Source organism: Silene latifolia, chromosome 3, assembly GCF_048544455.1.
Source record: "Silene latifolia isolate original U9 population chromosome 3, ASM4854445v1, whole genome shotgun sequence".
NCBI lineage: Eukaryota > Viridiplantae > Streptophyta > Magnoliopsida > Caryophyllales > Caryophyllaceae > Silene > Silene latifolia.
Genome location: NC_133528.1, coordinates 84,714,426 through 84,786,514, shown reverse-complemented (window position 1 = coordinate 84,786,514; position 72,089 = coordinate 84,714,426). Strand labels below are relative to the sequence as shown.

At 41.0% G+C, this 72,089-nt stretch overlaps 1 protein-coding gene across 1 annotated transcript; it reads left to right on the top strand.

Annotated features, from left to right (window-relative positions):
- The first annotated feature begins 50,546 nt into the window (after window positions 1-50,546).
- LOC141649283 (uncharacterized) lies at window positions 50,547-51,059 on the top strand. Its single transcript, XM_074457977.1, has one exon. It carries the CDS (start codon window positions 50,547-50,549, stop codon window positions 51,057-51,059), a length of 513 nt encoding a protein of 170 aa, XP_074314078.1.
- The last annotated feature ends 21,030 nt before the right edge of the window (window positions 51,060-72,089 follow it).

The window sequence follows — 72,089 nt, the reverse complement described above, 5'->3', positions numbered from 1 at the left end:
ATAAATAGGGAGTCAGTATGTCGATGTAAGGGGCTCTCACTCTCACACACCCCTGTTACGTCACTTTTACACTGTTACTTTGTTCTTATTTCCGGATCATTAATTTCAGTAATTCCTTCTTCCCTTTTCTCTCTTTAATTTAATGCTTTCTTCTTCTTTATTTCTCGTTTCCTCTTTAATCATGTCTAGCTAATTACCTTAGTATGTTAGGATTAGGGAAGCCGTGGTAGTAACATGTTTTAATTGACTTGAATAGATTAGTCTTGCGATAAGAATTGTATTAGGCAAATTAATTGTTATCAGGTTGAATGTATGCATGCAGGAAACCAATTTATCTAGTTAACCCCGACCTGGATCGAAAGATTAGAAGGGAAGGCTTGCTTAATTACAATAGGTGATACCTAATTAGGGCGAAAGCTAAGTTAGGAGACCCTAGGGCGGTTTAAGGACCGAAAGGTGACGACCATAGCTCTTCTTATCAATAGTTTAATCGCCTCAGTAGACCCGATAGTAAAGCTGCCACGGTAGACCGACTCCTAGCATATTTCCTTTCTCTTATTGTTAATTTCTTTTATTCCTTTTCTCTTGCCTTTAGCTCAGTAGTTTAGTTAGTTCAAAACATTTCAAACCCCCATTAGTGACATTAGACAGATAGAATAGATAAGTAGATAGTAAACCGCCTCCCTGTGGAGATCGACCATACTTACCGCTGACTTCTGTTAGTAGTACTTAGGTATTTTATTTTTGGTACGAAACGACAGTATCAATATGCATGCAATGCAACATCCATAGAATTAATCCTAGCATGTGAGAATTAATACTAAGTCGGTGAAACATGTAGTTTTAGCATACAATTGGGTCGAATCGGGATTTAAGTTCAATTACATGTGAAAGCATACAAGCAATAAAAAGAAATACAATGATAAATACAACAAAGGAAAATTACAACAATGAAAATTACAATAATTACATCGGGTTTAATGATTTATGTCGAAAATACATCTAAAACGGATAATTTAGAAAAGAAGGAATAAATAAATTAACGAACATGAATTATGGTGGTTATAATACGATTAATAGTAGATTAATTACGTAACTTAAACTAGGTCAAGGCAAAACAAGAGTTCAGAGACAGAAGTCAACCAGGAACAGGCGCAGCAGAGCTGCGCCCCTTGGAAGAGGCGCAGCAGTCACTGCGTCTCTTGGAAGAGGCGCAGCACTTGCTGCGTCTATTTCCAAGTGGTTTCCTCCTGCGGAAGAAAGATTTCCGTGTTTAGTTTATGGAATAACGGAATAATTTGGTTTTCCTTAATATTTTGTGTGAATATTACGGGAAATTGTTTACCAAAGACTAAAAGATTTATGAAATATGGAATAGAAATATGTAACACCCCCATACTCCAAGTGCCTTACCAGGACCACCCAGGTATATAGATGTTACCATCTCGGTTACCCGAGGCAATGATAATCATAAGACAATAACGAAACAACATTTAAATAGTATAAGTTTAGTGAAAGAATACAATCCGGAAACCAAACTGATAAAATGTGAATACATGTTCTCCAAAAACCAAATGTCTAAAAACTAAACATAATATCTGACAACAGCGGAAGACTTTTCTAACTGCAGTGATAACTCATCCCAGCTAGCCCATGTATTTCTACTCATACCTGCTCAACAACTGCTCACCATCCCCGAATGGATCACCACAGTTTTTAAAACAATAAACGGGGTCAGTACTAATCACACAATTTATATAATCCAACAACACAGCTCAATCGTCACAGATATACTCCGAACTCCATCACCAACTCCACAATACTGACTACACACTGAAGTGTGTAGCCATGCCAGAGTGCCCATCGCAACAGGTCACTCCACGCCGTCAGTGGGGGACCGCAGCCGTTCCCACCTAATCCCCGCTCATCTCCGTCGAGCGAATAACCCAAATCCATTAATGTGCACATCCCTTCTGTGGCGGGTTCCACAGAAGGGGAATAATGGGCGTGAAGCCACTCCCGTAAGTGACTCCACTCAGCCAGGGACGCGCCTCGAAGAACACAGACAGATACAAACAATCACAACTACTAAACAGCAATCAAAACCAACAACCGTTACAATACTCGTATGATAACAATCAACAATCACAAATCACCACCAACACATTATGGGACGAATCCTCCTCCTAACATACAATCATACAATTACTACCAATCAAGAAACACAACAAAACCCCCAAATCCCCAAATTAGGGTTTAACTAACTTTAACGAAATACCATGAAAACAGTACGTAGATCTTACCCTCGACGCAAGGATCACAAAGGTATAAAGAAAGGTGAATTCCGACCTTCCAAGCTCCGGGATTTGTCAATAATGTGATGAAAGCGAAGTACGTAGATTGATTTCTCTTTTGAAAGTAATTAGGTTTGTAAAAGTGTTTTAAGAAAGTGACGGAAGTGATTATATATTAATTCGCATTATTAACAAAACCCAACAAATCATCCCCCCGTAAACCGGCTACTCGATCGAGTAACTGACGTACTCGATCGAGTGCCGCCTACTCGATCGAGTACCATGGCTACTCGATCGAGTACCCAACAGGTCAGAAACTATTTTAAATCGTAAAACACCCTTACTCGACAGAGTAAGGCCCACTCGATAGAGTACCCAGAGACTCATAAAACCGTAGTATTACAGTCTTCCCTCCTTAAAAAGAACTTCGTCCCCGAAGTTCAAACCACAACAAAACAAAGACATACTACTACACTCCCGACACAACAACCAAAACAAAACTCAACATAAAAACATGCTACTAACCAAACTCAACCCGACTCAAACCATTACTAACCATACCGACATAACACAAAAGATGTAAAAACTCTTAAAAACTATTTGCGATCATCTCCTACCCCCCCCCCCCCCTAAAAGAAACAAGGTTACGTCCCCGTAACCATACATACCTGATCAAAAAGGAAAGGGTAACGCTCTCTCATAGCCTCCTCTGCCTCCCATGTAGCTTCCTCAGTCTCGTGGTTAGACCAAAGGATTTTGAGCAAAACTGTCTCTCCACTCCTAGTCTTCCTAACCTTCCGGTCAAGAATCTGCTTAGGCACCTCAAGGTATGACAAGGACTCATCTAGCTCTAAGCTCTCTGCCTCTATGATGTGACCATAATTGGCGCATATTTAGCCCCCGAATTAGCCTTGTTCCCATGCTTTTTAGTGCTTATTTGGGTCATTTCTTATCTTTAGTTCTTTGTTTTGCATATTCTTTGAGATTTTGATCCCTTGGTAGGAAAGGAGTAAGAATCTTGCATTTTCATGGCAAAACGAGACTAAATTGATCGAATTCAATGACCAAGCATCAAGGAGAGACAAGATTAGAAGGCCTTTGTACATATTATAGTAGAAGAGCAATGTTGAGAAAAGATCCCTGAGTCCCCAAGGAAATCCCCAAGGAATTTATGAAGAAAAGGGAAGAAAAGAAGAAGAATTGTTGCTGACTGACAATCCGAGCGGATTGTCACCAATCCGTCCGTCCCGCAGCAGCACAATCCGAGCGGCTTTGCCACAATCATTCCCCATGTTGGTTTCCCCTAATCACCCATTAATCCTACCGTTGCTTTCGTGTTTTATTTACTTGCTTGTTTTGATCTCAACTCATGCACATGTTATATTTGATGAAATGCTAAGCCTATGAATCCTTGCATTTACTATCATCTCCTATCTTTTCAATGAGACTTGTAAGACATAACCCAACTCAAGTCTCATTAGACCATGCATGTTGTTGAGTAGGGAAGATTAAGTCGACTTGTAGGTGTTGTACAATCTAATCGATTCGGCTCCGGGACCCAAACTTTCCTAGGATTGTAAGATATAACCCAACTCAATCCATCACAACAATAATTGCTTGCTTATAATTTGAGAACATGTTTGTATGATCATATCCCATGATTCCCCTATGATCCCATGACACCCTAGTGCCTTTAATCAATTGTTTACACCCCTTTAATTCATCTTGCTTGTTTATCGTCATTGCTATTTTAGTTTAGTAACCTTCTACATCAACCCAATTTGTGACACCCCTTAGACACCACTAGTTACAATAGAATTCTCATTTCAACTCCCGTCCCTTGGGATCCGACCTTTACTTGCCTCTTTACTAATTGTAGAGTTGCTTGTGGAGCTATAAATTGTGTTTTGATTCGACCGTGACCAACGACCACATCTTAATTTGTGAACACTTAGCGGGATCGCATCAAAAATGGCGCCGTTGCCGGGGACGGTGTTTGTTTGATTTAGATTTCTTTTTATTTTTATTAATTGTGTCTTTCTTCGCCTTGAGGAAGTAAAACTCCTCAAGGTTTGTCCTAATCATTTTCGAGTTGTTTGATATTTTGCGAGATGGATTTCATAGATTGTTTTGTAGAGGACCACTTGAGTATCCCTTACTTCAAGGATCCCATGCAAGCATTAGAAGCCTTAGAAGCAAGTGAGGCTAAGAGCATGTATTGGGAGTTGGAGGTGGATCTCTTTGAGGCCGCTCTAGCTAACAAGGAACTTACTCATGCACAATCCGAATTGGTGCATAATATTCTAGTAGAAGCATGTCAACCCATAGAGGATGAGCAATCCATCCTAGAGGATATTTTACAAACTCAAGAGCAAGAGGAACCCATCATGGGATTTGAATATGATGAGGTTGATGAAAGTGAAGTTGAGTATGCTATGAGAATGGAATGTCTAATGGAGATGGAGCAAATTCTCAATGAAACTCCAAAGGAAGAAAGTAAGGTACAAACTCCTACTTTGAAACCCCTTCCCCCAAATTTGAAATATGCTTACCTTGATGAATCAAAGACCAAACCCGTGATTGTTAATGATAGACTTGATGATGACCAATTGGGAAAATTGCTTGATGTGTTGAAACAACATGAGAAGGCTATAGGTTATAGTCTAGATGACCTTAAGGGAATAAGTCCCGACTTTTGCATGCATAGAATTCATCTAGAGGAAGACCATAGACCTACCATTCAACCCCAAAGAAGATTGAACCCCCACATGCAAGAAGTTGTCAAAGGAGAAGTCATGAAATTACTTGATGCGGGAATCATATATCCCATATCGGATTCTTTGTTGGTTAGCCCCGTCCAAGTGGTACCTAAGAAAGGAGGTACCACGGTAGTGACAAACGAAAAGAATGAATTAATACCCACAAGAATGATCACCGGTTGGCGTATGTGCATTGACTACCAGAAATTAAACTCCGCAACAAGAAAAGATCACTTCCCCTTACCATTCATTGACCAAATGCTTGAGAGATTAGCCTCCAACAAATTCTTTTGTTACCTTGACGGGTATTCGGGATTCTTCCAAATCCCTATACACCCGGATGACCAACATAAGACCACCTTCACATGCCCTTATGGCACTTTTGCATATAGGAAGATGCCTTTTGGATTATGTAATGCCCCCGCCACTTTCCAAAGATGCATGATGAGTGTCTTCTCCGATTACTTAGAGACCATAATGGAAGTTTTTATGGATGATTTTAGTGTTTATGGAAAGGACTTTGACTCATGTTTGCATAATCTTTCTCTTGTGTTGCAAAAGTGTGAAGATGTTAGCCTAGTTCTAAATTGGGAAAAGTGTCATTTCATGGTCAATGAAGGAATTGTCTTGGGTCATTTGATTTCGGAAAAGGGCATCGAGGTCGATAAGGCTAAAGTTGAGGTGATAGAAAAACTCCCACCTCCCGTGAATGTTAGAGGGGTGAGAAGTTTTCCCGGTCACGCGGGTTTTTATCGTTGTTTCATAAAAGATTTTTCGAAAATAGCAAAACCCCTCACTCAACTTTTGCTTAAAGATGCCCAATTCCAATTTACTGACGAGTGTGTTGAAGCTTTTAATAGAATCAAAGAAGCATTAATCTCGGCACCAATTATCCAACCCCCGAATTGGGAGTTACCCTTCGAGATTATGTGTGACGCTAGCAACTACGCCGTTGGAGCGGTTCTTGGCCAACGGGTAGGGAGAGCTCTTCATGCCATCTATTACATAAGCAAGACCCTCGACCCCTCCCAAGTGAATTATGATACAACCGAAAAGGAGCTTCTTGCCATTGTATATGCTTTGGATAAATTCCGTTCCTACTTGCTTGGATCCAAGGTGATTGTATTTTCGGATCACCGTGCTCTCCGACATCTCTTGATAAAGAAGGAAGCAAAACAAAGATTGTTGAGATGGATTTTGCTTCTTCAAGAATTTGACTTGGAAATAAGAGACAAGAAAGGAGCCGAGAATGTAGTGGCGGATCACTTGTCAAGGATCCGGTTTCATGATGAAAATGGAGAAACCCCGATCAATGACTCATTTCCCGACGATATTTTGATGGCTATTCAAACACAACTTGAAAGGCACATCACCCCATGGTTTGCCGATTATGCCAATTATATTGTTGGAAAAGTACTCCCTCCAAATTTGAACCACAACCAAAGAAAGAGATTCCTATTCGAAGTGAAGAGGTACTTTTGGGATGACCCAAACCTCTACAAGGAGTGTAGTGATGGGCTCTACCGGAGATGCATCCCTCAATGGGAAATCCAAGGAATCTTGGAAGGATGTCATTCATCACCCTACGGTGGGCACCATGGAGCAAGGAGAACCGTTGCAAAAATTCTCCAATCGGGCTTCTATTGGCCTACAATGTTCCAAGATACAAGAGAATTCATCATTCATTGCGATGCTTGTCAAAGAACGGGGAATATATCTTGGAGGAACGAAATGCCACAAAGGGACATTCTAGAGGTAGAGATCTTCGATGTTTGGGGAATTGACTACCAAGGGCCCTTTGTGACATCCAATGGGAATAAGTACATCCTTGTGGCCGTCGATTATGTTTCAAAGTGGGTGGAGGCAATTGCCACCCCAAATGATGATGCAAAAACTGTCACCAAACTTTTCAAGAAGATAATTTTCCCAAGATTTGGAGTTCCTAGAGCAATCATTAGTGATGGAGGAACACATTTCCATGAGAAGAAGCTTGCATCCCTTTTGACTAAATATGGTGTTCAACATCGAACCGGCTTGGGATATCATCCTCAAACAAGCGGTCAAGTGGAAATTTCAAATAGAGAGATCAAGCAAATCCTTGAAAAAGTTGTGAACAAGACTCGGAAAGATTGGAGCACAAAGCTTGATGATGCTCTTTGGGCTTATAGGACGGCCTATAAGACTCCCATAGGAGCCTTCCCCTACAAGCTTATCTATGGAAAAGCATGTCATTTGCCAATCGAATTGGAGTACAAAGCTTATTGGGCAATCCGAGCACTTAATCTTGATCTCAAATTGAGCGGTCAAAGGAGGATGATTCAAATCCAAGAGTTGGAGGAATTCCGACTACAATCCTATGAGAATGCAAAGATTTACAAAGAAAGAACAAAATTGCTTCATGACAAAAGAATTAGACAAAAGGCCTTGCACAAGGGAGACAAAGTCCTTCTATTCAATTCCCGCTACCGACTCTTTCCGGGAAAATTGAACTCTAGATGGATGGGTCCCTATGTGATAACCGAAGTTGGAAAATATGGAGATTTCGAACTCAAGGCGGAAGATGGAAGCAAGTTCAAGGTAAATGGTCAAAGGTTGAAGCCCTACTATGAAGGAGCGTTTATTGGAGAGGTTGAGGCTACCTACCTCGGGCCTCCTCCCCCTTGAAAGGACCATCTAAGGGAGAGTTTGGTGGAGTCCTCCTTAAACCACCACTTGTAACTATACTAACCCTCTAACTTGTATTTATTTATTGCATCTGTTTTAATAAATAACTCTTTTCATGAGCGTAAGTAAGGGAGGGTTACTAATGACTTTTGAATGAAGGAAGGAACAAATGCTCAAGTGTGGGGACGCATCTAAGAAAGGAGAAGAAGTCAAAACTCGCAGCCTGAATCCGTGCGGATTCCCCGGAATCCGGCCATCTTGCTGGAATCCGGGCGTTTAGTGGAAAAACCGTCCGTCCAGCTACGCTGAGAAATTGAAGATTTCTGGACTGAGGTCGAATCCGAGCGTCCTGTGAAGAATCCGCCCGTCTAAAGGAATCCGGCCGGATATGAAGAAAGACGCCCGTCTTTCTACCTGTGCATTTCAAGGAAAATCTCTGTATTGGAATCCGCCCGTCTTCTCAAAAAGACGTCCGTCCCACCTTAAAAGAATCCGAGCGTCTTATGCTCGGGACGCCCGTCTTTGAAGCGTCAAATTTTGGAATTTCACGCTGTGACAGAATCCGAGCGGATTGTCAAGAATCCGCCCGTCCCGTGGAGTAGGAATCCGAGCATCTTCACCTCGAATCCGCTCGTCTTCTCACGGTGCCTTGACCCGACTTCTTCCTAATTAAAATACCCCCCCACCACACATACAGTGACACATCACTATTCCTTCCACTTACCCTATAAAACCCACCTCCTTATGACTCCCATACATATCCAAATCACTCTCTTCACCCACAACATCAAAAATCCCCAATTTTCTAGGGTTTCCAACACTCAATCAACAAGGAACATCCTTACTCTTTCACAAATCAAACCAACCCAACAAAAGAAGCAAGAATGGCACCAAGGAGATCCTCTTTTAGGAGTGCAAGAAGACCAAGGATGGTGGGAAGTTCCTCTACCTCCCATCTCAACACCATTAGAAGGGAACATGTAGAGATTATAGATCTCACAAGGCTCGATGATTTTTCAAATGTGGAATTCCTTGATGATGTGCAGAGATTGGTCTTCCACCGGCTCCTAAGTAAGAATATTCTTCCCACTAAATTTCTTTGTCATACTACCTTGAGAAAGCTTGGGATTTTTCACCAAGTAGAAGCCCTCTTTGAGATTTTTGGTCTTTCAACCCTCTTTCGCATGCATGAACCAACCTATCGGTCCCTTGTGTTAGAATTCTTAAGCTTTTTGAAGATTACAACCGTAAACAAAGTGATTTTCATAGAGTTTAGGTTGGAGAATGTTTCTAGGATGATGACCCTTGTCGAGTTCGCCAATGTGTTTGGGCTTGATGTTTCGCCTACCCGAACATCGAAACCCAAAAAGTATAATGTTGCACCATTGTGGAGGGCCATGATGGGCCGGGATTTCATTCTTACCAAGGAATGCCTTGCTTTTCACATCCAAAACCCGATCTTGAGGCTTACATATCGATTTCTTTCGGGTACTCTCTTCGCCCGCCGAGATCCGGCCATCGTCAACCAATTGGACCTTGTGTTTATGGAATCATACCTCAACATTCAAGGGAGAGATGGGTATCACTTCAATGCACCTCTAGTTTTGCTAGAGAAATGGGTAAAGTTTAGAAATGGGGATGATGATGGAATGAAGCACATAGTGAATGGTGGACTCATAACTAGACTTGTAAAGCACTTCAACCCAAGGTTCAATGAGAACAATGAGTACACTCCACTTGCGGGGAGCACAAGAATTAATGAAGACCTCCTTGTCGTCCAACACCATTGGATAACCCTTGAGGGGGTCGATAAGAGGATAAAGTGGTTGACAAAAGGGAGCGATCCTATCTATCTCCCAATAACCGATCTACCACGGATCTCCCCGAGAAGAGGAAGCCTGTCCCCAATGCCCTCCTACCTCATCCCAAGTCAAACAAGGTGAACTCCACCCCCACAAAATCCACCACCACAACAACAAGAACAACAAACCCAAAATGAGAAGATAAAAGTGCCTCCCTACCCCTTTCCCTACCAACCATATAACCATCCAAATCCCTTCATCCTCCCCCGTGACGACTTTGTCACGGGAATTTTGCAAGATTTACACTACCGTCAATATGAGACCTCCGTGGACACTTACTACGCTCTTTACCCCCAATACCATGAGATGGCTCAAAAAGGACGGATTAGTGAGGAAGGAGCTTTCCCCTCATGGGCTCAAATGGATTTGCTCTTTCCCAACTCGGAGAAGGCTAATGAAGGGGCGAACGGTAGACAAGGGGAGGAGAGTGGCAATTCTTGTGGAGGTGATACGGTGAAGCTTGAGAGTGAGGAAGACGAATTCATGGATCCAAGTTTAAGTGATGCTTCAAAGGATATTTGGGATAGCGATATAGAGGGAGATGATGCGGATGCCTAGGAGACTACTTCATCACTAGGTGGAGCAAGCATGAGCGCCCACCTAAGTTCAAGTGAAGTTCTCTCATCTCTCCTCTTTATCTTTATTTTTCATGAAAAGAAGTTTGTGTCTTGTACCTTTGTATTTTATATAATTTTGATCATTGTTGGAGTAGTCCTAGCCCCATTAGAGGACGCACACCTCGGTACCATTGAGGTGTTTTCATTCTATTGTTCCCATTTTCAAAATCCAAAATGACAAATTAGTTTCATGCATAGCATAGTGTGTGCATGAACTATACCCATCCTTTGACATTAGCAATAATGTCTTACTCGGTTTGGGGAAGTTAATGCATACACAACGGGAGGTAATCTAAATTATCCTCTCCGTCATAACAAAAACCATGCATCATGTAGTGTAGCTTAGTGTAGATTGCATTTAGTATAGAAATCATGCATCATCTTTGCATAATTTCCATCATTTTGGCCATTGAGGACAATGCCCATATTAGTGTGGGGATGGGAATTCTAACATTTAACTCTTATTCAAAAATCCAAAAAAATTGAAAAATTTCAAAAATCATAAAAAATTGAAAAATTGAAAACCCAAAAACGTGTTTATTTCCTTTTGTATATATTGTCTTGTATATATTGTGTTTGTTCTATCTTTGTTCACATTGATCGACTAACGCCACATCCGAGACATGAGGATATTGAAGACCGCATGGTATGATCTTTCCAATCTCCTTTTTCCTCTTTATGTTAATGACTATGTGGCTTTATTTTGATTGATGCGGTAAAAACAATGTGAACTTAGGACTTGCATTTAGCTTATATGTCATATTAGTTGATAGAATCACTTGCATTAGGATGTTTATATTAGTTGCATCATGGCATGTAGTTGCATGTTAGAAATGTTTTGAAAAATGCCTATTTAGGAACTTTGACAAGAGCAACTAAGCCATTATAAATACTTGTTCAACTTAAGACTTTGCCTACTAGAATGGTTGTAAAACACCCTAGATAGTGTCACACTAGTGTCTTTTGACCCATGACCCAAGGCCTAGTCAAGGGTTTGCATGTGAGTCACCTATCCAACCCCGTGATGCGATATGGACTTGGTTAACTTGTCTAGGTGACCTTGTTTGACCTTGTGGTAAGGCAACCCAAAAATATTTTCTATCAATAAGCTTGAAGTGCTCATTTCAAACAAATTTTGTCATGTGGAAGTAATGTAATGCCAAGGAAACCTCAAATGTTATGAATTGTTGAATGTTGAGAAATTTTTAGTTGTTTTGATGGAGGTGTACCACTTCGATGTGCTTTGGTGTGGGATCCATTGAATTGGGCCCCCATACGGTTGTGAATTCGGCCGCCCAGAGACAGAGTGACTTCACCCCGAAAAGCTATTGTCTAGAGGTTAACCGGTTGCCTAATAAGCGATTGGCGAAAGCAAAGGACACTAGCCCGGAAGGGACAAACCCCATCTTAAATTTTTGAAATATGAAAGTGAAATGAGGACAATTTTGAAATACTAGTCATATCCACCCGTTGTGAATAAAGATTTGAGCATTTCATTCCCAAAAAGCCTTTTGTCAAGCCACTTGGTCGAGCTTGGGACGATCCATGACCTTTACTTTTGTAGAGAATTCGAGACTTGTCATGTCATATGCCACTAGCATCATAGGGATCATCATTCCACCACCATCCGATCGCTCTTGACGAAAGCATTTGGAAATTGAGGACAAAAGTAGTCTAGTTTAACACCATTTGGAGGTGATTTAGTGCCATCCTCTTAGACTTAGTAATTTGTTGAACTAGTATTTGTGAAGGATTACATGCTCTTAAATTTGTTCCTCTTTAGTGCCTCCGCCACTTGATGAGGGAGTGGCTATTCTTTTTGTAGATGCATCCATTATGTGTTTTTGTGTGCTTAAAGTTTGGATGTGTCGCCATTTTGGCAAGACCCACCTTGCCTTGCAAGAAGGCATCCTACCTCATGGTTGTCTTGTTGTGAGTTGAAGGGGCGGAGTGAGACCCGCTAATAGTCTCATATCGGCTATATTATTAGGATAGGTTAGTATTGGTCCTAGTCTTTGTCACCTCTTTACTCGGGACGAGCAAAGGTTCGGTTTGGGGATATTTGATGTGACCATAATTGGCGCATATTTAGCCCCCGAATTAGCCTTGTTCCCATGCTTTTTAGTGCTTATTTGGGTCATTTCTTATCTTTAGTTCTTTGTTTTGCATATTCTTTTAGATTTTGATCCCTTGGTAGGAAAGGAGTAAGAATCTTGCATTTTCATGGCAAAACGAGACTAAATTGATCGAATTCAATGACCAAGCATCAAGGAGAGACAAGATTAGAAGGCCTTTGTACATATTATAGTAGAAGAGCAATGTTGAGAAAAGATCCTTGAGTCCCCAAGGAAATCCCCAAGGAATTTATGAATAAAAGGGAATAAAAGAAGAAGAATTGTTGCTGACTGACAATCCGAGCGGATTGTCACCAATCCGTCCGTCCCGCAGCAGCACAATCCGAGCGGCTTTGCCACAATCCGCTCGGATTCCCCCTCCACAATCCGCCCGGATTCCCCTGAATCCGCTCGGATTCCAACGCCAGAATCCGCCCGTCCCGACCCTATTCCGCCCGGATTCTAGTACAGCACGGATTGTCTTCTCCAAGCTACGAAGAAAGAAGCCCTTCTCTCAGAAAATACCGGAGTCTCCTTGCTCAACTTAAAAAGTGTAATTACTAGTTTAGCCCTTAGTTAACCCTAATGCATCCTCCCTAATTTTCACTATAAATTCCCCATTAGTCTAATTAGAGGAGCATGTTCTTCTTATCAATAATTAGTGTAGTTAATATCAATCAAATCTCTCTTTAATATTATAATCAAGTATTAATCAAGTTTTAATCCAAGTTTTAGTTCTTCAATCTCTCTTTTGTTCATCCTTTATTTTGGGTAATTGAAGATTATTTGGGTTATTGTTGGGAGATTGACAACCTCTCAATCAAGCATTCAAGTACTTCTATTATTCTTGCTTTGTTATTGGAATCATTAGTAGGTATAATCTCTTAATCCCTTTTTAATTATTGCTAATTACTTTCATTTATTCATCATGTTTCATATTGTTGGTATGATTGACAACCTTGCTAGCATGATCAACATGATAATGAGTGAGTAGTCTCTTAGCTAGGGTTAATGGGTGATTAGGGGAAACCAACATGGGGAATGATTCATGCTTAAATTAATATGCTTTCATGTTTTATTTGCTTGCTTGTTTTGATCTCAACTCATGCACATGTTATATTTGATGAAATGCTAAGCCTATGAATCCTTGCATTTACTATCATCTCCTATCTTTTCAATGAGACTTGTAAGACATAACCCAACTCGAGTCTCATTAGACCATGCATGTTGTTGAGTAGGGAAGATTAAGTCGACTTGTAGGTGTTGTACAATCTAATCAATTCGGCTCCGGGACCCAAACTTTCCTAGGATTGTAAGATATAACCCAACTCAATCCATCACAACAATAATTGCTTGCTTATAATTTGAGAACATGTTTGTATGATCATATCCCATGATTCCCCTATGATCCCATGACACCCTAGTGCCTTTAATCAATTGTTTACACCCCTTTAATTCATCTTGCTTGTTTATCTTCATTGCTATTTTAGTTTAGTAACCTTCTACATCAACCCAATTTGTGACACCCCTTAGACACCACTAGTTACAATAGAATTCTCATTTCAACTCCCGTCCCTTGGGATCCGACCTTTACTTGCCTCTTTACTAATTAGAGAGTTGCTTGTGGAGCTATAAATTGTGTTTTGATTCGACCGTGACCAACGACCACATCTTAATTTGTGAACACTTAGCGGGATCGCATCACTCTAACACATGTGACGGATCACTCACATACTTCCACAGCTGAGATACATGAAACACATTATGCACCCTCTCTAACGCAGCTGGCAAAGCCAAACGATAAGCAACCTCTCCAACCCGCTCTAAGATCTCATAAGGCCCTATGAACTTCTGACTCAGCTTGCCTTTCTTCCCAAACCTCATAACCCCACGCATAGGAGACACTTTCAGAAGAACCTTGTCCCGAACCTGAAACTTTATATCCCGGCGATGTAGATCTGCATAACTCTTTTGCCTATCCTGAGCCGCTCTCATCCTTTCCCTGATCATCTTAATCTGCTCAACCATCTCATGTACCATCTCTGGTCCTAGAACCACTGCCTCAGCACTGTCGTCCCAACAAATCGGACTCCTACATCTCCTCCCATATAAGGCCTCAAACGGTGCCATGCCAATACTAGTGTGATAGCTGTTGTTGTAAGAAAACTCTATCAAATCCAACCTCTGTTCCCAGCTACCACCAAAGTCCATCACACAAGCTCGTAACATATCCTCTAGAGTCTTGATTGTTCTCTCAGTCTGACCGTCTGTCGCAGGATGAAATGCTGTACTCATCTTCAAAGTCGTTCCCAAAGATTCCTGCAACTCTTTCCAAAACCTTGAGATAAATCTCGCATCTCTGTCAGATACTATGTCCTTAGGGACTCCATGCAACTTTAGCACATTCTTTCGATAAGCCATAGCTAATTGTGCTTTAGTCCATGTATCTTTCATTGGCACAAAATGAGCTGACTTGGTCAGTCGATCCACTATTACCCATATCATGTTGTTACCCAGTTGACTCTTCGGCAAACCCACGATAAAATCCATAGAAATGGATTCCCACTTCCACTCAGGTACCTCTAAAGACTGAATCTTACCTTGTGGTCGTCGCTGTTCCCCTTTTACTCTCTGGCATGTCAAACAACGGGCCACAAACTCAGCTGTCTCTTTCTTCATCCCAGGCCACCAAAACGTGTTCTTTAAGTCCTTGTATAGATTATCACCACCCGGATGTACTGAATACGGTGTACAATGTGCCTCTGTCATGATTGTCTTTTTCAGCTCCTCATCATTAGGGACACACCACCTCCCATCAAACCTCAAACTACCATCTGTATGAATAGAGAATCGAGACACTGTCCCTTTTTCTACTCCAGCTCTCCGCTCTACCATCTTAGGATCCAACACCTGTTTACCTCGAATATCATCATAAAGATCAGGCTGCACTGTCAAATTTCCCATGGCATCCCCTCTCTGCATCCCAAACTTCCCCACCTCATCTCTCAACCTCATCAAAGATAAAGTTGTACACAACGAATGTACACTCTTCCTACTCAAAGCATCTGCAACAACATTGGCTTTCCCTTCATGGTAGATAATATCCAAGTTATAATCGCCAATCAGCTCCATCCACCTCCTCTGTCTCATGTTCAACTCCTTTTGAGTGAAGATGTACTTGAGACTCTTGTGATCAGAAAATACCTTAAAGGTCGCCCCATAAAGGTAATGTCTCCAAATCTTGAGAGCAAACACCACTGCACCCAACTCTAGATCGTGTGTAGGATAGTTCTCCTCATAAGGCTTCAGTTGCCTAGAAGCATAGGCAATCACTTTACCGTTCTGCATCAACACACATCCCAACCCATGTTTTGAGGCATCTGTATAAACCTCAAAGTTCTCAATCCCTTCAGGCAATGCTAAGATAAGAGCTGTGGTCAAACGCTCCTTTAATGTTTGGAAAGCCGTCTCACAACTCTCATCCCAACGAAACCTGTTCTCTTTCCTCATCAAAGCTGTCATAGGTCTAGCAATCTTGGAGAAATCCTTCACGAACCGTCTGTAGTATCCAGCTAAACCCAAGAAACTCCTGATCTCAAGAACATTCTTTGGTGCTTCCCACTTTGTCACCGCCTCAATCTTTGCTGGATCCACAGCTACCCCATCCTTAGAGATCACATGCCCCAGAAAAGCAACTTTCTCTAACCAGAACTCACACTTGGACAACTTAGCATATAACTCATGCTCCCTCAAGGTCTGCAACACAATCCTCAGATGCTCCTCATGCTCCTCCTTAGTCTTGGAGTAGACTAAGATGTCATCGATAAACACTACCACAAACTTGTCCAAAAACTGTCTGAAGATTCTGTTCATCAAATCCATAAACACAGCCGGTGCATTAGATAACCCAAACGGCATCACCACATTCTCATAATGGCCATACCTCGACGTGAAAGCTGTCTTTGGTATGTCCACCTCTCTAATCTTCACCTGATGGTACCCCGACCTCAAATCAATCTTGGAAAAGACTGATGCAACACTCAACTGATCAAACAGGTCATCTATCCTTGGCAAAGGATACTTGTTCTTCACTGTCACTCGGTTCAGCTCCCTATAATCTATGCACAACCTCAAGCTCCCATCTTTCTTCTTCACAAAAAGAACTGGTGCTCCCCACGGTGATACACTAGGTCTAATGTATCCCTTCTCTATCAGATCATCCAACTGTTTCCTGAGCTCCTCCATCTCTTTAGGACCCATCCGGTACGGTGCCTTAGAGATTGGCCCCGTCCCCGGTTTCAACTCAACCGTGAAATCTATCTCCCTCTTCGGTGGCAACCCTGGAATCTCCTCTGGAAAGACATCTGCAAACTCACCCACCACCGTATCGATCAACCGTCGAGCTCTCTATCCGGTCATCTCTCACATGGCACAAGATCAAAGGGCATCCTTCCTCGGATAGGACTTCAAGGTCACAAAGCAATCAACTTAACTTTGGGTTTGACCACAAACCCACGATAAGACACACTAACGCCCTTAGGACCTCTCAAAGACACTTTCATTTGATGACAGTCTATCTTAGCTTTGTACTTTTCCAACCAATTCATCCCGACTATCATCTCAAAACCGTCTAAAGAAAACTCTAGCAAGTCAACAGGTAGGTCAACTTGCCCAACTATCATAGATACATCCCTAAACAACCTCCCACATGATACAGACTCACCCGAAGGTATAAAAACTTTCTCACTTACAGACTCATATACCCTCAAACCCAACCGTTTAACATGACTCGAAGATACAAACGACTGAGATGCCCCCGAATCAAACAAAACAAAGGTATGAATACCGTTAACAAGAAAAGTACCAGTGATAACATGTGCATCGTCCTCAGCTGCTTTCTTGTCCATCATGAACAGCTTTCCATTAGTCTTCTGTCCACCTCCCCGGACAAGATCTTGGTGATGTGGTCGGCTTAGCACCCGACCCCTGATTGTTGTTGTTGTTCGTAACTGGTTTCTGATAAGAATTACCGCCATTGCGGTTACCTCCACCCTGGTTGCTCTGACCTCCCCGGTTAGACCATAACCCAGCTGGTCTGTTACTTGCATAACTCTATGCCGGTCCCTGAGAATAGCTCCCCCGAGCCGGTCTCTGAAAAGTTCCAGGTACACTCGTGCACTCATGTCTCTTGTGGCCTACACCGCCACGGCCATAGCAGGTCATCCCCCAACTACCACTACCACTCACACGGCCATGCCCAAAGGAAGCCCCATCACTAAACCCTGAACCAGAAGAAAACGCTCTAGTCTGACTGTGGTTGCCTTTCTTGTAGTTAGATTGGCCACCACCTTCACTCTCAGCCTTTCTTTTCTCACTACCTCTCTCCCGAGCCATCTCCACCAACCTCTCAACTCTCCCAGCCCTCTCATAAGCTTCCTTAACATCAATAAGGACTCCCACGGGTAACTTGTCCATAATCCTGGGCGTCAACCCCCTCTCAAATCTCAGCGCTAGGTTCTCCTCACTCAAACCCATGTCCTCAGCATATCTAGAATTCTCAATAAACTGCCTGTAGTACTCAGCTACCGACATATCAGATGTCATCTTAAACCCATCAAACACCTCCATCAGTTTACTCCTCACGTGCTCAGGTACAAACTCCTTCCTCATAGCTCTCCGGAACTCTTCCCATGGTATAGCAGGTAGACCCTGCTTTGTGTACATCTCCCTAGCACTCACCTTCACCTTATCCCACCATTCACCAGCCGCTTCCCTCAGGTAGAACGCAGCTTGTTCTACTTCCATCTCATCAGCACAATGTACCAGGTCCAGTATGTTCTCCATCTCACGATGCCAATTGTCAAGAAGGTTTGGCTCCCCGGTCCCCTTGTACTCTTTTGGGTTGAACCTCGCTATATAAAGACTGATCTTAGAGTGATCAACGTCCTTATCCTTTCCCACTCTCTTTAGGGCCTCCGTAAGAGCATCTTGATGCTCCAACATCATAACTACGTCGTCGATGTTCATGCTCTCAGCTCTCGCATACAAAGCGGTTTTCTTTGGTGGCATCTTGGAACTATATAAGAAAGGGTAGATATAAACATACGTACTATAACCCAAAACACGAAAACAGACTGCCCAGAACCCACTCGATCGAGTGCCTAAACCTACTCGATCGAGTAGCGGCTACTCGATCGAGTGCCCACCATACTCGATCGAGTGCCCCGACTTCAGACCCCAAACTGACCTTCTAATCTCTAACATACTCGACCGAGTAGCACAGCCACTCGATCGAGTGACCCCCTACTCGATCGAGTGCCCCTATGTACGCGATCGAGTATCCAAAAACTCGATTCTGGTTATAAAAACGTCAAATACCCACTCGATCGAGTCAGACCCACTCGACCGAGTACCTCACCTACTCGATCGAGTACCCCCTACTCGATCGAGTCATGCTGACTCGTACATACTACCCGCATGTTATCTCTCATAACCCAACATGCTAAACAACTTTATAAACTCAACATTATAATATAACTACGCATGCATTTCTACACGATTCTTCATATAATCAAGAAAACAAACTATTTCATGTTATCAAATGCCACATAATTAAACAACCATCATGCTTCTTTATTCAAATCAACATATATACACACCCCACCAATTTTTTTTTTCAATCACAAAATCAACCTTCTACTCTCAACATCCAACAATTCACAACATACATCGTTACGTTCACATAAGCTGACAAACACAACACACGACTTTGACATATACCCCCCCATATGACCGGTTCAAAATTGTAGGGCGAGTTCGCGACTTTAGGACGTCTCCCAAGCCTTTGCATTAGCTTCTACAACCTTTACCCCGGGTTCATTTTAATTGACTCCCTACGTTCATTATATTCATTGGTTACAGGTTTAAGGATCGTCGCTCTGATACCATTTTGTAACACCCCCATACTCCAAGTGCCTTATCAGGACCACCCAGGTATAAAGATGTTACCATCTCGGTTACCCGAGGCAATGATAATCATAAGACATTTTGTAACAACATTTAAATAGTATGAGTTTAGTGAAAGAATACAATCCGGAAACCAAACTGATAAAATGTGAATACATGTTCTCCAAAAACCAAATGTCTAAAAACTAAACATAATGTCTGACAACAAATGGAAGACTCTTCTAATCTAGGTGATAACTCATCCCAGCCTAGCCCATGTATCTCTACTCATACCGCTCAACAATCGCTCACCATCCCCCGAATGGATCACCACGTTTTTAAAACAATAAACGGGGTTAGTACTAATCACACAATTTATATAATCCAACAACACAACAAACAACACAGCTCAATCGTCACAGATATACTCCGAACTCCATCACTAACTCCACAATACTGACTACACACTAAAGTGTGTAGCCCTGCCCGAGTGCCCATCGCAACAGGTCACTCCACGCCGCCAGTGGGGGACCGCAGCCGTTCCCACCTAATCCCTGCTCATCTCCGTCGAGCGAATAACCCAAATCCATTAATGTGCACATCCCTTCTGTGGCGGGTTCCACAGAAGGGGAATAATGGGCGTGAAGCCATTCCCGTAAGTGACTCCACTCAGCCAGGGACGCGCCCCGAAGAACACAGACAGATACAAACAATCACAACTACTAAACAGCAATCAAAACCAACAACCGTTACAATACTCGTATGATAACAATCAACAATCACAAATCACCACCAACACATTATGGGACTAATACTGAGTTGGGAAAACCCTACCTGGAATGCAACACAGTCAGACGGTCTCAACAGCTGATATCAAAAGGCCTCTTCTACGAATCCTCCTCCTAACATACAATCATACAATTACTACCAATCAAGAAACACAACAAAACCCCCAAATCCCCAAATTAGGGTTTGACTAACTTTAACGAAATACCATGAAAATAGTACGTAGATCTTACCCTCGACGCAAGGATCACAAAGGTATAAAGAAAGGTGAATTCCGACCTTCCAAGCTCCGGAATTTGTCAATAATGCGATGAAAGCGAAGTACGTAGATTGATTTCTCTTTTGAAAGTAATTAGGTTTGTAAAAGTGTTTTAAGAAAGTGACGGAAGTGATTATATATTATTTCGCATTATTAACAAAACCCGACAAATCATCCCCCCGTAAACCGGCTACTCGATCGAGTAACTGACGTACTCGATCGAGTGCCGCCTACTGGATCGAGTACCAAGGCTACTCGATCGAGTACCCAACAGGTCAGAAACTATTTTAAATCGTAAAAAACCCTTACTCGACAGAGTAAGGCCCACTCGATAGAGTACCCAGAGACTCATAAAACCGTAGTATTACAAAATATCCGGAACATTCCATAACATTCCGACTCGGCATTTTAATGGTTGTCAGAAAATGAAGACGGTTTTAGGCCCGGACTCCAAATGTACTCTAATTACTGCCAAAACGACCGTATCGGCACGTAGATGACATTTAAGAGGTAGACATAAATGTTTAAGCGATCACTTGACGATAAACATACGAACTGTCACAAATCGTTCTGCGTACCAAACATGCGGCCCAATCATCACCGGGTGGTTTGCGGGAGGTGCAGAAATGAGGTATCTACAGAGCCCCCACTTTGACTGAGGCTTGGACAAGGCGAAAGTCAAAGTATAGCTATCAGGTCAATCGAAGATTACAACCTGACGACTATGGCGACGCGAGGCGGCTCAAGGGGTCTGAACCAAGGACCTGTCGTCAGGAACATTTTAGAGTCTGTCGACTTCCGGGGAGGGTCGTTTAAAGTCCATTAGACTACGTAAGGAGGCTCGCCAGTCATAAGAAGAAACCATACCTGAAATTCTTTGGAACTCCAGGGAAAACAAAACGCAATATTGGGAGAAGACAGCAGGACACATTCTGGAACTGCTGGGAGAAATCTGCTTGTGTTCAGCTTCAAACAAACTTCGGACGAATTTGGGGTCGATGTTGATCTCCATGTCTCGAGAGGAAGTGACTGTTGGTCGTGAACTCTCGCTGGGGAACATAATCGGGAATCGATCTCCATGTCTCGAGAGGGAAAGTCTATCCGTGTACTCTCGCTGGGGGAACATAATCGGGAACTGATCTCCATGTCTCGAGAGAGAAAGTCTATCCGTATACTCTCGCTGGGGGAACAGAATAAAGGTGTGTCGAAACACCTGACAAAGAGGGATGCTCGTTGTGACAAGCTAGGTCTTGGGTAAAAAATAAGGCGATAATTTATTGTTGGCCTGGAAGATGTGGATCCGGGCGAAGAACATACGTCAAACGGACCAAATATGCGATATAGTGTCAAGGAAGAGGCGCACCAAAGATGGGCCCACAAAAATAACGAACTCATAACGAATTTTTTGAAAACTCGTATGAAGGGAAGCTGAGGAAGAGGCGCAGCAAGAGCTGCGTCCCTTTGAAGAGGCGCTGGGCGCGTCTTTTCTGCGTAAAAACCCGATGAAACAGGGGTTTCATTTCATTATTTCGAAACATAAAATCTCAATTACTCTCTCAAATTCCAACCATTTCCGTCAAAATTTGATCCAAAAGCTTGCATTTGCCATGAATAATCGAGGTATGTGTATCAATCTTGCATTTATCTTCCGTATTTGCTCCAATGGGATCGACAAAATTAGGGTTTTCGACCCTAGTTAGTCGAAAATTTGGGGCTTTTCCCCCAAATGACTTTTCCTTGCAAAATTGACTTTGTAATCGGCCAATTGGTAATATAAGGATCATAACCATGTATTTGTTTCGAATTTTCGTTGAGTTTTGAGTATTTGAGTGAAATTGAGACGGTTTCACAGCTAAACCGTAAATTGCTTCGAAAATAGCCTTAGGATTGCCCATTTGTGACAAAACTTGATATTTGGAACCCTTGTGTTATGGGTAAACTTCCTACCATCTCGGAATTTTGTTTTGTGATGGCTTTTTTAGGACACTTTTCTACCGCATAATTGTCGTTATAACGAAATGCTGCCGAAATTCCGACTCGAACCCATGACTAGGCTTCAACTTAGGCTTGGCTTGACCCAAATTACCACATGAGTGGACGGGTTTGTGGGAAAATTGCCAAAGATGGCGAGAAAAGAGCGATTTCGGAGCTCCGAAAACTCGAAAATCCCCTAATCAAGGCTTGTCGTCACTTGACGCGGCCTAAATTTGCCTTACTTTTGCAGGTGATGAGGCTTCTATGTCTGGGAGGGCTCCCATGGACGTGGACACTGCTGTTGACCCTTCTCAGGTGCTTGAGGAGGTGTTGGAGGAGGCTTTCACCGCTGCGGTGATGGCTGCTGAAGACGAGGTCCTAGAGGAGGAGGCTGCTGAGGAGGAGGAGGCGCTGAGACGGGCCAACGCTGGACGAGGTGGTCGCCAGCTGAGAGGAGCACCTGCGTGGTCTGAGACCTGGGATAGTAGGCACCTGCTCTGGGCTGCGGAGGGTCACCTGTCCTACAGGACGGTGAAGAGCTTGGTAAATAGGATTCATCACTGTTCATTCATCTTCTTTCATTTCTGTTTGTCATTCCTTTTCTTCTTCATTTGAGCTAAAGATAGCTTTTGTTTCAAATCAACATAGGAGGCCGGGAACATCAGGTAGTTCTCGGGCTACACGACGGCGATGGGGTGCTACGAGAGGCTGTCGGCTGAGGAGTGGGCCATGATTGAACGGGGAGCGTTCGGTGCCTTGGTGCAGGCTTGGAGGGATATTACGAGGAGGAAGCTTCGGGCTAACTTCAGTCTCGTCCGAGCCTTCTTGGACCGGTTTTGGGACACGACCACCACGTTTCACATGCCTTTTGGTGAGGTGGGAGTCACTTTGGAGGACTACAGCATGATTTCTGGTCTGCCGTGTGGGACTGAGGTGGTGGAGTGGCCAGAGACGGCCATGAGGGTTGACTCGGCGGAGGCCAGGAGGTTGATCGGCTGAAATTTGGCGCCGAAGGCGGCTGCGGTACCTTTGTTGGTGCCTAGTTCTTATGTGCGGGACTACTTCGCGGGGAAGACCCCGACGTTAGTGGTGATCGAGGGGAGGGAGACGGCTCCTCCTCCCTGCACTGCAGAGCAGAGAGTCCGCTTGTGGCTCTGGTGGTTCTTGTCTTCGATTTACCTCAAAGACAAGGGAGAGAGGCTTTCGATGAAGCTTCTTCCCTTTCTTTCTAACATGAGCTCCCTAGGCCGTTGGGACTGGGTCACTGCTGGTTTTGCGGTCCTCATCCGCTTCATGAGGGCCATGGTTCGTCCGGAGTTGATGGAGAAGGGAACTTCTCCCGCCGCCGTCGGCCCGGATCGCTTGGAGGTATGAACCTTCACTTCTTCTCATGAAAGATCATTTCTTTTTCTTATCAAGTCACGAAAGATCGTTGCTGATTATCTTGATTTACAGGCGTGGGTGTACTCCTACTTTCCGGGCCTCACGCCCAAGAGGACGGAGCCGGTGGAGAAGGCCTATCCCGTCGTGAGGGATTGGGTGATGTGCCGCACAAGGAGCCGGCGTTCCTTCCACGACATCTGTCGGCGGGAGGTGAACGCTCTTCAGCTGGACGGCGTGAGTATTTCACCTTACCTTTGACTGTGTTACTTTCTCTTCCTTTTAGAACTGATCATAAGAATGACCCTTCGTTTGTTTTTCTAGTGGGTGCCTAGGCCTTGGGAGGAGTACGCTGGCGCTCCTCCTTTCGTGGCTGAGGTCCTTCGACCTAGGAGCTCGAGCCGGTTGCTGCTGAGGACGTCGATGGGTCTTGTGTGGTATTTGGGTGAGCGCCTGACTCGGCAGTGCTCTCGGGACGTCTTGACGGTTCCCATCGATCCTCCTCGGACGATGTTTAGGGAGCCTTCGGAGGCTGAGAGGGAGGCTGACCTGGCTGGCATCGGTGGCGACGCCCTCCTCCTTCCTGGTGAGGACTACTCGGCGTTCCTCTACGGGAGGTTGGCGTACTGGCCGGTTGTGGTAAGTGCTTTGCCCTCTTTCGTTTTTGATTGTTTGAGCATATGATGAAGGATCATCGGTTAACGGAAATCATCTGACTTTGCAGGAGGTCGAGGCGGCGGGCATCGAGCCCCCAGAGTACCCCGAGACCATTGAGTACACCGACACGACGGGGATGACGACGATCTCCGAGCTACGTGACTTTGACATGGCGGTGAGAGATGCTGGCTTGGACAATTGGCAGCATCTGATTTGGAGGGTGAGTCTTCTAGCCTATATAGTTTTCATGTAAGAACACATTTGCTCAAGTTTGCACAATTGCTAAACATTTTTCTTTTGAAATGCTGGTCGCGCCATCCCGGTTCGTGGCTTTGTGGTGGGTAGCCAACTGGCTGCGGGCTACTGCCGTCGAGGCACTTGCTGGTGGCCGAGGACGTCAGGTATGAACCTTACATTTACTTTATTTTTGAGTTTTCTAATATTCCTTTATGCTTGAAATGATTGACATGAGTCAGTTTTGTCGTTTGCAGAGGGAGCGCGAGTTAGAGCGAGAGCTTGCTCAGTCCCGAGAGGAGACGGCTCGCCTGCTGAGGGAGCTCGAGGTTCGTGACGCCGAGGTTGCTGCTCTCGAGGCGAGAGTTGCTGAGCTAGACGGCGACGAGCAGTAGCTTTCTTGTTGTTTCTTGTTTTTGGCTTTATTTTTGTACATTTATACATTTCCGGACATTTGGATTTTGTTTTGGGGCTCGAACCCCCAATTTGGTGTACATATCCCTTTTTGATTGTATATATGATGGCCTGAGTGCCTTTGCTGCTGGGTTGCTTTGTTTGTACCTGCAGGTTAGCTTTGAACAGGTTTGGTAGATGACGGTTTACGCCGTCATGCTGCCGAAATTTACACAGAAATCATATAGAACATATATTTGTACACATTGCCTAAATTAGCGCAAAACAATGACTCGAAAATGCAAAAAAGTATGACCAGAAATGTCAAAAATTGGTCGGAAATGGCAAAAAATGCAAAAATTTGGTCGGAAATGACCGGACGGTAGGGAGGGTTACCCCCTAAAAAAAGAAAAAATAAAAACATGTAAGTTTGAAGTGGAGAGTGAAATGATTCCCCAAAAGGAAAAGAGGTAAAGTTCGAAAAATGATATAATGAAATTAAATACCAAAATGTAAAAAAATAAATGAAATTAAATTGGTGAAATGATTCCCCAAAAAAGAAAATTAAAAAGAAATGTTCAAGTGTGCTAAAATGACGAAAATGTCGATATCGTCTCGAGATGTGTGCCCGCGAAATTAGGAAACACGAAATATGGTAACTTGACGCGTTTACCAAAATAATAACCCGTATGAATAGGAAATTATTCGTTGAGGAATTTAGGAAAAATCCAACGCGGAAAATCACAGAAAAACAGCTGAGGAAGAGGCGCAAAGAAGAGTCGCGTCCCTTCAAGAGGCGCAAAGACTGCCTGCGCTTTGTTCCAATGCGTCCGTTCTGACGGATTTTAGGAAACAACTTTTAGTATAAATAGAGACGTCGAAGGAGGTTTTATTCACATAATTCTTCCGTCTTTCTTCGTCTTATTACACAAAACTCCCAAAATAAGCCTACAACTTGAATACTCTTGAAATTCGTCTAAAAGAATGGACAAATGAGTTCTCTAGTGTGGAGAAGTATGACATGGGTGCTTATAATTTTGGAGCACTTTTGAGCTTGAAATTGATCAAGGTAGTCAAACCGTTTCTCGACCCTTGTCTTGACTACTGGGACCCGAATCATCACGTATTTGCCTTCCCTGGAGGCGATATTTGCCCATTTCCCGAGGAGATTGCTGCGATTAGTGGTTGGGATCCGGAACATTTGCCTGCTATTCCCTCCACTTCTCAAGGGTATAAGAATAAGTTTAGAGACTTGCTCGGATTGGCCAGAGCTGATGTTGACCGTCTTGTGACTTCTAAAGGAGTGCGAATGTTGGATTTCATCGATCGCTTCATCAACAAGGCTGATCCTACTGTTTCTTATGTTGCGAGGCGAAGGGCATTCGGATTCTGCCTATTACATGTATATGTCCTTCAAGGGCATGTTGATGAGGACATGAGGGGCGACCCTCGTCTTTTGAGCCTGATTGAGCAAATGGAGCTGCGCAGGAGCCCAGCTTGTCTGTGTTTAGGAGAGATCCTATTGGGTTTGGATAACAGGAAAGCCAATCGCGACCTACCTTATTTGGGAAGTCCCATTATTTTGCAGGTAAAAGAATATTTTTTGTTCTTTTTGTTCTTTTTTTCGTTTTTTTTTTTGTTTTTTTTTGTTTTTTTTTAATACCCGCTTTTTGTAGGTTTGGCTTATGGAGCGTCTTCGATTGATCGAGCCCCCAGCTAATGTTCCTTCTTACCATGCTCGTTCGATTGCAATGAGGACCAGGCTTTACATGGTGGACTTCACTCGAGTGTGCAACTACTGGGAAAACAAGTTGAAAAGTGAAGATGGCCCTTTAATTAGATGGATCGTACCATGGTGGCACCTCAAATCTGTCACTGGAGTATCTTCCCTGGATCCTACCTGAGCTGTTCGCATTCCCGGTTTGGAGTTTATGATATGCATCTTCCCGGAGAGGTTGATGAGGCAGGTTGGATTGAAGCAGATGATCCCGAAGCTTGACGCTCTCCCGCAGACTGCCGTGGCGTTTACTACGGAGAGTCGAAGAGAGTGGGCCATCAAATGGGCTCAGAGGAACATTTGGTTCTTGAATTCTTCTGTCAGTGCTCTATGGGTGACAGATTCCTATATGCGGTGGAGGAAAGCTGCTACTTCGGAGGAACGCGAGAGACTGAGGAAGCGTGAACCTGTTGACTACAAGGTTCGCGAGGTGGAGAAGGAGAAGGAGAAGCATCTGACCGAGGGAGAGGAAGAAGCCGGGTTTCGAGTTGTTCATCCTTCGAAGAAACCGAAGACTTCTCCTGCCGTCGAGATGGTGGTTGGCAAGAATGGCAAAGCAAGACCACGAGAGAGACCATTGGTGATTAGGTCGGAAGTGGTGCAGAAGCGTCCGGCTCGAGGTCGTGATAAGAAGTACGATAAAAATGACAAAGGCAAAAGAAAAATGGAAGAGTAGCCTATGTCTTTTATTATTATTTATTATTATTATTATTGTAATAAGAAGGTGGGGTTTTTAGAATCCTAGCCTATTTATTTTTATTATGTAACGTATTATTATTATGAATGAAATAAAAGAGGTTGATTGGTTATGAAACCGTTGTGGTTTTCTTTTCGTTATTCTTGTCGAATTTCAAATGCATTTGCAAATGTCCTTCTATTTACCTTGAAAGCGATTAAGTGGGTTGTATCCCGTGAAGTATTGTCTACGTATTCATTAAAAAGTGAAATCAAACCCTTGCGCGTAGTTCGAGTAAATGTAAAAGAATAATTGTTCTAAGCAAGAGCTTGTAATGAACTTTAGAAAATAAGCATGTGCTTTATTTACTCCGAAAATGCAATTTAGTTTATTTGATGATATGAGAATGACAAATTGTCAAAATGCAAGAGCAAGATGACATTAGCTTGATTCAGCTTGGCCAGGGGCCGTTTATTTCGTGCCACAAGAGCGACACGTGAGGTTACGCGAGGCGCGTTTTTGCTTCTATTCTAGGCATAATAACGTTTTAATTGGTCAAGGTTTGTTGGGTTGGTAAATTCGTTCCCGTCTAGGTGTGTAATCCTAACCGCACCCCCTGGAAGTATGGACTTGCCTAGGAATGGCCCGACCCAATTGGGTTTGAATTTTCCTCGTGGATCGACAGGTAAAAGAGCCCTAATGGATTTGAGGACCAAATCTCCTTCTTTGATGTTCCTTGGCTTAACCCTTTTGTTGAAGGCTCGTTTGATACGCGCCTGATATGTCTGCATATTATGTAATGCATGTAACCTTCGTTCATCCAGGAGGATGAGCTCTTCATATCTGTCCCTCTTCCAATCGGCTTCGGGTATTTGACTTTCGAGTAAAATACGCAATGATGGTATTTCTAGGTCGACTGGTTGTACGGCCTCCAAGCCGTAGGTCAAATAGAAAGGAGTAGCCCCAGTGGGCGTCCTAACGGATGTACGGTATCCCCATAAAGCGAAGGGTATCTTGCTCGGCCAATCTCTATAGTTGTCAATCATTTTCTTGAGAATTGTGACAACGTTTTTGTTTGCTGCCTCTACCGCGCCATTGGTTTATGGTCTATATGGCGAGGAGTGGTGATGCTTGATTTTGTACTTGGCTAGCAATTGCTCAGTCTCAGCTTGGAAATGTGATCCATTGTCACTGATGATCTCATGTGGGCAACCATATCGACAGATGATATTGGTTTGTATGAACTTTGCCACTTTCTTGGTTGTAAGACTGGTGTAGGAAGCCGCTTCTACCCACTTGGTGAAGTAATCGATTGCTACTAGGATGAAACAGTGACCTCCCTTAAATTGGAGTGATCTTGCCGATGATGTCAATTCCCCAAGCAGAAAATGGCCAGGGAGATGTCATGGTGTAAAGCAATGAGGGAGGAACATGTTGTACATTCCCGAAGATCTGGCAATTATGGCAATGTCTCACATATTTGATGCAATCAGATTCCATCGTGGTCCAATAATATCCTAAACGTGTGATTTTCTTTGCCATCATGGGTCCACTCATGTGAGGGCCACATTCTCCATCATGGACTTCTTCCATCACTTTTCGTGCCTGTGAATGATCAAGACAACTTAGGATTACACCAACAGGTGTTCTTTTATATAGCTCTCCTTACATGAGGACGTATTGGGAAGCTAGTAAACGGATAACGCGTTGTCCCCTTTTGTCCATTTTTGGTGGATAGGTGCCGTTGAGTTTGAAGTTTAGGATTGCTTGGAACCAAGGCTCCTCCGTAATTTCCTCTTCATCGGTGATTTGGTGCACATAAGCTGGCTCTGATCGTCGTTCGATGCATAAAGGCATTTCTACCATACTATCCGGCATGTTAATCAAAGATGCGAGTTTTGCAAGAGCATCCGCGAATTGATTTTCTTCTCGAGGTAGATGTAAGTAGGTTACTTGATCGAGGAATTGGGCTACTTGGTCTATTCTGGCTTGATAAGGTGCCAGGCTTTCGCTTCGGATTTTCCAAGATCCCGTAACTTGATTGATGATTAAAGAGGAATCCCCATGTACTCGAAGATTCTTGATGTCTAAACTTACTGCCGCTTGCAATCCAATGAGACAGGCCGATTCTCAGCGTTATTTGTCACCTCGAAGTCGAGTTTGACAGAGATTGGTGTATGCTCGCCTTCAGGAGAAATGAGCAACACTCCTATTCCAAATCCTCTTAAGTTCGACGCTCCATCAAAATAGAGGTCCCATGAGTCTACATCTGTTTGGAGTATATCCTCATCCGGAAATGACCAAGTGTCTATCGTTTGTGTATCATTGATGGGATTCTCTGCGAAGAATTCGGTAACGGCGCGCCCCTTTATGACTTTCAAAGGTACATATTTAAGATCGAACTCAGAGAGCATCAAAGTCCATCTCGCTAGACGTCCATTGAGAACGGGTTTCTCGAAGAGGTATTTGACAGGATCCATTTTGGAGAATATTTTGACGGAGTAGCTAAGCATGTAGTGGCGTAGCTTCTTCGTTGCCCACACAAGAGCGAGGCATGTCTTCTCGAGTGGTGTGTATTTGCACTCGTACTCCAAGAACTTCTTACTATGGTAGTAGATGGCTCTTTCTTCTTTTCCTACGGTTTTAGCTAGCATGGCGCCCATGGCCGTTTCAGTTACCGTGAGATATAAACCAAGAGGTTGATCTCGTTGGGGTGGCATGAGCACTGGCGGTTTGGCTAGTATTTCCTTGATTCGGTCGAAAGCCTTCTGACAGTCGTCATCCCACATGTTGTGATCTATTTTCTTTAACTTCTTGAATATGGGTTCACAGATCATGGTGAGTTTCGATATGAATCGACTGATGTATTGTACCTTGCCTAGGAATCCCCTAACTTCTTTCTCTGTTTGAGGTTGCGGCATTTCGATTAAAGCTTTGATCTTTGAAGGGTCTATTTCTATACCTCGTTGGCCAACCACGTATCCCAGGAGTTTGCCAGATGTCACTCCGAATGCGCATTTCTGGGGATTGAGCCTCATGTGGTACTTCCGTAGCCTCGAGAAGAATTTGCGAAGGTTTGCAATATGTCCCTCTCTTTCCTTGGACTTGAAAATCATGTCATCTACGTATACCTAAACTTCTTTATGCATCATGTTATGTAAGAGCGTAGTTGCGGTGCGTTGATATATAGCTCCGGCGTTGATTAACCCAAATGGCATGACCGTGTAACAGTAGGTTCCCCATTGAGTGACGAAGGCGGTCTTATGCATGTCCTCTAAGGCCATCTTGATCTGGTTATATCCCGCGTATCCAACCATGAAGGATAGCAACGCGTGATCCGCTGTATTATCCACTAATATGTCGATATGTGGTAGAGGAAAGTCATCCTTAGGGCTTGCTTTGTTTAAGTCTCTAAAGTCAACATAAACACGGATTCTCCAATCCTTTTTTGGTACGGGTACTATGTTAGCTACCCAGTCTGAGTACTCAGAAACTTTGATGAACCCGGCTTTGAATTGTTTATCGACTTCTTCTTTGATCTTAAGAGCCCATTCTGTCCTCATTCTTCGAAGCTTCTGTTTCACGGGTTTGAACCCTGGTTTGATTGGGATTCTATGCTCTGCAATCTTCCTGTCGATCCCTGGCATATCTTTGTAGGACCAAGCAAAAACATCTTTGAACTCGTGTAGGAGGTCTATGAAATTGGCCCTTTCGGTGGGGCTCAGGGTTGTCCATATCCTAAGTTCTTGGGGTTCTAGTTCAGTTCCTACGTTGATGGGTTCAGTATCTTCTATCACTGGTCCCCCTTTCCCCTCTTGTAGTATTTCTTTGGCTATGTAGGGAGGTATCTCGATTGAGTCAGGGTCTGGGTCATCCTCATCATCATCGTAAACAGAATTGCATTCAAGATAACACGAAGAGTAAGCAGAACCTGATTTATTCATATTAAGATTTGAGAAAAGTTGAAATAAAGAAGCCATCTGATCTGTGGTCAGTGGCGGTAAAGGGACAGTGGTTGGGACATTTCCCGAACTACTGTTGCTATTCGATACTAGGCTAGGAGAGACGAGGGGAGTGGGAATGACGACAGGAGGAGACTCTCTAGGAACTTCTCTAGACTCCGACTCTGACTCCGACTCTGACTCTGACTCGAATTCATCGTCTTCTCGCTCTCCTTTGAACATCTCTCTTTCTCCAGTAGTGAGCTTGAAGAGTCTTCCTTGATTGTTTGTCCACTTGATCGATTTTCTCCATCCTTTCTGCTGATTGGTGTTGATTTCTGTGATTAACGCGGTAAGGTTGAAGTGATCATCTTGAAGTATCATAGTAATGATCTCTGTTAGAAATCTATATCTCATTATACTCAACATATTCATATATGTTTTAATTAATTTAGTCATAAAATTAATTAGGATCTTATGCATGCAAACATAAGTAAAAACAAAGAAGAAATCATCATTCTTACATTGGAAGTTTCGGATTATTGGGCACAAGTGAGTTCTCCTACTCACTTGTTCTTGAGCTCTCCTAATATGGATGAACAAAGGATTCAAGTATAGAATCCCTCCCAAGGAATAATACCCAAGATAACCTCTTAATAAAATTAATATTATTAATACTAGAACAATATTAATTTAAATTAAATAAAATTGACCCAAAATATTAATTTGGTCTCTTAATTTTCGGTTAAGAGAAGGGAGAAGGAGGAAGAATTTTATCTCTCTAAAACTCTATATTTTTTTATGATGAATGAATGAATAATACACTAGTATTCAAGTAGTGTATAAGGTAAATTATAGAGAAAAACCCATGGTTTTCTCTATGATAAAACCGGGTAGGGGGAGGGGTGGTGATGGCCAATGCATGAGCAAGGTGTTCTTCACAAGAGCAAGTAGGTTTGCATGGCTAGGTTTAGGTAAAATGATTATGTTTTCCACTTAATTAATCAACACAATATTTATCCTAAATCACCCCACTATTTCGGTCCAAATGGGATAAAATGGATTCCATTTTATCTTTGTCAATTTGTCAATTTGTCACATGTTATAAGACATGTAAAATTGTCATATATTTTTAACATATCAAAAATCAACGTATTAATAAAATACGTCATGTACAAAATCGACTTAGCAATTCACAATTACTTGTACCAAAACACTTTACCAATCATAAATTACAACATCTTGTATTTATAATAATCAATTCATTCTGTTTCAATTGTTTCCGTAAACAATAATTTCATCTAAGTAATAAAACAATTCGATTACTTAGACCGTATCTTATTTAATCAAATTATAACGAGATACGTAAATATTACTTCCAAAATCGTCCGTCAATTTTAAGTAATCTAATTAACCCGTATCATCATACGATCAATTAAATAATCAATTAAGAGTGTTACCCTTTAGGTATGACCTAAGGGGATCAACTGATCACCACCGTCGCACGACAGTAATGTCAAACTCTAGTCATCCAATCATTACCGATATGTGTGGACCAGTTGACAGTAAAATATTACTTCCCATATGTATTCTTTAAAAAGAGATTTAAACATGTGATCATCATGATCGACAGTTGTGATCGCATTATTGTCGGAGGACACATATTCCAACAATCTCCCACTTGTCCTCGACAAGTGTGCGTCACCAATTCTCTTGTCCTATTACTATCTCCCACTCAATGCAAGGTGTCTTTCAGGTCGTACTTGCTAGTGATCATATCGAGAGTGGTTTCCTCGATCTGGAGAATAACTGATTGACCGGAATTATCCACTCTGGATGACTTCCGAGCGTGGCCACGCATTTCCAGTTCATTACTCCTCGAGTGGCCCTGAGATATTGTTATAACCCTGACAAGGGGTGGACAATTCCTATCGCACTTATTCCCTTCGACTAGCCACAACCATCATAACCCAAAATATGCCCATTTGACCCCATTTACGAAGGTCGTAGTAACACAAATCAAAGTTAATCTGAAACTGTGCCATCTTAGGCGAACAGTCTTTAGTCAAAAGAATCGACTCATTAGAATACTATAGTAGCTCTCGCCACGACCAGGCTATATAAATTTGCCAGAACTCTATAAGCGGTCATAAGGCCCGACAAGGTGTTCCCAACAGTCTGCCTATGTGATCGACTAGTCATCTCACATGACTTCATGACACTTGAACTTGCCATCAATCGCATCACACTCTAGTCACTTCGAGACGTCACCTCATGCAAGTAACTATAGGCGAATACAATGATAATCCGTGTTCACTTTAATGGGGTTCAATTGTCTCTACAACTCGTTTGGATGTAACAAAGTATAAGGTGAGTTAATAATAATAACTCAAACGACGAATGTCGACATCACATTCGGGTAGTCAATACCATATTACAACCTTGTGATGTATATCGTAAGTGTGTAAACACTAGTCGATTGCAATAGAAGTTTAATATACCATGTGTCCATGTGTTCAAACTTCTTTATATTGCATTCTCCTTTATATTCATGTTATCTCTCATAGCATGAACCTTACCAAGTACACATATAGGTTCCCAACCTCGGTTTGGGTTCTTTATCTTGAAAGAACTTCCCTATCGATTATCACATAACCAATGAATTTGAGGTGGATGATATAACTTGCACTGGTCAAGTGTTCTACCAACTCACAATGCACTAGGTATACGTTTTGCAGGGTCTTGCAACAATTGTCAAGATGATTAGCCTAGTACTTCTCATAAGTCCTAGCATATTAGAAAATATTAGTTTTGAGTAACTTCTTACTTTAACTAAGTATCTTTCCAAGCTCCTTATTTCTCCTTTTAGCTTGAACAGCTCAGAATTTTCATAAATCCTTACGTGTGATCGAACTTTAACATGTGCAACCTCTTGTCACATAACAGAGTGTTCTGTTCATCACTGGAATCGCTCATTAGTTCTCCTCGAGAATTCATGATGATTTTTCTATGGCTTGCCAATGAATCATCACACTCTTATGTAAATGATCCATTATTGGACATATGTATGATTATTCTAATGGTGGAAACATTAGTAACTAATAATCATGTGATCAACCATTCTTAGGTTCAATGAACGACCATGACTGCTAATGGCAATTCCATTTTCATTGACATGAATAACCTACGTTTCTCGTTGATATGATGTGTATATCTCAATACCTATCCAACATCTCATGATGTGATTGCATTCATCATAGTCCATTTTCATCCAGAATTGAAAACTCAAGTACTTCTTTGTGAAAGAAGGTATTAGCTCGTCATTCTCAATGAGTAATGAGTTATAAATTTTTACAAGATGATTGCTCCCACTAAATTCCATGTCTTCACATGATAATTTCCAACTCCCACTTAATACCTCATGTTTCGCAATTGACTACTCAATTGAAACATTTCAAGAATTGAAATATATTTTGCTTTGCCAAGTTATTAAGATAAAACCATATATGTACCCATCATATCCTTTCAAAATACCTATTTTGAAAAGGTTTCACTCTTAAACTTATGGAAAGAGATTTTAATCTCTAACTCATTCATTTTATAACGATGAGTAGCAATGTCATTATTTAAATGTGAATTTCATTTAATATACGTCCTTCTCAAAATACCCTTTTCTGGAAGGAGGTTTAACCATTTCATCTTCATAATGAGGTTAAGTAATGACACTAGCGTGGTTAACACTTAACTTAGCTCTTGTGGATATCGGCATATCATTCTTTGCAATTTTTAGTCATAAATCTTATTTATTTTCGAGGATGCAACTTTGTTTCATTTAGGCTCTTAAGTAAATCTCAATATTTAAACTATTGGTCAAAAGTCGCTCATAAACAAACCAAATCTCTTGTTAAGACTTTACATTAGTCATTCTTCTTCCAAAACTTTCTTTTGGTCTCCTCGTGTAGTTATCTTGAGAACATATTCTTTTGATTACTTCACTTGGTCTCTTTTGTCGTGTAGATCTCATCTATACGAGACCATAGATCTCATCTATTCGTGTACACTATCTATATAGGTTTACAAATCATTCTTTCTTGCGTAGATCTCATATACACAAGTTCACAAATTTGCTTTATGTTCTTTGTGTCTCCATTTTTCTCCCACTCTATCTTTAGAATAAATACACTAGAGATTCAAAGATAGCTTATGAGACACAAATGATGATTTTTGAAGTATAGGGAGGACTATCTCATAGGGTGACTAATTGTTTTAGATTTGATAAGTGTACTTGGTGATTGACATTCCTTTAAGAGAGTTCATCAACTCAATCACTTTATAATTGATCATACACAAGCCTTAAACTTGTGGACATATAATGAAATCCATCATTATAGTTGTCTATTAGATCACTTTAAGTGGATGATCATATGTTTCTATAAGCAAGCATATAAAGACGAATTTTTAGAACAAGGAAAATACGATAGGCGATTTTGAGGCGATTTTGAAGACGACTGTTTGGGCTAAAAATAGCACAATAAGGAGGGCCCATTTGATAAAATAAAGATTATGAAAGAAGTGATGAGAAGGAAAGGAGCCTGCGGTCAGGAAAAGGGGAGACGGGCTTGAGAAGCGTCAAGAGCCCGTCATAGAAGATGCCCGTGTTAAGGAAAGGAGTGTCAGGGAGAAGTTAGGGAGAAGTTAGGGAGAAGTTAGGGAGAAGTTAGGGAGATCGGGGAGAATTGGCAAAAGAGTCCGGGTTTGGAAAGAAGTCCTTATGGAAATAATATTCCCTTTCCATATTTGAGGTAGGACATATCTAGGGTTCTTACCCTATAAATAGCCAAGGAAGCAAATCAAGAAGTCATTCAACATTATCCTCAAGACAACCGCACTTACATGTCTGCATAAAAGCCACGGCTCATTATTCACAAATATACGCCCATCCGAGATCTTGCAAGCCTGACGCCTAGGGCCAGCGAGATTAGCATAAACGTTACCGTTGTAATCATCCTCCTATTCATATAGTGCAATACTTGGCAGGGTACCGTCCCTCCCGCGGTTGTTCCCACATTGGGTTTTCCGCGTCACCAAAATCTTACGTGTTAATTTACATTACGCACTTTACTTACTTAACAACGCACGAACAAACATACATCCAACCAACGAATATAGACTACATTGACCCTAATTAATCGATTTGGGTAAAATTACCTAAACAGTTTGGCGCCCACCGTGGGGCATTATGGTCGTCAATCGTTGATATCCTAGATATACAATGGAAAAGCAATCATCTGAAGCCATGTCAGGGAGCAGGCATCCATCGCCACCACCACCATCTACTCAAAATCCAACATCAATAGTGGCCACGCAGGCTCCCGGACATACTTCCAGAGTCATACCAACAACAAAAGCTACTTTACCTCCTAAGACCCTCGTTGTCTCGGCGCGCATCCGAGATCGACAAAGGAACATCAAGCTCAGGCGTCACTCCGCCACCCAGTCCCACGCAGATCCTGCTCGCCGGCGTGGAAAATCTTCAGAAAGCTATGGAAAACATGAGAGAAGACCAAAGGAGAGCAGATGCAGAGGTGAGAAGGAGAGACAGAGAGCTCTGGGTACAAATTGGTCTCCTAAAGCAAGAAATCAACACTCCAAAATGAACAGACGGTGAAGGGAGATCTCCTTGGTAGATCGATGCAAGGAGCATCGAAGACGTGCATACCAAATTTGAAATAATTACAAGATTGGATTTAGCTACGATACCGTCAGATGGAAGAATAAACCCACGAGGGTTAGGATACCTCACACCAGATAGTTGGCAGCCAGCTAGCTGCGTAGGGATACAAACAGGTGGCCTCCCCGTCGCGAGCTGCAAAGAATCGATCGACACACCGTAGCAGATCCGGGTCAAACCAAGTAAGTGAACCGGCGAGGGGACAATCGTTACCACAACCCCCCCGGCCGCGGAACTTATCGAACCTTCCGAACCGGGTCGGGAGGAGATATGCGAGACAAATGACAAAGGCGTACCCATTCACCAATATAACTAACCAAAGAGATTTGGAGCTAAAGGAGATGCTGAGCAGGGTTCCAGGGCTACCACCCCCACTCGAGAAAGCAGCTCTAGATAGTTATGCCGACTCACCATTCGTGGACACCATATCCATCACAGCCATGCCAAAGGGATTCACAAATCCAAATATGCCTCTCTTCGACGGCACAGCTGATCCCTTTGATCACGTTAGCCAATATAAGCAGAAAATGATGACGGTAACAGCTATAGGGCAAGTCAAGGAGGCTTGCATGTGCAAAGGATTCGGGTCCACCTTAACGGGACCAACACTTCGATGGTTCGTGAGCCTGCCCAACAGGTCGATATCTACATTTGCTGAATTGGTGAACGCATTTACTCAACAGTTCGCAAGCAGCAGGAAGCCACAGAAGCACGCATGAGACTTATACAGAATCGTCCAGGGGGCAGGAGAGAGCATTGGAGAATACAATACGAGATTTAACAATGAGAAGGTAGCAGTACGAGAGTGTGATGTCTCAACGGTAGTAGAAGCCTTCAGAAGAGGCCTTCACCACGACTCCGACCTATACAAGCAGCTGACTATGCATCCCTGCCATAGTTTCAAGCAAGATAAAAAAGGCATTTGCCGTGATCGGCCGGAGGAAGATATTCTAGCCGAGCCGCTTACGAGCACACCCAAAAGATTTCTAGTACTTCAGCGTGGAGAAATCGGGAAAAAGCAAACCACCAAAGAAGAAGGACGAAAGATACGGACCATATGGGAGGGGAGTCAACGAGAATCGAGGAAAACCGGCTACTCCCCACCCCTGCAGAATATGGATTCACTACGGTGTCGGAGGAATCTTGAAGGCACTAAGGAGATGGAAGATGGAGTCGGTGGCCCAACCCACCGAGGAGAGCAAGCCTGGAGAAAGGATAGCAAGAAGAAGTGTGAATTTCACCGTGATATTGGGCACAACACTGAGGATTGCAACACATTAAGAAGAGAGATCAAGCGCCTGTACGAACAAGGAAAGCCGAGCCACCTATTACCACGTGGGGCAAGCAAACAGGATAAGGTAGGTTCCGCCAAACCAGCAGACCCACCCACATGCACCAAAATTATAAACGTGATAACAAAGGCGGCTCGGACTTAAGCGGATTGACATATTCAGCAGCCCAAGAGACACACTACAGAGACCAAAGGAGATAGGCCACCAATTCGTGCGACTTTCTCACGATGACCTACCAAATGGTCGGCTTTGATGAAGGAGATGCATACGATGAGCGAGAGCATCATGACGCACTAATTATCACCTTATCAATGGCCAATTGCACAGTTAGAAAGGTCTTGGTAGATACAGAAGCTCGGTCAACTTAATCATGCTTTGAAAACTATAGAGAACATGGGATTCAAAGTGAGAAGGATTTGCGGAAGAAGTCTATTCCGCTAGTAGGCTTCAAAGGGAGAAATGCCACTCACTAGGTGAGATAGTCATCCCAACCTATGTGGGGGGAGTCAACAAGCAAGTCAAGTACCTGGTTATAGATGGCCCTTCTACTTATAATGTCATCTTAGGAAGACCATGGTTGCACCAAATGAAGGCAGTCCCCTCAACATACCACCAAGCATAAAATTCCCCACCCCGTGGGGAGTAAAACGATAAGAGAAGATCGGGGAGGAAGCTAGAGGTCGCTATAAGAAGGCACTCAAGTGCACCGCCACCCCCGCATAGCAATTAAGGTATGACCTATCCAGACGAATACGTAGAACCCCCTGCAAAGAATCGGATCGATCAACTGACAGTCCGCACCCGGAAAGAACCGTGCTCATTGGAGCAGGATGTACAGGAAGCTTACGACAGCAGCTAGTCAAGTTCTTGCAAGATAACATGGATTGCTTTGCATGGTCACACGATGATATGGTAGGAATAGATCCATCCATCATAACACACAAGCTTAGCGTGGACCCAAAGTGTAAACCCATCCAAAGAGAAGGAGAAAGTTTGCGCAGAGAGAAATAAGGTAATCAACCAGGAAGTAGACAGACTGCTCACAAGGCAAAAGAAAGAAGATAAGAGAAGTGAAATACCCATAATGGTTGTCTAATGTAGTAGTGGTGCCCAAGAAGAATGGAAAGTGGAGAGTATGCGTGGACTTCACCGATCTCAACAAAGCATGCCCTAAAGATCCATTCCCGCTGCCTCATATTGATACAATGGTGGACGCAACAGCTGGACACGAGATGTTAACATTCCTAGACGCATGGAGTGGATACAATCAGATCAAGATGGATCCTGCAGATCAAGAGAAGACAGCATTTATGTCTGAAAGAGGAATATATTGCTATAACGTCATGCCGTTCGGCCTGAAGAATGCACGAGCTCCACATACCAAAGGTCAAGTTAACCGCATGTTCAAAGAGAAAATAGGAAGAACCATGGAAGTGTACATTGATGACATGGTGGTGAAGTCGAAAAGCCAAAGATCATATGCGACATCCGGCGAAACATTCAAAGACACCCTCGGGAATACAAGATGAAGCTAAACCCATCTAAGTTCACCTTCGGAGTATCTTCTGGCAAGTTCTTAGGCTATATTGTAACTCAAAGAGGAATAGAAGCCAGCATCGAGCAGATCAAAGCCGTCTTACAGCTGGAATCACCCGAGAAGCCTAAAGATGTTCAAAGGCTAGCTGGGAAGGTAGTAGCCCTGAACAGGTTCATTTCAAGATCTTCAGACAAATGCGAGGCTATTTTACGACGTACTAAGGAAAAGTCGAAGTTTGAATGGACCCCCGAGCACGAACAAGCCTTCGAGAGTCAAGCATTATCTTAGCGACCCGCCATCGCTATCAAAGCCGAGCCAGGAGAACCATTATTCCTATACCTAGCCGTCACAGATAGCAGTGAGTCCGTCCCGGTCGAGAGCAAGAAAAGGAGCGAGAAGCCGATACTACGTGAGCAAGTCTCTGCTGCACGGCAGAGACCAGTACACATCCTTGAAAAGTTAGTACTAGCATTGGTAGTAGCATCTCGCAAACTGCGTCCCTATTTTGAGTCACACATCATACATGTTGTGACAAACTACCCGCTAAAAGCTATCATGAGGAAGCCTGAACTATCAGGAAGAATGTCTAAATGGTCTATACACCTCAGTGGATACGACATCCAATACGACCCTAGGACAACAATCAAATCACAAGCACTAGCCGACTTTGTGTCAGACTTCAGTCCAGCCATCCAGAATCTGGTAGATACAGAAATCCTCACTTTAGAAGGAAGCAAGCGCACGGACGTCCTGCGGATGCATATCGACGAGCCTCCAACCAAAGGGGGCGGTGTAGGATTAATCCTGCGATCACCACAGGGAGACCTGATAGCACAAGCTGTAAGATGCGAATTCAAAGCAACCAACAATGAAACAGAATACGAGGCCTTGATACTGGGAATGAAGCTAGCTCTGGAATCAGGGGTCAGACACCTGCTCATATCCAGTGACTATATGTTAATAGTTAACCACGTGAATGATAAGTTTATAGCCAGAGATTCGAAGATGATTGCATACCTGAAAGTAGCAAAGGAATTAAAACAAAAATTCGAAACTTGCAAGCTTAAACAGTCCCCGAGATCGAACGTGGAGGCGACGCCCTAGCAACCCCGAGGGCAACATTCAAACCAACAGAGCTATCCAAAGATACCAATAACACATATCTTTGGAGCCTTCTATCCGTAAGCGCGACGAAATAGACAGGGGTGAACTGGAAGATCCGCAAAGCGAAAAGGACATCCAAGCAGTTACAGGGGAAGGTGAGAGCTTTTAGAATAAAGGCTTCCAGATTCATACTCATTGATGATATATTATTCAGAAAATCGCTAGCAGGTCCCTACCTACGGTGCCTGGACAAGGAGGAAGCACAGACTGTGGTGCATGCTCTCCACAGTGGCGAATGTGGAAACCATGCAGGGGGCAGGAGTCTGGCAAACAAAGCCCTCAGACAGGGATACTATTGGCCTACAATGAAGGCAGATGCAGCAGAGTACGCACGAAAATATGACGCCTGCCAGCGCTCAGCACCAATGATTCATCAACCAGCAGAACCTCTGCACCCTATTATTTCTCCCTAGCCATTCATGGCATGGGGCATGGACATAGTAGGCCCTCTACCAAGGGCCACATGAAACAGAACCTGGATGCTAGCAATGACAGATTACTTCTCCAAGTGGATAGAGGCAGAAGCATTCACGGAAGTAAAGGACAAACAGGTCATCTCATTCATAAAACGAAACATCGTCTGCAGATTTGGTATCCCATCAGAAATCATATGTGACAATGGCTCACAATTCATCTCAAACGATACCGAAGGATACTGTGCCAGGTGGAACATCACCTTAAAAAAGTCAACACCTAGGACTCCAAAGTCCAATGGGCAAGTCAATCCAAAGAATAAAATCATTATGGACAATCTAAGAAGGAGGCTACAGGAGTTAGGAGGAAAGTGGGCGGATGAATTGCCACTAGTGTTATGGTCGAGACGAACGACACCAAAGATAGCAACAGTCAAACACCCTTCACTGGTGTTTGGCGCAGAAGGCGATCATTCCATCGAAGTTCTAGTTCCCACTCACGGTATGAAAATATGACGAGGAACTGAACAATGCGAGATGACCGAAGCCCGGAAACAATTGACGAGCCGCGAGCGAGCGCAAAAAAATCCGTCCGTCGCCTACAAACAGTCTGTGGCCAGGAGTTACAACAAGAATGTAAAGGCAGGCTCCTGGAGGTAGGAGACCTGGTTCTCCGAGAGGTGTTCCAGAACACCAAGAATCGAAAAGCAGGCAAATTCGCCTACAAATGGGAAGGACCATACCAGGTAGAAGGAGTTGTTGGCCATGGTGCATACAGACTGATGACTATGGACGGTCAAATCATACAACGCCCATGGAACATACTTCACCTGAAGATATATTACTTTTGATAATAAGTAGACTCTAACTTTCAGAATAATGTACTATGAGAAGCCAAATCATTTTTAAAGATAAAATAAAAATCCGGTAGTAGGGATACTGCCAGTTTCACTCTTATTTCTGGTGTCTTTAGTTGTTTTAAAACTTTAAACTACTATTGGATGGTGTGGTCCGGCGCGTCCCGGGACCACAATTGCTCCAGTACCCCATGAGATGGCGACATGTACTTCACATCATTCTAATAGATTTTCTTATTTTTAGGCTTCTCTAAGTACATCACTTTGAATTCTCGGTATCTATGGTACTTTGAAAGGATGTCTAGCAGATCACAACAGCGCCAACGCGGGGTGACAAGGCACATGGCACTCCAACATGCCTAACCTATTTTCTCCACAAGGAGCACCCTCACCAAAGTGATCGTGGAACATACGAAAGGGAGCCTGGTTGATGGTGAATACGCTTATCCAGCTACCCCGATACCACCCCCGGACGTAGCTCGCACTAATCGCACTTAATCGGGCCCCCAAAGATGCATGCAAAAACGAACATGGAACGTAGGGATATCTCGTGCTACGAGAATCCCGCAGGCGTCTCCATTTGGTCCTAGAATGACGATAAACTTGCCTCAATGACGCCACCGCCTGCGGGCATAAAACGAGACGAACACACATTGCGTCATGAACAAGGTTAAGTAGTCCACAAACTCGCGATACGCCTAAATCACCAATGGCCGACACGGCAGCTAGCTTGTCCGGATCGGTCTTTTTTCAGTGACCAGTGGGTCTAAATCACCCCGAGTTGACACGGTCACTCCTCCTTACATTGCGGCATACGCCTAAATCAGCCATCAGGCTGACACGGCAGCTAGCTGAGTCAGAACGTTAGCCTTTTCAGGGTGACAGGACTCGCCTAAATCAGTCAAGCAGACTGACACGGCACAAACTTCCTAAAACAGGGAGAATAAACAAACAAGCACACGATATGTAAAAACCTTGCCAAACTATGACAAGGGGCATTCAAAATATGGCCAAAATACGGCCCCAAGTTTAACCACCACCCTGGCGGAGCAAACACAAGAACAAGTTTAAAACTTACAAAGTCTGCCACCTCTGGGCCAGACTACCAAAAAAGTTCATCAAAAAATTAAACTTAATTATCGGTCACATTAATGACCTCCACCTCTGGCACCTCCTCTGCCTGCTGACCACTCATTTCGTGTCTTCGCTTCAGCACTGAGCATCCTCGGCCGCCATAGCTCCCCGAGCTCCGTCAAGAAGATCCAGAACATTCCACCTCACCCCCGCTGCTGCTCACCAACGCAGAGAGTTCACCTCACCAATCTCGGGCATCAAAGATACTCGTTAGGTTGAGCGGGGTAGAGCATCTCCACCGCTTCTCCTCTTCCTCTATGGCCTGGGTGGGAGCCTCCTCGAGTGCAGCACGTATCCCACTGATCTTTCCCCGCCAGGTGGCATATGCAACAACGTTGGTGGCCGGGAGACCACTCGGTGATCTTCTCCTCGATCGCTTCGAGAGTCGAAACGTGCTACACACCGCCCGGGTTCGAGCCACTGATCGCCCCCTCCTTCAACTTCTTCTTGGTGATAGCAAGCTCGGTCTTGACTCCACCACACGCTCCTTCGATCAACCCGGCCGGCGTGCGCATCCGCAATCTCCTTCGACTCCCGGTTCTTGGCGCCGGTAGCACGGCCGGTGGTCCGCACTATGTTGATCATCTTCCTGTTGTAGAGTGCGATCAAGAGTCCGGGGCATAAATAATCAGAAGTCAGCAGAAGAGTTGAGGATCAGAATTTAAGCAAGAAACAGACAGACAGGTAGAAAGTGAAGAATAATTACCATGAAGGCGTTGTGCACGTCATTTTCAGCCATCTCCTCCGGGGAGAACTCCGAAAATGTTTCCTCAACAGGAGGAAAGAGCAGCTGATCAATTTCCGGCCAGTAGGGCACCTTGTCCACATTCCCAAAGCCTTCTGGAAAATGAGCAATGATGCCTCCACTAGACGAAGCACGAGGACTGGCAGGAGGAGTAGGCGGATGGCGAGATAACGGACTGACTTCCAAGGGCTCACGTGCGACAGAACTAGAAACTGTAGGAGGAGTCTGAAAAGCGGCAGCAGGAGCACTCCTCTTGGAGGCAGAGGCCACGTCAGGGCTGGCAGAGGGTCTCTTTCTTTTAGCACTTTGGAGGATGAGTTCCAATGGATCAACCTTTGAACCTCGCAAGCATACACAGTCTCGGGCATTTACGAAATACTTAAAACATCAAAGAACAACAACAAAGATGCAAGCGAAAGTGGTCGCAGAAACCTTACCAGAAGACATACTGTGGGCTGATTGAGGAGGATTGGAGGAGGAAGCAGGTGAAAAACCAGGAAGCAGGTCTGGAAACTTTCTTTCGGACTCAGAAATGCTGAACAGCTTATTGCAGGCAGGGATCTTGGCACCAATACGGGTGAGGACACAGGGGCCTGCACGAAGACGATGAAGTAAGCTAGTAAGCAGCAAGATAAGATAAATCAGGCGACAGGAAGGCTACTTACTCGAAGTCTGAACCCACTTCTCGAAAATATAATCAGCAGGAGGCTGGATGGAGTCCTTCCTCACATAGAAGAAGTCCTCAAACCATTTCTCATCACGGGACTTTGACGCGTGTTTGAAGGGAGCATCTCCATGGCCCCGGAATGAGAACTGACCCCTGCCCAAGGATCTGATACTGTACATGTGGGCCAGATCGCCCAGAGTGATGGATTTGCCGATTCGACTCGACCGCCGGGAATAGAGAAGAACTCTCCAAATGGCGGCGGAGATTTGCGCCATGGCGAAATTATTGGTGAAGATAAAATCTTGAATGAGTTTAGGGAAAGGGAAACGGAGGCCGTATCTAAACGGGTACAAGTAGAAACCAACCCACCCTGGACGAAGGGCGTCATCTTTTTGTCCCGGTTCAGGAATGGCGATATCCACCCCATCACCAAGACCCAGCAGATTCTTGATCTTGGGAATGTCAGCCGGAGTTAGGGCAGAGTCACAATCATGTGGGTGTTTGAAGAGTCCCCGAGAAGGGAAAGTAGGGTCAAGATTGCGGTCTGAGGGTGCAGGGATTGACGAAAATTGGCGGGTTTTGCCCATGGTGGAGAAAGAAAATGAAAATTAAAGGAAGGAGAGAAAATGGATTACCTGATGATGAAGACGGGGAAGGGAACAGTGAAGCCGATGAAGATTAAAAGGGGAAGAAGATTGAGGGTTTAAGAGAAGAAAGTTTTTGAAATGATTTGAAGTGATTAAATGAAAGTGGAAGAGAGACGTTGGGGTTATAAAGAGGAGAGAGGGAGTTGGGTGCGGAGAAAGAGGAGAAATGCGGCTTGCATGGGAAGAAGTAAGGGGCGGCGTAGGGTTTTGAACATTTGGTTACGTAAATTCCTTGTTCGATACTTGAAAGCGTACTACACAAGAAATTTGGGGCAAACTGTTTGGGCTAAAAATAGCACAATAAGGAGGGCCCATTTGATAAAATAAAGATTATGAAAGAAGTGATGAGAAGGAAAGGAGCCTGCGGGCAGGAAAAGGGGAGACGGGCTTGAGAAGCGTCAAGAGCCCGTCATAGAAGATGCCCGTGTTAAGGAAAGGAGTGTCAGGGAGAAGTTAGGGAGAAGTTAGGGAGAAGTTAGGGAGATCGGGGAGAAATTGCAAAAGAGTCCGGGTTTGGAAAGAAGTCCTTATGGAAATAATATTCCCTTTCCATATTTGAGGTAGGATATATCTAGGGTTCTTACCCTATAAATAGCCAAGGAAGCAAATCAAGAAGTCATTCAACATTATCCTCAAGACAACCGCACTTACATGTCTGCATAAAAGCCATGGCTCATTATTCACAAATATACGCCCATCCGAGATCTTGCAAGCCTGACGCCTAGGGCCAGCGAGATTAGCATAAACGTTACCGTTGTAATCATCCTCCTATTCATATAGTGCAATACTTGGCAGGGTACCGTTCCTCCCGCGGTTGTTCCCACATTGGGTTTTCCGCGTCACCAAAATCTTACGTGTTAATTTACATTACGCACTTTACTTACTTAACAACGCACGAACAAACATACATCCAACCAAAGAATATAGACTACATTGACCCTAATTAATCGATTTGGGTAAAATTACCTAAACAACGACTTGCAGCCAAAATTAGGGTTTGATTTCGCTTCAATATGGCTCGAAATTCTGCAAAGAAATCAAGCAATAAAAAATATTCGAATGTTAAACGTGCTAATTCTAATAAAACAAAGAGTAGCAGCCGTATTGAGAGAAGGAAGCAGGGACCATCGGAGGAGGATGTGTTACGTACGAAACCTATGCATGATGTTAATGGCGTCCCTGGACTGTCTTTTGATGATGAAGAGACACCCTCTGAAAATACTCAGTGGGTTACACAACGAGGTAAGAAACCCGGTTCAACACTGCAGACTGATAAACAGCCTGAAACAGAGGTTCCCTCTGTTTTGGAGCAATCGACAGAAGTGACATCACAAATCCTTCAGTTTTCCAAAGAAGATGTGCAGGAGGAAGTAGAATATTGGAATCAAGCAGTGATATGCTTTGTGTTAGGAGCCAATCCTCCATGGGAGGTGCTGGAAGGATTTATTCATCGAATTTGGAATAAGTATGGCATTGATAAGATTTCTTTCTTACCAAATGGTATATTCCTGGTTCGGTTTAAGGAAATGAAGAATAAGGATGCAGTTTTGCAGGCTGGATACCATATGTTTGACAATAAACCATTAGTGGTCAAGTCGTGGAAAAGTGATGTTGATCTTTTAAAAGAAGAGGTGAAGGTGGTACCAGCATGGATGAGATTGTATGGCTTACCTTTGAAATTTTGGGGTAAATGCTTGCCAAAGATAGCTGGTCTAGTGGGTCCATTTGTCAAGACTGATCAAGCCACAGAGGAGAAAACTAGATTGGGATATGCTAGAGTCATGGTTGAATTGAATGTAGGGCATAAATTTCCAACTAGTGTGCAATTCAAGGATGAACATGGCACTTTATTGAAGATCAGGGTGGAATATGAGTGGAAACCGAGTATTTGTTTGAAATGCAAAGGTATGGGGCATGAAACTAATGAGTGTAGGAGATCTCAAAATAAACAACAGCCAAAACCAAGTGGGAAAATGGTTTGGCGATAGGTCCCTAAGGTCAATACTGTTTTATCAGTCAAGGAATATCCAGAGCTTCCAAGTATAACTCCATCTAAGACTCAGACTGAGGACAATGAGGATAGTGAATTGGAAGACATAATTGATCTGGATGCTATTGAGAAAGAACAGAATCAGGTGACACAAACTGGCGACCCTCCTCATCTACCTGTTTCTAATGAATAGCATTGGTTTTTGGAATGTGCGAGAATAGTGTAAATAAACAGAAGTTGGTTAGATGTTTTATGAATAATCACTCAGTTGGCCTTTTTGGCTTACTTGAGACTAAAATAAATGGAACTAATGTGAGTAATATTTCTCTCAATATGTTTGATTGTTGGTGTGTTACTACCAATTGTCATACACATAAGGGAGATAGGGTGTGGTTGCTCTGGAAACCTCATATGTTTGATGTTTGGGTGTTGCATTATGATCCTCAATTCATTCATGCAAAAGTTCAAATCAAAGCTACTGCGAAATGTTTCTTCTTAACTATGGTTTATGCTTTTAATGAAGGAACTGACAGAATTGGGTTATGGAACTGTTTGAATAACTATGCTGCTGGCTGCACTGAACCTTGGGCTATTGTAGGTGATTTTAATACAGTGATGAATCCTGATGAAAGGCTAGGTGGTCAGACTAAGCCTGAAGATATGGAAGCTTTTGTGGATTGTATGAACAATTGTGATATGGTTGATATCCAGGCTACTGGGGCCTTCTTCACTTGGACGAACAAACAAGATGAAACGCATAGGAAGTATAGTAGGTTAGATCGTTTTCTTATTAATTCACACTGGACTACCATGTTTCCTGAAATGGTTGGGCATTTTCATCCTGAAGGAGTGCTAGATCATACCCCATGTGTTGTTTATAACAACAAGTTAACTATCAAGAAAAATATGAGCTTCAAATATTTTTCTATGTGGAGTGGGGCTGTAGAATTTTTGCCTAAAGTTCAGGAGGTTTGGGACAGGAATATCCTAGGCACCAAGATGTTCTGTATTGTGAAAAAGATTAAGGAGTTGAAAGCAGTCCTTAAAGAATTGAACAAAACCTGCTATGCTGATATTGAAGTTCAAACTGTGGAGGCTGAGAAAGAACTAAATACTATTCAGTTGCAGTTAAGTGGGGATCCCACTAGCTCTGATCTGGTTAGCCAGGAGATTGTTATTATGGCAAAACTCAGGAGACTTCGTAAAGATAGAGACAGCTTCCTTCAGCAGAAAGCCAAGGCTCAATGGCTCGAGGAGGGGGACACAAATTCAGCTTACTTCCATGGTATTATCAGGAAAAAATGCATGAGAAACACTGTCATCCAAATTGAAGATCAGCATGGAACTGTTTGTTCAGATAGTAGTAGCATTCAGAATGCCTTCTTGGAATACTATCAAGGTTTACTTGGAAGTAGAAAGTCCACTGAGGGTGTGAGGGATGCTGTCTTGGCCTATGGTAATGTATGTAGTGAGGAGCATGTTGAGATATTGTCCAAGCCAGACACACTTGAGGAGGTGAAACAGGTGGTGTTCTCTATTCCTATAGACAAAGCCCCAGGACCTGATGGGTTTTCAAGTGGTTTCTTTCGAGATTCTTGGAGTGTGATTGGTCAGGATGTCTTTGAGGCAGTCAAGGATTTCTTTGTAACTGGTCAATTACTTAGCCAGATAAATGCAACCAATGTGTGCCTGATTCCCAAATGTGAGAGACCAACCTCTGTGAAACAATTTAGGCCCATTGCATGCTGCAACATGATATACAAGATCATTTCTAAACTCCTTTGCAACAGATTAGCTCTAGTATTGCCAGATATTATCCATGAATGTCAGGGAGCATTTGTTCAAGGGAGGTCCATCATTGAAAATGTTCTGATTTGTCAAGATATTGTGCATCAGTATTCCAGGAAGAATGTGTCACCTAGATGCCTATTCAAAATTGACTTGCAAAAAGCTTATGACACAGTTGAATGGGAATTTGTGGAGCAAATGTTGACTGGCTTGAAGTTTCCAAAACACTTTATTAATCTGATTATGGCTTGCATTCAGTCCACTTCCTTTACTTTGGTCTTGAATGGGAACAATTTTGGATATTTCAGAGGTATGAGAGGTCTACGTCAAGGAGATCCTGTGTCTCCTCTCATTTTTACGATTTGTATGGAATACTTGACAAGACTCATTAAGTTTGCTACAGCAAGATGGCCTTTTCATTATCATCCTCTATGTAAGGGACTCAAGCTCACTCACCTTATGTTTGCAGATGATTTGTTGATGTTTTGTAAAGGGGATGCTCCTTCTATTCTACTACTTTTGAGAGCTTTCACCTCCTTCTCTAAAGCTTCAGGATTAAGCATGAATAACTGTAAGTCAGAAATCTTTTTTAATGGGATGCAGGAGGACTTACAGCAGGACATCCTTGCCGTGTCTGGTTTTCAGAAAGGCAAAATGCCTTTTAAATATCTGGGAGTACCCATACAGCCAGGACAGATGAGCAAAAGGGACTGTAATTGCCTGATAGAAAAGATGGTGGCTAAAATTCGTAGTCTTGGTGCAAAGAAGTTATCATATGCAGGAAGAGTGGTTCTTATAAATTCAGTGCTCAACACTCTATACAATTATTGGGCTGCCATGTTCATTATTCCAAAGAGTGTTATCAAGAGAGTAGAAGCCATCTGCAGGAATTTTCTATGGAGTAGCTCTTCTGATTACCACAGAGTTCCACTGGTGGGATGGGATAGAGTTACACTGCCAAAGGATGAAGGAGGTCTAGGAATTAAAAAAGCAGAGATGTGGAATATTGCCTCAGTGGGAAAATTGGTGAATTGGCTATATATCAAACCTGACAGGCTTTGGATCAAATGGGTTGCAAATGTGTATTTAAAGGGAGTAGAATGGCATGATTATACTCCTGGAAATGATGCCCCCCTGGACCTGGAAGAGCATTTGTAAGGTTAAGGAAAGGATTAAGAGTGGTTTTCATGGTAATCTTTGGATTTCTTCGACCAAAGGATACTCTATACGTAATGGATATGAATGGTTGATGGGTCAGCACCCCAAAAGTGCCTGGTCTAATCTTGTATGGAATAACTGGAACATCCCTAAACACGCTGTTGTTGCTTGGATGATTATGCAAGATGGACTAAATATTAGAACCAAGCTCTATGCTATTGGTTTGTGCCCTGATGATGCCTGCATCTTATGTGGGGATCAGCCTGAGACAATTGACCACCTCTTTTCAGAGTGCAGGTTCACTAGCAAGGTTAAGGGTAGTATTGCAGCTTGGATTGGTAAGCCATTTCCTGATCTTACTACATTACTATCTGCAAACAGGAACAGATTGCAATGGAAGGCTTCTGCGTGTGTTCAAACTGCTTTCTGGTATACCATCTGGTTTCAGAGAAATAATGTGAGACATCAGTTGTGTGTTCAGAGACCTGACATTATAGCACATCAACTGAAGCAGCTAATTCAGAGGAGAATTCGTAGCAAAATGTGTAATCTAGAAAGAAATGGTGCCATTGACTGGCAAGCAAGCATAGGATTTATGTGTTAGAATGCCTTAGCCAGGGTTCGAACCTTGTCCTTGTATTTATGATTGTCTTATTTTTGATATAATTTATATACTCACATTTTACCTAAAAAAAAAAAAAAGAAAATACGATAAAAGGGGTGACTTGGGTTGCAAACCAAGCCACCATAATCCAAAATACAACAATTGTTTAGAAAGGATCAAACATTTCCATGTCGAACACGGAAATCAAAATAGTTCTAAAAATCCGAAACATAATTTAAAATAAGACAATAAAAAGCCAAGCTTCATGGAAGCTACTCCAAGCTTCTTGATGATTTCTCAAGCTTGCTTTTCCTTTCCCTTGTCCTTGCTTGGTGGAGGCCCTATTTACAATAAAAAGGGGATACATTATCACAACTTTGTATCACAATACCATAGTTGAATTAGAAACATAAAAGAAAGGATAGTCATTTACCTACTGGAGTGATCCTTCCAGCTTTGATGTCACCAAGATTCTTGGAACAATTCCTCTTCCAATGTCCAACACCATTACAATAATGGCATTTGTCAAGAGGACCCTTCTTGGTCTTGGAAGTGCTAGCTTCAAAAGTCTTAGCCTTGGTGAAAGTGGGAGCTTGCTTCTTACCCTTCTTCCCATTCTTTTTGAACTTCCCCTTGCTCTTTGTGCTTATGTTAAGCACATCCTTAGGTGGGTTAACATTTAACCCCATGTCTCTTTCGGCTTGCACAAGTAACTTGTGCAACTCTTCAAGAGACACGTCCTTGTCTTGCATGTTAAAATTCACCCGGAATTGAACATATGCTTTGACTTTGGATAAGGAGTGTAGAATCCTATCTACAATGAGTTCTTTGGGGATTTCAACCTTTTGAATCTTCAAAGTCTCGACTAGCTCCATCAATTTGAGCACGTGAGGGCTAACCTTTTGGCCCTCCTTAAAGTCGAGATCAAAGAATGCCGCGGCCGCCTCATATTGGACGATCCTCGGAGTTTGTGAAAACATTGTCACAAGCTTGGAATAGATTTCATTAGCGGTGCCCATTTTAAAGGCTCTCCTTTGGAGATCCGCCTCCATCGCAAAGATCAACACATTTTTCATTGCGGCGGACTCCTTGTGGCAAGCCTCATATGCTTCCCTAGTAGCGGCACTCGACCTAGCATTAGGTTCGGGTGGAGAGGCCTCGGTGAGGTAACGAAGCTTGTCGTCACCTTGGGCGGCTAATTTGAGTTGGGCATCCCAATCGCAGAAATTTGACCCATTCTTTTCAAGTTTACAACGATCCATGAAGGATCGGAGCCATGAAGTATTAGTGAGAGGTGTGGCGTTGGTGTTTGGAGTGGCCATTTGTTATGAGAAATAGATGCGATCTACAAAACGAATATTAAAGGAATAAAACATATGTCGTTTTCAAAATAACACTCGTAAAAATTTAATTTAAACAAGTTTTATTGCATTTATCTAATGACCTCTACCCAACTTAGATAAATGATTCCAAGACCCAAATTCATATTAACTTGGGCACGGTGTGGCCGATGAAACCCTTATCAATTTAACTCGGTGGATTAACGCTTTAATCGATTCTACTTTTAGAACTCTTGGTCGATAAAATTACTCTAATATTTATCTATAGCCCGGAACACATGCGACTACGGTCACGAATACTTCCGTTGAGCTCAATCCAAATTTTGAATAAATGTGTCCATGATCCAAACCCACATTAACTTGGGCACGGTGTGGCCGATGAAACCCTCATCAACATGAATTCGGTGGATAGACATTTATCACCCACTTCCCCTACGTAACAAGGTTTGTACCCCGGTGTGGCCGAGTGCACTCCCTCACGAAATAGGTTTTCATGGTTTCTACTTTTTGGTAAGGCTATGTCTCAATTGATTATTTTAGCGAGAGGTCATGTCAATATATTATCTATCACGTTTTAAGTGAACTAAAGCGGTGAACTACGATAATTCTAATTGACACGGTCGATAAACTCGATTAAATTGATAATGCATGTTATAGTTATGGCGATTTAGCGATGCATGCGACATATAAATAAAATGCAAAGCATAAATTTAAATCCTAGTATGGCCTTCCTAAAATAGAAAATCTAATTAACTATTACATATTCGGAAACCAACTCCATTGGTCCCTTGAACTTCAGTTTTTCGGCACGCATCTCGAGGTAACACCGTCTTTAATGGATCGCCTTCTCGAGTGACATCGTCTTCAAGGATCTCCGGAATAAATAAATTACATAACAAATTACATAATTTCCTATTATACATTTGTAATTAAAATAAAATAAATCTATTAAATTACAAAACGGTGATACGAGATCACAATAATTACAACCGAATCGATATTCCCATACATTTCGGGTAATACCAATTAAAAACTAAGGCCATACTAAGTAAAATTACATAATTCAAAAATTACATAAAATAAAATTATGACAATCATAAATAAAATGAAGCATTATAATATGTATGAATATGCCCAATTTTATGCTAAATCGCCTTTAAGGAGCCAATATCGTATATTAATCGGTTTTTACGGATTTGCGTGATTTAACCTTTTAAAATCACTATAATTACATAAATTCATATTTATGCACAAGTTAATTACCCTAACCAACTTAGGACTCAAAATTAGTCTCCACTAACTATTTGACTATAATTATCTTATATTTCTTAAAATTGTTCATTAATGGACTCAAAATTATAATAAAATGCTATAAACTTCAAATACATCACAAAAATTTCAAATAAATTTGAAATTTGAAATTTAAACTCATGAACATTCTGGAAAAATACCATGACACTCATAATGTCCAAAAACTTAGGTTAAAAAAATTTCCAAATTTATCGGGAAAAACAATGTTGCGGTTTATGGGATTTATCAATTATAATCATAAAAACATGAGAAAAATTATATTTATCAACTTTTCAATTTTAGATCTGAAAAAGGTAATAAAATGCAACATGTGACGTTTTTCCTTAGTCATGAAGTATGTTTTAGCAATTATTCACTAATTAAAGTCACTATTTATGCTATTTTTCATCAAAATTTCATAAATCATGCATAAAGACTTCATTATAGCCTATTATTTTACACACATCTTGTAAAATGTCATGTGACAACATACTAAATTTCTAAGACCAGATTCGAAATATTTCTCATATTAACCTATTTTTCATTTAAATTCGATTTTTATCATGAAAAAACCATATTTCGAGCATATAAACTCCAACAATTATGAAAATTTAAAGGTCATCTAAAAATAATATATGTGAAAACATATCCAAAAACCACTAGAAAATTCGAAGTTTAGCTAATTTTAGTCCGAAAATGACATTTTTATCATAAAATCACATTTTAATGCCATTATTAAATAAAATGAACAATAAAAATCCATAAATTAACCAAAATATCCTAAATACATTTTAGGATCAGAAAATTTAACATGCAAAATTGATTTCGTGATATATCATAATAAACACAAATTTATAAGTTTTATATGTTAATCGTATAACTCGGAAAAACTATAACCGATTTGCATGCAAACAACCTAAGGCTCATGATACCGCTTGTTAGAAATCTATATCCCATTATACTCAACATATTCATATATGTTTTAATTAATTTAGTTATAAAATTAATTATGATCTTATGCATGCAAACATAAGTAAAAACAAAGAAGAAATCATCATTCTTACATTGGAAGTTTCGGATTATTGGGCACAAGTGAGTTCTCCTACTCACTTGTTCTTGAGCTCTCCTAATATGGATGAACAAATGATTCAAGTATAGAATCCCTCCCAAGGAATAATACCCAAGATAACCTCTTAATAAAATTAATATTATTAATACTAGAACAATATTAATTTAAATAAAATTGACCCAAAATATTAATTTGGTCTCTTAATTTTCGGTTAAGAGAAGGGAGAAGGAGGAAGAATTTTATCTCTCTAAAACTCTATATTTTTTGATGATGAATGAATGAATAATACACTAGTATTCAAGTAGTGTATAAGGTAAATTATAGAGAAAAACCCATGGTTTTCTCTATGATAAAACCGGGTAGGGGGAGGGGTGGTGATGGCCAATGCATGAGCAAGGTGTTCTTCACAAGAGAAAGTAGGTTTGCATGGCTAGGTTTAGGTAAAATGATTATGTTTTCCACTTAATTAATCAACACAATATTTATCCTAAATCACCCCACTATTTCGGTCCAAATGAGATAAAATGGATTCCATTTTATCTTTGTCAATTTGTCAATTTGTCACATGTTATAAGACATGTAAAATTGTCATGTATTTTTAACATATTAAAAATCAACGTATTAATAAAATACGTCATGTACAAAATCGACTTAGCAATTCACAATTACTTGTACCAAAACACTTTACCAATCATAAATTACAACATCTTGTATTTATAATAATCAATTCATTATGTTTCAATTGTTTCCGTAAACAATAATTTCATCTAAGTAATAAAACAACTTGATTACTTATACCGTATCTTATTTAATCAAATTATAACGAGATACGTAAATATTACTTCCAAAATCGTCCGTCAATTTTAAGTAATTTAATTAACCCGTATCGTCATACGATCAATTAAATAATCAATTAAGAGTGTTACCCTTTAGGTATGCCCGAAGGGGATCAACTGATCACCACCGGCGCACGACAGTAATGTCAAACTCTAGTCAGCCAATCATTACCGATATGTGTGGACCAGTTGACAGTAAAATATTACTTCCGATATGTATTCTTTAAAATGAGATTTAAACATGTGATCATCATGATCGACAGTTGTGATCGCATTATTGTCGGAGGACACATATTCCAACAATGTCGTCCTGCGCGGCTCTAACAAATCGATCTTCTCCAAATAGTAGACTCACGGCTTGTTCGTCTAGGCAAGGTGCTTGACGAGTCTTGACTGTAGGAACCGTTTCTGGAGGAATGAAGTAGCAATCATGAAAGATCTCGATTCCGGCTAACTTCCTTCCGAGATAATGCCAAGGTTCGGGAAATCCATGAAAGAGTTCTTGACTTCCTTCCCCAACGAAGTATCCATTTAGGGTAGGGAGATAGGGTCGCATTCGGATTCCCACATTCTTACGGTTTTGAATTTGAGTGAGCATCTCGAGAACTTCCTCTTTGGTGGGTTTGTATCCTAATCCAAGGGGTATTCTTTATGAATTACCCTCCTTGTAGGGGGCAATGGTGCTCCTTCGGATAGGATTCAAAGGCATTCCCGGGAAGTATCCCTGGGTTTTGAGTATGTGGTTGACCACTAGGTTAGAGTAGGGATTGAAGTATAATGGTGCCAATTCACTCTCTATGACGTTTATGATATGAAAGCCCCCAAGTTCATGCACTGGATTTGTAAGGACTTGATTGCTTGACTTCTTTTCGATGATTGCCTTGATGGGCGACGAAGTGATCGTCACCACCTTATCATTTAGTGGGATTTTGATTTTCTGGTGGAGTGTGGATGTTATCGCTTTGGAAGCGTGAAACCAGGGTCTTCCCAGAAGTATGTTGAAGGATGCCTCAATGTCTACTATTTGGAAATTAACCTTTCGCTCAATCGGCCCTGTGGCTATGGTTAGGTCAACAAGTCCCACCACCTTTCGTCGTGTACCATCATATGCGCGAACACCTTGATTGGTAGGAGTCCAATCTGATTCTTTATGTCTAATTTATATGCCGTTTTCAAGGGTATGACATTGACTGCGGAGCCATCATCTACTAAGGTCATTGGCACATTCTTCTTTAAGCAAATGACGGTGATATAAAGAGCCAAGTTATGACTAGCACCGAAGGGTGGCAAATCCTCATCCGAGAAAGTAATAGGATTACTTAGCTTTGGTGATTCTTGGAAGACCAAGTTGACCACGTCGTCGGGTGTGGAGTTATGTGCCACATTTAGTTTGGCCAAAGCTTGCAGTAAAGCTGGGCGATGTGGGAATGAGCTTGACACTAGTTGTCAGACTGAAAGATCAGCCTTTGTCTTTTGTAGTTGCTTTAGTAGATGGTCGGTAGGGCCTTCTTCATTATCACTTGGTGTGAGTACATTGGTTGGACCGTTTGCTATGGGACCATTTTGGGAAGTATTTTGGTATGGGCGTCCTGAACGAGTGAGGTGATCTACATCTTGATCTTCACAATTCTGGACTATTTTCTCACTGACTTTGACTAAGTAGTGTTCAGTGAGATACAGATCTTCGTCATCATCAGCCCATATTCAATTGATAGTAACAAGCTCCCTCATTCTTATGATTTCAGCTTCTAATTGGATAATCTGGTCGACTAATTCATCAACCATGGCTACTACTTCTTGCATTGTAGTGTTTTGAGAAAGAACTAGTGGTGCACGTTCTCTAGGTGTGGCGTTGGGGCCACGTAAGGTTACCACTGCACTCTCTAGTTCCAAGACTTGCCTATCTACACTTTTTGCCCATGCGATGAAATCAGTGATGGTTGGGGAAATGGTGGAGTAGTTCCCTTCATTTTCTATTGCATGAACTTTGTCTTCGACTGGGGAAATGAGATGTGAACAATCTATGGTAGATTCTTCATTTGTAATCACTAGAACTCCAAGAGGATTCTTAGTGTTGTTAGGTTTACCTCCAGGTGGTATTGGTAGGCGACCGTCTTCAATCATGTCTTGAATTACATTTTTCAATTTGTAGCATTTCTCTGTATCATGTCCCTTACCTCTATGGTATTCGCAATACGAATTTTCATCCCAGAACTTGGATTTCTTTTCTGGTTCAGGCGTAGGGCCTATGGTTGAAGTTTCCCGAGTTTCATCAATCTTTTCAGAGCGTTGGAATATGTGTCCCCTAGATTTGTGAATTTCCTTGGAGGGGTACTCTTTTTAGATGGCTCAAGGAGGTTAACTTCATCAGTCTTGCTAGTAGAGCCGTAAGAACGACTTGTTGAGCCTTGGTATCCACGACCTATCGTTTTGGACAAGAGCCCTTTACGAATGTCATCTTCGATCCTTGTCCCTAGTACGGTCAAATCTTTGAAAGTCTTGATGTTTTGATACCTCAAATGATTTGCATAGATGGGCTTTAGGTTGTCCACGAATTCTCCACAAGGGTAGCCTCATCCGGACGTTCAACAAGTTGGGTACTAGTCTTCCTCCACCGACTTAGGAAATCGGTGAAACCTTCTTTGTCATTTTGGGTAAGAACCTCTAAAGTGTGCATGTTGACTTGGATTTCAGCATTATCCGCATATTGTTTAGCAAACTCGATTGCGGCATCGTCCCAAGTAGCGATTTTCTTGTGATCTAGCGAATAGAACCATTGTTTTGGAATGGTGTCAAGAGATGAAGGAAAGATCCTTAAGAACATCTCGGGTTTAATGCCTTTGATAGACATGTAATCCTTGAAGGCACGGATATGGTTCAAAGGGTTTTCATGCCCCTTGAATTTAGGGATATCCGTCATGTTGAAGTTGGTTGGCAACTTGGAACTCACGGACTCATACTTGCGATTATTCTCCCTATAAATGTCATCCCATTTAAGATACATCAATTGCTCCTCTAAGTATTGGAGTCGTTTCTCAGCTGCAGTTATACCCATGGGAGGGTTTTCGTCCCCGAAGTCATTCACGAAGTCATCAGCGATTTCACTTTCTCGAGGAGGCATCCTCGTTTCTACGGCATATATTCGGCCCTCAATGGTGTCAAGGCGATCATACACTTGGTCTTGAGTAACTTGGAGACGAGCTAGCGCGGTTAGGATTTGATCATTACTATCCTGGAGTTGATTGAAGTTTACGTCGCTTGTTCCAGGTATCTTGGAAACTGAATAAGAGATCGACGATGAATCAAAACACGATCGACCACTCTAGCACACTTACTTGAAAAGAAATGTTTTGACTCGTGAAGTGGGAGTGTGCCACTTGTGTCAGTGAGTTTTGAGGAAATGACAAAGTTTGAAAAATGTTGGTCCTAGTCAACTTTAGTGTAGTTGTAAGAGTGGACTCGAAGTGAAGTTTTGAAATGGGTTTTGAGGCCCGAACTTTGACTCGACAATTGGACAGAGTTTCGGCTTGTTTTGTGCTAATATTAGGCCTAATTTCGAAATTTTACATGTTAAAGAAGAATTTTGAACTTTACAAAAATCGTCATGGTTTTGTTTAGAAAAAAGGTGATCACGTATGGTACAAACAATATACAAGCATTATAACGGGATGTTGAGTGCATTTAAATGGGTTTTGGTTTAAAGGGTGGGTTGCCATACCGAACAATCAAACCCGAAGTCTGTGGAGAGGCTCGTACCAAACAAGAGTAAGGCCGATTCCTAATCCATTTCCTCAAGTAGTGAAAGTCTTTGATACAAAAAAGAGTGAGTACCATGGTATGGATGACGTCAATCGCTATCCATCCTTAGGCCCAAATAAGAATTAGGACCGTTTAGACGGGACGATTGGTCGAATGGGTTGGGTTGGGTTGGGCCTAGGAAGGCCGAATAAACGATCTAGGAAGACCGAGTTATGAAAAACCGACAATTGTCTTGTACAAACTATTCCCTAACCTTGTTCAAGTTTCACCCTTTTGGCTACACGTAAGTGTATTATCCCCAGCGGAGTCGCCAAACTGTGGACAAGGGCCACGGGGGCGCTTGGGAAATAAGGGTTTGCATTTGTGGAGTCTGATAGAATTAATAATCTCATTATTTCGTCATATTCATATATGTGATAATCTATTTAGTCATAAAATAAATTGTGATCTTATGCATGAAAACATAATTAGAAAAAGGGAAGAAATCGTCATTCTTACTATGGGTATTTCGGATTAAGGGCACAAGTGAGTTCTCCTTCTCACTTGTTCTTGAGCTTTCCTTACAAATTGAAGAACAAGGATTCAAAGATAGAATCCCTCCCAAAGATGTGTACCCAAGATAACCCCTTAAAAACTAATATTATTTGAACTAGAACAATATTAATTTTATTAAAATTGACCCAAAATATTGTTTTAGGTCTCTTGTTTTTCGGTCAAGAGAAGAAGGAAGAAGGAGTAATTTTCTCTCTAAAATTTCTATAAGTTTTAGATGTTGAGAGGAATGAATGAATACACATATTATTGTAGTGTATATTAGGGAAAATATAAAGAAAAAACCCTTGGCCTTTTGCTCTAGGAAAACCGGGTAGTGGGTGGGAAAAGGGCCAATGCATGACCAAGATGCTCAACACAAAAGCACTAGGTGTGCATGGCTATCAATTAGGTTAATGATTATGCTTCTTTTATATATTATAAAACATAATACAAACCCCAACCCACCCCATTATTTCGGTGCATATTGTGTAAAATGGAAAGTCCATTTTACACATTATTTTGTCAATTTGTCACATGTAACATGTTCCATGACATTATGTGTATAAAATGTATTTTTATCAATTAAAAATCAACATATTAATAAAATAAGTCACTTATAAAGTTAACCTAGTAATTCATAATTACTTGTACCGTAATGGTTTCCCGAGTCATAAATTACAACATTCTGTATTTATAATAATATATTCATTCCGTTTCAATTGTTTCTGTAAACAACAATTTCATCCAAGTAATAAAACAATTCGATTACTTAGACCGTATCTAATTTAATCAAATTACAATGAGACACGTAAATATTACTTCCAAAATCATCCGTCAATTTTAAGTAATTTAATTAACCCGTATCGTTATACGATCAATTAAATAATCAATTAAGAGTGTTACCCTTTAGGTATGACCTAAGGGGGTCAACTGATCACCACCGTCGCACGCCAGTAATGTCAAACTTTAGTTAACCAATCATTACCGATATGTGTGGACCAGTTGACTGTAAAATATTACTTCCCACATGTATTCTTAAAATGAGACTTAAACATGTGATCATCATGATCGACAGTTGTGATCGTATTATTTTCAGAGGACACATATTCCAACAATCTCCCACTTGTCCTCGACAAGTGTGCGTAACCAATTCTCTTGTCCTATTACTATCTCCCACTCAATGCAAGCTGTCTTTCAGGTCGTACTTGCAAGTGATCATATCGAGAGTGGTTTCCTCGATTTGGAGAAAAACTGATTGACCGGATTTATCTACCATAGATACCTTCCGAGCGTGGCCACGCATTTCCAGTTCATTACTCCTCGAGTGGCCCTGAGATGTTGTTATAACCCTGACAAGGGGTGGACAATTCCTATTGCACTTATTCCCTTCGACTAGCCACAACCATCATAACCCAAAATATGCCCATTTGACCCCATTTACGAAGGTCATAGTAACATAAATCAAAGTTAATCTGAAACTGTGCCACCTTAGGCGAATAGTCTTTAGTCAAAAGAATCGACTCATTAGAATACTATAGTAGCTCTCGCCACAACCAGGCTATATAAATTTGCCAGAACTCTATAACGGTCATAAGGCCCGACAAAGTGTTCCTAACAGTCTGCCTATGTGATCGACTAGTCATCACACATGACTCCATGGCACTTGAACTTGCCATCAATCGCATCACACTCTAGTCACTTCGAGACGTCACCTCATGTAAGTGACTATGGGCGAATACAATGCTAATCCGTGTTCACTTTAACGGGGTTCAATTGTCTCCACAACCCGTTTGGATGTAACAAAGTATAAGGTGAGTTAATAACAACTCAAACGACAAATGTCGACGTCACATTCGGGTAGTCAATACCATATTACAACCTTGTGATGTATATCGTAAGTGTGTAAACACTAGTCGATTTCAATAGAAATTTAATATACCATGTGTCCATGTGTTCATACTTATTGTATTGCATTTTCCTTTATATTCATGTTATCTCTCACAGCATGAACCTTACCAAGTACACATCTAGGTTCCCAACCTAGGTTTAGGTTCTTTATCTTGAAAGAACTTTCTTGTTGTTTATCATATAACCAACGAATTGTGGTGGATGATATAACTTGCACTGGTCAAGTGTTCTACCAACTCGCAATGCACTAGGTATACGTTTTGTAGGGTCTTGCAACAATTGTCAAGATGATTAGCCTAGCACTTCTCATAAGTCCTAGCATATTGGAAAATACTAGTTTTGAGTAACTTCTTACTTTAACAAGTATCTTTTCAAACTTCTTATTTCTCCTTTTAGCTTGAATAGCTTAGGATTTTCATAAATCCTTACATGTGTTCGAACTTCAATATGTGCAACTTCTTGTCACATAACAGAGTGTTCTGTCCAACACTGGAATAGCTCATTAGTTCTCCTCGAGAATTCATGACGATTCTTCTATGGCTTGCCAATGACTCATCATGCTCTTATGCATATGATTCATTATTGGACATTTGCATGATTATTCTAATGGAGGAAACATTAGTAATTTGTAATCATGTGATCAACCATTTTTAGGTTCAATGAATGACCATGACTGCTTATGGTAATTCCATTTCATCGATATGAATAACCTACATTTCTCGTTGATTTGATGTGTATATCACAATACCTATCCAACATCCCATGATGTGATTGGATTCATCATAGTCCATTTTCATCCAGAATTGAAAACTCAAATACTTCATTGTGAAAGATAGTACTAGCTCGTCATTCTCAATGAGTAATGAGTTATAAATTTTACAAGATGATTGCTCCACTAAATTCCATGTCTTCACATGTAATTTCAAACTCCCACTTAATTCCACATCTTTCGCAATTGATTACTCAATCGAAACATTTCAAGAATTGAAAATACATTTTGCTTTGCCAAGTTATTAAGATAAAAACCATATATGTTCCCAGCATATCCTTTCAAAATACCTATTTAGAAAATGTTTTAATCTTAAACTTATGGAAAGAGATTTTTAATCTCTTTCATTTTATGATGATGCGTAGCAATGTCATTATTTAAATGTGAATTTCATTTAATACACGTCCTTCTCAAAATACCCTTTTTCGGAAGGAGGTTTAACCATTTCATTTTTATAATGAGGTTAAGTAATGACACTAGCATGGTTAACAATTAACTTAGCTCTTGTAGATATCGGTATATCTTTCTTTGCAACTTTTAGTCATAAATCTCATTTATTTTCAAGGATGCAACTTTGTTTCATTTAGGCTCTTATGTAAATATTAATATTGAAACTCTTGGTCAAAAGTTGTTCATAAACTAGTCAAATATCTTGTTAAGACTTTTCTTTAGTCATTTAAATACAAAACTTTCTTTTGGTCTCCTCGTGTAGTTATCTTAAGAACATATTCTTTTGATTACTTCACTTGGTCTCTTTTGTCATATAGATCTCATCTATTCGAGACCATAGATCTCATCTATTCGTGTATACTTTCTATTTAGGTATAGAAATCATCCTTTCTTTCGTAGATCTCATTTACTCAAGTATACAAATTATCTTTGTATTCTTTGTGTCTTCATTTTTCTCCCACTCTATCTTTATAATAAATACACTAGATATTCAAAGATAGCTTATAAGACACAAATAATGATTTTGAAGTACAAGGAGGACTATCTCATTGATTGACTAATAGTTTTAGATTTGATGAGTGTACTTGGTAATTGACATTCCTTTAGGAGAATTCATTAACTCAACATCACTTTATAATTGATCATACACAAGCCTTAAGCTTGTGGACATATAATGAATCCCATCATTATAGTTGTCTATGGGATCACTTTAAGTAGATGATCATATGTTTCTATGTGCAAGCATATAAAGACGAATTTTTAGAACAAAGAAATATGATAAAAGGGATAACTTGGGTTGCAAACCAAGCCACCATTATCCAAAATACAACCATTGTTTAGAAAGGATCCAAAATCCATTTCCATGTCGAACACGGAAATCAAAATAGTTCTAAAAATCCGAAACATAAATTAAAATAAGACAATAATAAAAAGCCAAGCTTCATTGGAAGCTACTCCTAGCTCCTTGATGATTTCTAAAGCTTGCTTTTCCTTTCCTTTGTCTTTGCTTGGAGGAGTCCCTATTTACAATAAAAAGGGGATACATTATCACAAATTTGTATCAAAATACCATAGTTGAATTAGAAACATAAATGAAAGGATAGTCATTTACCTACTGGAGTGATCTTTCCAGCCTTGATGTTACCAAGATACTTGGAACAATTCCTCTTCCAATGTCCAACACCATTACAATAATGGCATTTGTCAAGAGGACCCTTCTTGGTCTTGGAAGTTCTAGCTTCAAAAGTCTTAGCCTTGATGGACATGGGAGCTTGCCTCTTACCCTTTTTCCCATTCTTTTTTAACTTTCCCTTGCTCTTGGTGCTTATATTAAGCACATCCTTAGGTGGGTTAACATTTAGCCCCATGTCTCTTTCGGCTTGCACAAGTAACTTGTGCAACTCTTCAAGAGACACGTCCTTGTCTTGCATGTTAAAATTCACCCGGAATTGAACATACGCTTTGACTTTGGATAAGGAGTGTAGAATCCTATCTACAATGAGCTCTTTGGGGATTTCAACTTTTTGAATCTTCAAAGTCTCGACTAGCTCCAACAATTTGAGCACGTGAGGGCTAACCTTTTGGCCCTCCTTGAAATCGAGATCAAAGAATGCCAAGGCCGCCTCATATTGGACGTTCCTCGGTGTTTGTGAAAACATTGTCACAAGTTTGGAATAAATTTCATTAGCGGTGCCCATTTTAAAGGCTCTCCTTTGGAGATCCGCCTCCATCGCAAAAATCAACACATTTTTCATTGCGGCGGACTCTTTGTGGTAAGCCTCATATGCTTCCCTCGTGGTGGCACTCGACCTAGCATTAGGTTCGGGTGGAGGGGGCTCGGTGAGGTAACGAAGCTTGTCGTCACCTTGGGCGGCTAATTTGAGTTGGGCTTCCCAATCGGAGAAATTTGACCCATTCTTTTCAAGTTTACAACGATCCATAAAGGATCGGAGCCATGGAGCATTAGTGAGAGGTACGGCGTTGGTGTTTGGTGCGGCCATATGTTATGAGAAAAAGTGGTCGACAAAACGAAAATAGAAGGAATAAAACATTTGTCGTTTTTAATATCAAACTTGTAATTATTAATTCAAAGAAGTTTTATAACATTTATCTAGTGACCTCTACCCAACTTGATAAATGATTCCAAGACCCAAATTCATATTAACTTGGGCACGGTGTGGCCGATAAAACCCTTATCAATATAACTCGGTGGATTAACTCTTTAATCGATTCTACTTTTAGAACTCTTGGTCGATAAAATTACATTAACATTTATCTTTAGCCCGGAACACATGCAACTACGGTCACGAATAATTCCGTTGAGCTCAATCCAAATTTCGAATAAATGTGTCCATGATCCAAACTCACATTAACTTGGGCACGGTGTGGCCGATGAATCCCTCATCAACATGAATTCAGTGGATAGACATTTATCACCCACTTCCCCTACGTAACAAGGTTTGTACCCCGGTGTGGCCGAGTGCACTCCCTCACGAAATAGGTTTTCATGGTTTCTACTTTTTGGTAAGGCTAAGTCTCAATTGTTTATTTTAGCGAGAGGTCATGTCAATTTATTATCTATCAAGTTTTAAGTGAACTAAAGCGGTGAACTACGATAATTGTAATTGACACGGTCGATAAACTCGATTAAAATGATAATGCATGTTTTAGTTTTGGCGATTTAGCGATGCATGCAACATATAAATAAAATGCAAAGCATAAATAAAATCCTAGTATGGCCTTCCTAAAATAGTAAATCTAATAAACTATTACAAATTCGGAAACCAACTCCTTTGGTCCCTTGAACTTCGGTCTTGGCACGTATTTCAAGGCAACATTCTTTAATGGATCGCCTTCTCGAGTGGCACCGTCTTCATGGAACTCCGGAATAAATAAATTACATAACAAATTACATAATTTACTATTATACATTTGTAATTAAAATAAAATAAATCTATTAAATTACAAAACGGTGATACGAGATCACAATAAATTACAACCGAATCGATATTCCCATACATTTCGGGTAATACCAATTAAAACTAAGGCCATACTAAGTAAAATTACATAATTCAAAAATTACATAAAACTAAAATTATGACAATCATAAATAAAATGCAGCATTTGAATATGTATGAACATGCCCAATTTTATGCTAAATCGCCTTTAAGGAGCCAATATCGTATATTAATCGGTTTTTACGGATTTGCGTGATTTAACCTTTTATAATCACAATAATTACATAAAATCATATTTATGTACAAGTTAATTACCCTAACCAACTTAGGACTCAAAATTAGTCTCCACTAACACTTGACAATAATTAACCTAGATTTTTTAATATTGTTCATAAATGGACCTAAAATACAAAATTATGTCATAAACTTCAAATTAAATCATAAAAATTTCAAATAAATTTGAAATTTGAAATTTAAACTCATGAACATTCTGGAAAAATACCATGACACTCATAATGTTCAAAAACTTAGGTTAAAAATTTCGAAAATTTACCGAGAAAAACAATCTTGCGGTTTATCGATTTTAACAATTATCACCATAAAAATATGAGAAAAATTATTTTTATCAACTTTTCAATTTTAGATCTGAAATATGTGATAAAATGCAACATGTGACGTTTTTCCTTAGTCATGAAGTATGTTTTAGCAATTTTTACTAATTAAAGTCACTATTTATGTGATTTTTCATCAAAAATTCATAAATCATGCATAAAGACTTCATTATAGCCAATTATTTTACACACATCTTTCAAAATTGCATGTGACAACATACTAAATTTATATGACCAGATTCGAAATATAACTCATATTAACCTATTTTCCCATTTAAATACGATTTTAACATGAAAAATCCATATTTCGAGCATAACAACTCATTTCATCATGAAAATTTACAGGCCATCAGTAGATAATATATTTGAAAACATATCCAAAACCCACTGAAAAAAATCGAAGTTTAGCTATTTTTAGTCAAAAAATGACATTTTTATCATAAAATCACATTTTAATGCCATTATTATATAAAATGAACAATAAAAATCCATAAATAAACCAAAAAATCCTAAATACATTTTAGGACCAGAAACTTTAACATGCAAATAAATTTCGTGATATTTCATAATAAACACAAATTTATAAGTTTTGTATGTTAATCGTATAACTCGGAAAAACAATAACCGATTTGCATGCAAACAACCTAAGGCTCATGATACCGCTTGATAGAATTAATAATCTCATTATTTCGTCATATTCATATATGTGATAATCTATTTAGTCATAAAATAAATTGTGATCTTATGCATGCAAACATAATTAGAAAAAGGGAAGAAATCGTCATTCTTACTATGGGTATTTCGGATTAAGGGCACAAGTGAGTTCTCCTTCTCACTTGTTCTTGAGCTTTCCTTACAAATGGAAGAACAAGGATTCAAAGATAGAATCCCTCCCAAAGATGTGTACCCAAGATAACCCCTTAAAAACTAATATTATTTGAACTAGAACAATATTAATTTTATTAAAATTGACCCAAAATATTGTTTTAGGTCTCTTGTTTTTCGGTCAAGAGAAGAGGGAAGAAGGAGTAATTTTCTCTCTAAAATTTCTATAAGTTTTAGATGTTGAGAGGAATGAATGAATACACATATTATTGTAGTGTATATTAGGGAAAATATAGAGAAAAAATCCTTGGCCTTTTGCTCTAGAAAAACCGGGTAGGGGGTGGGAAAAGGGGCTAATACATGACCAAGATGCTCTTCACAAAAGCACTAGGTGTGCACGGCTATCAATTAGGTTAATGATTATGCTTCTTTTATATATTATAAAACATAATACAAACCCCAACCCACCCCATTATTTCGGTGCATATTGTGTAAAATGGAAAGTCCATTTTACACATTATTTTGTCAATTTGTCACATGTAACATGTTCCATGACATTATGTGTATAAAATGTATTTTTAACAATTAAAAATCAACATATTAATAAAATATGTCACTTATAAAGTTAACCTAGTAATTCATAATTACTTGTACCGTAATGGGTTCCCGAGTCATAAATTACAACATTTTGTATTTATAATAATATATTCATTCCGTTTCAATTGTTTCTGTAAACAACAATTTTATCCAAGTAATAAAACAACTCGATTACTTAGACCGTATCTAATTTAATCAAATTACAATGAGACACGTAAATATTACTTCCAAAATCGTCCGTCAATTTTTAGTAATTTTATTAACCCGTATCGTTATACGATCAATTAAATAATCAATTAAGAGTGTTACCCTTTAGGTATGACCTAAGGGGATCAACTGATCACCACCGTCGCACGACAGTAATGTCAAACTCTAGTCAGCCAATCATTACCGATATGTGTGGACCAGTTGACTGTAAAATATTACTTCCCACATGTATTCTTAAAATGAGACTTAAACATGTGACCATCATGATCGACAGTTGTGATCGCATTATTGTCGGAGGACACATATTCCAACAGAGTCGCCACCAATTTATTGTGGAAAATTGGAAACCGTTCGAATACCTCGTGCCATGTCAAGACACAAAGTAGTGACATGAACACCAAGAACTCGTTACCCTTAGCATTTTATGTCTAGAATGACTCTCGTGAATGTCAATGAACACGGATGTTCACAGAGATCCGGAGTAAGGGGTGAGGGTACGTATTAGGAAGCTCTTTTTAACGAACACCTAATCCCGCCCGCCTCGATAGCGGCCTCTACTAATGATTAAGGAAATTACCTATACTCGATATATTGTCGATTATATGCATACAATGCAACATCCATAGAATTAATCCTAGCATGTGAAAATTAATACTAAGTCGGTGAAACATGTAGTTTTAGCATACAATTGGGTCGAATCGGGATTTAAGTTCAATTACATGTGAAAGCATACAAGAAATAAAAAGAAATACAATGATAAATACAACAAAGGAAAATTACAACAATGAAAATTACAATAATTACATCGGGTTTAATGATTTATGTCGAAAATACATCTAAAACGGATAATTTAGAAAACAAGGAATAAATAAATTAACGAACAGGAATTAGGGTGGTTATAATACGATTAATAGTAGATTAATTACGTAACTTAAACTAGGTCAAGGCAAAACGGGAGTTCAGAGACAGAAGTCAACCAGGAACAGGCGCAGCAGAGCTGCGCCCCCTAGAAGAGGCGCAGCAGTCACTGCGTCTCTTGGAAGAGGCGCAGCACTTGCTGCGTCTATTCCCATGTGGTTTCCTCCTGCGGAAGAAAGATTTCCGTGTTTAGTTTATGGAATAACGGGAAATTGTTTACCAAAGACTAAAAGATTTATGAAATTGTGAATAGAAATATCCGGAACATTGCAGAACATTCCGACTCGGCATTTTAATGGTTGTCAGAAAATGAAGACGGTTTTAGGCCCGGACTCCAAATGTACTCTAATTACTGCCAAAACGACCGTATCGGCACGTAGATGACATTTAAGAGGTAGACATAAATGTTTGAGCGATCACTTGACGATAAACTTACGAACTGTCACAAATCGTTCCGCGTACCAAACATGCGGCCCAATCATCACCGGGTGGTTTGCGGGAGGTGCAGAAATGAGGTATCTACAGCAACATGTTACCTGCCGAGTCTCGGAATACTCCCCATGCTCCTGACATGTCCGGGTTTCCATTCGACGCCCCATCAATGTTTAGCACAATCCACCCTTCTCGTGGAGCCACCCAACGCACAAAATTTCATGATACCGATGTTTATTCGACTCCGCTAACAAATTAACTGATTCTTTTGAATTTCTTACTTCCCAAAACCGTTGCATAAGAAAAGTAAAAATACAAGTCGGGATATCATCAGCCCATCCAAAGCACCTGCAATTTCGCCACCTCTATATGCACCAAACCACAATAGCGAAAGTAGTCGGCCACGTATCCAAACCCCCAGTTCTAGTTACCGAGAGATTCAAAATAACCCAATTCCTCAACTAGGTTTCCTCAAAACACTGGTTTGTAGTAGACGAAGAAAAAAGATTCTATACATTGCATGCTTCACAACAGTCCCGAAGAAGATGAAGAGTAGACTCTTCAGCCATATCGCAACCATCACACGTAGGATCCTCAACCAATCCTCGCCTTGCCCGATTCACATTGGACATAACTCGATCATGTAAGATTAACCATAAAATATAGACGAATGCGTTGAGGAACCCACGTTTTCCATGGTAATTTCCAAAAAAAATCAGCTTCTTCAAGTTGTTCATTTTGAATTAATCTGATCACTGACTTTATTGTAAACCGCCCTGATGGATTTTGTGCCCAATATAAGACATCGTCATTCTCGATATCTCCTACCATTTCATATGAAGCAATAGTTTGTAAAATTTCAGTCGGGAGATAGTCAGCGAAAAGCTCCCATTTTCATCCCGTGTTAGCATCCCACCTCTCATCGACATGGACATCTTGTAATTGGAGTAGAATTTCTGTCGTAACAAACTTAGCTAATGGACGGAAGTAGCACAACTTTGAACCCAGAACATCGTATTGAAGAACTCACACCTTTCTTAATCATATCAACGGCTTCAACAATTCCACGCCACACATTCGAACAATTTTGTTTCAGTTCAAACATGCTTATATCGCAACGACCTTGACAATATTTATGCCTCAAGACACAAGCCCACAGAGAGTTCGGCTCCGACAACATTCTCCAACCCAGTTTTGCCATGAACGCCACATTGACCTGGACGCATAGACCTTAACCCTAAGCCTCCTCTTTCTTTTTCTCTCGTGACCATATCCCACGAAACAAGGCTGAGACCACGCTTCTCCAGGTCACCTCCCCACAGAAAACGACGGGCCTTCTTGTCTTGTTCATCACAAGTAGCACGAGGAAGTCTTGCAGTTTGCGTAGCATACGAAGGTATAGTGGACAAGGTCGATTGAATTAGAGTTGCCCTTCCTGCCATCGATATATGCTTTGCCTTCCAGCCAGATAATCTTTTGTCAACTTTCTGAATTATGTAGTCGAAAGTATCTTTAGAAGCGCGACCATTTATAGTCAGCATTCCCAAATACATACCAAGGTCTTTTGTTCTAGCAATACTTAGTTCACTCGAGATTCTTTCAGCAATATCTTCGTTAGTATTTGATGAGAAATAAATTCGTGAATTCGAATTACTTACTTTCTTCCCAGAAGCGAGGCAAAAAGTATCCAACACATGCTTAATCACCCTCACCTACTCCAGCGTAGCGTCACCAAATAGGATTATGTCATCCGTGAAAAAGAGGTGGGTTAGGAATGGGCCATCACGACTTAAGAATGCATAGTGAAAAATAATATATATATATATATATATATATATAGAGAAAATTGTTGATTACAGCCTTTTAAAAATCACTTTTTGAAAATTACAGCCTTATATAATTTTTTTTGTAAATTACATCCAAAATATTACTTTTCTTCTAAAATTGCACCAACTTGAGGATTTCGGTGAATTTTGATGATGTTTTGATGTTGTTTGGGGTGATTAATTGGTTTGTGTTAAGGAGAGGTAAGAAATTTGGGTAAGTAGGCTCTCAAATAATAAAGGGTATATCGGTAAAACATTATCAAAATTCACCGAAATCCTCAAGTTGGTGCAATTTTAGAAGAAAAGTAATATTTTGGATGTAATTTACAAAAAAAATTATATAAGGCTGTAATTTTCAAAAAGTGATTTTTAAAAGGCTGTAATCAACAATTTTCTCATATATATATATATATATATATATATATATATATATATATATATATATATATATAGAATTAGGATCATATGAGTATAACTCATATATTTAGGGATTGAGGATCAATCTAAGCCATCTAAAGTAATAGATCCTACGTCTTATATTTAACATATAGAATTAAGGGTAGTTTGGTAATTTCGTTTCTTTGTATATATACCCCCGCTTCCCTAATTTTCGTCGTTTTACCATTGCCTAATTTAAATCATTAATTTCTTTCTCTCTCTAAATTCATCTTCCTCGACATCCATGGATTCCTTCTTTCTGCT

What these genes read in the sequence shown, in the direction of transcription:
- LOC141649283 (XM_074457977.1), top strand. Translation starts at nt 50,547, where the DNA reads ATGGGTCAGCACCCCAAAAGTGCCTGGTCTAATCTTGTATGGAATAAC.